Consider the following 72089-nt stretch of genomic DNA (forward strand, 5'->3'; position numbering starts at 1 on the left):
CACACCCATGCACACAAACAAACAAACACACGCACAAAGGGTCTCGGTGGAATGCGCTGATAAGTGCAGCTTTGGCTCCGGATCTTCAAAAATGACTTTGAGACAGGAAGAGATGTATTAAACAAGGCAAACACATGCAGTGCGTGTATGTGCACGCACGCACACAAGCATGCACACAGCGCAAATCAAAACAGTGGCTCAAAATCAGGACCACAGGAAAAAAAAAGGCAGGAAAGTAACTCAAACCGAGACAGTTCCACTGAAATTCTGCCGCAGTCTGAGTGTGAAGGTTTAATATAAAACACGTGTGACTCTCGTTGAGCCACAGAGAGGAAGACACGTTAACATTTGTCCATGTACTGCTTATTTTCTGCCAGAGGTGTGGACTGGAGTCACTTGACTCGAGGCACAAATTTCATGACTTTAGACTCGATTTGACAGAATCAAAAAAGACTTGCAACTCTTTGACTTTAACACCAGTGACTCGTGACTTTACTCAACAACTCCTCATACGACAGTTTGTATGAAATCCCAACACATTCTCACTCCGACCTCGTCACATATCCATGTTTGGTCATAGACTTGGGTGTGTTGGTTGTTGACGTTCTGGGACACCGTGTCAAGTTCTGCCTGTTACATGCATTGTTTTCTTTCAAGATACACTTCTGTTTTCACAGGAAATAAATGAACCACGTCGGTACAACACCGCAAATTGGCGTTTTCTTCCTTCAACAACAAAAGCACATGGTTAGGTTTAGGAAAAAAGAACAGGGTTTGGCTTTAGAATCTTAAGTGACGCAGACACTGCTCTCTCGGATGAAAGATGCTGTTTGTTGGACCCATCCACTACCCCTCCTGCCTCGCCTTGTCGTACTTTCGGCGCCTTAACTTTTGTCCTTGTCCCGCCGCGTGTCCCCCTGACGCTGCCGGTAACTGTTAAACAATAATGGTACTGGCTGCATATCATGCCAACGCTAAAGGACACTTTTTTTCGTTGGTTTCTGACGCCGCAAGTCACTTCCCAAGCGCCGGATTTCGACGACTTCGAAGTGAGACTGGGCTCGATATCCCAGTGGTTCCCAACTGGTGGTCCAAACTTGTTTTCACAAATAAAGACAAATTGTACAAAACAAACATTATTTTTGTTAAGTCAATATATTATTTCCAGTCTGTTCTCATGCTGAAGTCGGCAAATACCCCAGCTTTGCCAGTGATTTTGGCGTTGACGCCAAAGGCCACTTTCCTCGGTGATATGATAGCTGCTGGTCAGCCAGACGGCACCTGTCGCAGCAGTGTGATACGCAGATGGGTGGCGACAGTTAGTAACATGGTCAGACAGCACCTGTCACGGTGGTATGATACACCACTGGATGGCGTCAGGTTGAAAACTGCCATTAATGATGTGATAAAAGGAGCTGGAAAGTCCCTATAGGGCAGGCAGGACCGGTGGTGGATGGGTCCAACAAACCCAGAACTTTCACCCAGGAGCCCTCAGGTGGTAAAATGGCGTTATGTTTAGCAATGAGTGCGTTATGACTTGTTTAGGACTTGAAACTCAAAGTTTAGTATTTAGGACATGATCTGTGACTTGAGTGCAAAGGCTTGAGACTTACTTGTGACTTGCAGAATGGCGACTTGGTCCCACCTCTGTTTTCTGCACGTCCAGGGGTGAAGAGTAGGGCACAACAAACAGATGTTTGCAGATATACACCACGGAGGAATTCTTTCTTCTCTTGACCCTCTTCATCATCAGGGGAGGTCAGAGGTCAGAGGTCAGGTCAGCGCTGGAGCCGGTAGATATCCATTGCTGAAGGGCACCTGAACAGGCAGATACTTGCTGAGATAATGCGACTTGGGACTTGTATTTAGGCGAGCCTCCCAATTACACCGTCACCCTGCTGCGTCCAGTCGTTAAATAATGAATCAGCTTTTATAGGGAAACTGGGTCTTTAGTGGTCATTACAGTTTACACACTGAGTTAATTGCTGACTTTAGGGGACATGAGGACATCAGTGAAGGTCAGCAGGGTGGAGAACTGAGCAGCAGTGTACGACAGGTTGGAAATGTACCTCCACTTCTGTCATATTATTTAAAACACTGTTCTGAGAGCCTGTAGTTTGGTGCAGAGGTGCTTGAGTTAAATGCAGAGGTCAGCATACTGGCATCCTCGCAATGAGACTGCTGACATGCTGATGTTTAGGAGCAGAGGTGACGGGTCATTTGAGGCAAGTTGGGCTTTGCAACAGAAAACAAATGATTTAAGTGGTATTGAGTAACATCTGGATTAATGCACAGTATAAAAAATCCCCTGTTGCCGCCTCGGTTATTAGCAGTTATGTTCCAAACACAAAATAAAAACTGTAATGGTGTTTTTCTGTTCTGTAATGCACTCATAAAGCATTGGCAGTTTTGTTGGCATTTTAATGAGGATACTTTATAATGTGTTATTTTTCCTGTCCATTCTAATAGGCAGATAATATAAACTCAGAAACCACCTAATTGTAAAAAATGAAAATAAACGTGCTTAACAGACCTTTTTACTTAAAAAAACAACAGAAATTTATTTATTTTTAACAAATGATCATATAATATCAATTCATAAAATGATGCTTTAAAACCGGGGTGTCAAACATACGGCCTGGGGACCTAATAGTGATGCACTTGTGAAGGCTAAGAGGTTTCAGGAGCAAGTTAAACAGTGAGGAGCTCTTTTAAGACCCATTTCCACCAAACACTTTCGGTACAGTACCTTGGAACCAAAAGTAACCCTTCAGACATGGTACCTAGACCCTAGCGTTTCCACTGTAAACAGTACTCTTAAATGTGGGCGGAGTTGTTGTGAGTCTGCATGCCGACATTATAAGAACAAGATATAACAGGCTGCAGTGAGAGTCTCTCTCCATGGGATATTTAAAAATAGCAGGTTTGTGCATTTAGTCCTTCTCAGGCAAGCTCAGGGGTTTAGTGTTGCTGTAGCCCACAGGAACTGTGCTCCGTGCTGGGTTTTTTTTCCATGAGGGATGATTAAAATATATGCAGTTCACATAACCCTGCCGAAATTAATAAACGTTTGAAGATCCACTCATTATTAAAAGTGTCATATAAATGGATGGATTCACATCTTCACTTTATGTATTGAGTAACATTACAAGTTAACGTTCCATCTAAAATGTTGCCGGCAGTCGGCCCATTGAATTAAGTTAGTAAAACATCCTCTCAATTCATAGTTACAGTTTACTAATAAAACTCAGTATGGACAGTGGTTACATGAGCCTCAAAACCAGCCACAACTCAGCCCTGAGCAGAGTGACAGTCCTCTATTGACCAATCAACAGACTGCAGTGTTCACAGCTCCACTCTTCTGAAGAATGTCATCAGCTTTTTTAAACAGATGAGCATTGTTAAAATGTTCTTCATTAAACCTTAAAAAAAGGGGGGAAATTCTGCAGGTGATTGTTATTTATAGTATATTATGCAGTGGTTTTACTGGTCCGGCCGGTCCACCTGCGATCAAAGTGAACTGTATGTGGCCCATGAACTGAAATGAGTTTGACACCCCTGCTTTAAAACAAAGTGCACATATATGTTGTATTGTATTTGTCACCACAATCCTCTATTTTTGAAGTATCCTGAGAAAATATTGTGTACAAAACCTACTGAGATAATATTCATTGTACATAATCAATAAGATGCATTACAAGCTGATTGTATCGTTAGAAAATCCAGTCAAAACATCCATCCATTTTTGTAACAGCTTATCCTCTTGAGGGTCAGGGAGGCACTGGATCCTATCTCAGCTGACATTGGGCGAGCGGCAGGGTACACCCTGGACAGGTCACCAGACTATCACAGGGCTGACACATAGAGAAAGACAACCATTCACACTCACATTCACACCTACCGACAGTTTAGAGTCACCAATTAACCTGCATGTCTTTGGACTGCGGGAGGAAGCTGGAGTACCTGGAGAAAACCCACGCTGACACAGGGAGAACATGAAAACTCCACACAGAAGGGATCCCTCCTGGGATCAAACCAGGAACCCTATTGCTGTGAGGTGACAGTGCTAACCACCACACCACCATGCCGTCCCAATCAGAACAGTATTTCCCAAATTCATTTTGTGGTGACACTCAGATCCACTGTCCATTGTTTTGAGAAAAAAACAAAAAAAACAAAGGGTAAATCTATAGGTAATATAATATCTCTTGTTTACTTTAAACACAGTTTAAACACAAAATATGTCCTCAAATAATACGATTATTAGATTGAATCATACCTTACGCTTCCTCTTTGTCTCATGGTGGCCATGCTTGTTAAAAAGGAGGGCGTGGCTCGACTGCAGTCGACTTTAGATGATGTGGAACACTGTGATTGGCTGACAGAAATCCCATCAAATAAGTCTGTGCACTTGGATGAAGTCAGATGACAGCGATTATAGATCTAGACATCCTAGAAAAGTTTTGTCCATTGAAATGGATGAGGGATCTGGACCGGAATAATTCCAAAAAGCTGTAAGGGTGTTTTCACATATAGTCCTTTTTAAACAAACTGAACTCAGTCCTCTTAAAGTGCACCAAGAAGTGGACCAACAGAGAAGGGACTTTTATTTTTTGTTCTTTTTGTGTTCATATTGTCAGTTCATTTGAAAGAGGACTCAGTTCTCTTTCTGGTCAACTTCAGCTCTGATGGAGCCTCAGTCCTCTCTCTGTTCACACTATAGTTCCTCTGGAGCTCAGACCTTTGCTGCTTTGTATTACACAGTACATAGTCAGTAGTTTAATTACATTGAGAGGGAAAGAGGTGTGTGGTAACACTTGACAGGCACCTTGACAGTGTTATTATAGTAATGAAGGGCCAGGCTTTAACATGAACTGAGAACTGGAGGAAATATTAGTGTTTCTGTGCGATGTAGACAGCTGCTGTTTGACGTGTTCTTCATTCCAAATCTGGAAAAGTGCAGTAGTTTCCTCCCCAGACCAAACTGCATCTTGTCCTCCTCCTTGCCTGCCTGACCTGTCCATTGGTTTTTTCGAGCATCTAAAATCCAATGGCAAAGAGAACCTGGTGTTCACAATGCACAGGTTAAGTGACGCTGCAACATGGACTTGAACTGAACCATACTCAGACCACCCCCAGAGGACATCTGAGTACGGTTTGTTAGAGGGGTCAGACTTCTTTTGGAGTGTCCACATATGCGCAAAAAGAAATGCTGAGTCATGACTGCGTTTGTTTGAAGGGCTGAAAAGAAACAAGTGTGAAAACACACTAAGGGCACATCTACACCAGGATACTCCAGGGGACTCGGTTCAATTGGGTGGGGAATGCTGAAAAATTTCACACCTTCATTTGGTTCGGTTCACTTTCACACTGCAGTTTTAAAACGGACCAAACCGCCTGGACAACATCACGCAGCTACAACAGCTGCTCGTTTGGGGGCAGTATTGCCCGAAATGACCACTGACCAGGAAGAAAAAAAGCACGAGGAAGAAGAAAAACGGCTCATCAATTGGCCAGAAACGAAAATGGAAATCCATCCCCTTCAGCTGGCTTGGTCACCACAAAAACACCAAGCACCAAAATGCACTGCGCTCCACGTCACTTCCTCTCTTTGGTTCACGTCCTCCTTTTGGTTCACTGGAGAGTCCGTTTGCATTTCCCACTGTAGGGAAACCGCACCAGGGTTCACTTGCAAGTGAACCGAGACCCCCAGTTTTCAAGCGGACCAGGGTTCGCTTGTTTGGTCCGCACCAGATATCGAATGATCATTCACACCACTCCAAACGAACCGAACTATCAGTGGAAGCAGACCAAATAGCACCATTGTGAATGTGTCCTAAGGGTGTTTTCACATATAGTCCTTTTTAAACGAACCAAACTCAGGGTGTCTTCACACTTGTTACCTTTCAGTCCTCAAAGTGGACTCAGAGTGATGAGTCAGCATTTTTTGTGCATATATGAACGCTCCAAAAGAACTCACACCCCTCTGAAACAAACCATACTCAGACCTCCTTAGGTAGCGGTCCGAGTCTGGTTTGCTTCAAGTCCACATTACGGTTCGCTTAACCTGTGGATTGTAACTACAAAGCACTTTGGGTCGGCTTTGCTCTTTGCCATTTTATTTTAGCTTTCTAGATCACATGCTATGGTACTGGGATGCCTAAAAAAAACAGATGGAACCATGTCTGCTGGTAAGGCTAACAAGGAGGAGGACAAAGAGCAGCTTGATCTGTGAAAGATACAGCACATCCGCGGTGTGGAATGAAGAACACATCAAAAGGTAAATCCAGTGTCAGAGAGGAGGATGCTGTGTAAGATACGTGTCATCATGGATAATCTCTCCCACCCACTTCATGATGTGCTGGTCAAACAGGAGCACATTCAGTATGACACTCATTCCCCCAGGATACACCACAGAGCGTCACAGGAAGTCACTCCTGCCTGTGGCCATTAAAAACTGTACAACTCCTCCCTCAGAGTGTTGGACAGTCTTGGTGCTTCTCAAAGTCAAAGGATCCTTCCTTGGTAGGATGGGTCCATCCAAGGAACGATCCCTCAGAGGCTGGGTAAGAGTCCTTCCTAGCATTTAGTGAACACATATCAGAACAGGCTGTGTCCCCAAGTGTGTGTCATTAACCCTCTGGTGACTGAGGGGGTTTCAGGGTACTGTGATAATTTTGGCACTCTCTAATGTTGTGACTGTAAGCAGTATTTTCAGAGTCCAATCACTTTCAGGAGGAATGCATTTCTGGGTTTTATCTAAACCATGTGTTAATTTAAAAAACAAAAAAAAAAAAAAAGGACACATTGGAAATTATGAGGTTTCTGTCAATACTTTTCAATGCTTGTATGAAAAAAACTCTTGAAGACATTAATCCAAATACATAACAGTTATCTAAATCCTACCGAGCTCCGCTGGCGCAGCTTTCATCAAGGAGGCCCCGCCTTAAATTTCAGCAAATCATGTGTGGATAGCTCATACCCGCTTAGGATACAAACATGCATCCTTGAAGATTCTCTTAAGGAAGGACTCTGTCCTCGGTAGAATTTGGATGATACTTGACATTTGAGCAGTCCTTTGGCAGGACTTGATGATGTAGCCTCCTTGAACTTCAGCTATAAACTAACCACTTGAGGCAGAACTTGCTCAGCGCAGTTTCATTTTATGCACCTGATGTGGGAGTTTTCTACCCGGAAGTTATTGTGCTTCGGTCTATAGCGGCTTTGGAAGCCACAGATTTGTGTGTGTGGACAAAAGTGAACCAAGACACTGTGGTGTAGCAACCTTTATTGAAGGAGCTCTTACAAAACTACTGAGGTTTTGCACCCTCAGGTAAAAATATCTTCTTTAACAACATGGGTAGAGACTGATACACTGAGACTAATAGCACCACAGATAATATCAATAGCACAGTGATTCTGGGTCACTGATGACAGCGAAACTGAAGGTGTGGAAATTACAGCTGAGCTAAAAGGTACAAACTGTCTTCTGTGTGTGGATGTGGGTGTGATGGGCATGAGTCCCATTAGGTTTCTTTTCCAGCTTTCAACCCTGACAGATGTTTTCCTACCTCACTGATGAAGCACGAAGGTAGGTGTGTGTGTGTGTGTGTGTGTGTGTTTGACAGAGGCCAAAGAGGAACAGGTTTCTGTCATATGAGCCAGTGACCCGAGCACAACTGTTTAGAGAACAGCCCAAGGCTACACATAAAGAATCACCTCCTCACACATACACATGTAATTGATGTGCTGACACACACAAACAGACACACACACACACCCGGGCAGAATCACACATGTTGAGTCCAGCTGTCGTGTCCTCATTAGTACCAGGTGAAGTGCTGATGGTTTTGTTTAGGAGTCTGCCTGATGTCATATCCTGTTTCTAACAGAGCTTTCAAGTGATGTCGGGTGTGAGTTTTCAACACGTTGGAAAAGTTTCCAGCTGACCATTTTAATATGATTTATAGTGGCTACACCTAAAATAAAGCCGACTGGCCAATCATGAGCCAGCCGTCCAAATTAAAGGGAGAATATGCCACCTTTTATGTGGACGTGTAATTAGTGTTGGTGATAAGTGGAGTCAACTGAGGGAATAAATTCCTCACTGCTTGCTGTGTTGAATGAGAGGGCTGAGTTTGCAGCTATAAATCTGTTGTTCTTTGTGCTTCCAGCGCCGCCATTTGACGTGACAGTGACTACCTTTACATGCACACTAATATTCCACTTTTTTTTTTTACGAATAAGACAATATTTCGAATTTGATACGGGTCATGTAAACAGCATATTCCATTTGGATTTTCAAAACAAGGCCTTTTTCTGAGTGTCACATTTTCTGTGTAAGACAGGTGGGATGTGCCGATATTACTCAGGTTTAGGAGCATTTGGACTGAATACAGCACATTCGAAATATGCGTCTCGCCTGGTTATGGTCGGCTCTGTACATCGTGCACAAACCAACTCACCAACGGTTTTTGAGATGCAAAAGAAAAGCCCACATTTCTGGTTGGAAGAAGAAACACACGGAATTTTAAACATAATGAAAGGTTTGTACATTAACAGGTGTTTCGATGCGCACAAATATTGCAATGGCATATATCCTGGTGCATGTAAGCATGGCTCCAAATGCAGAAAAACAACAGCTTGTCTATCAATAAAGCGCACACTGACAGAGTTATTGCTTCAGTAGACGACATTATCAACACTGATTGGACATCTGCATTAAAGGTAGCAGTTTTTGTACGTTCTTTGGTTTGCTTACGTTGTAACACCACAAATTCGACACCACTTGAAAGAGTGGTAAGAGCTACAAAATGAGTCCACATTAAACCTTAAACACAAACTCTTCAAATGGCAGGAGCTTCGGTCCTGGAGAGCTACCAATGAGCTGTTTTCAACCCACACATGTTAGCTGAAGTTAGTCGAGGGTCCAGACTAGCTGAAAGTGATGCAGAATACCTGAGTACAAATCAGCCCAATGCATTTAAAAGCTAGAAGTTTATTGAAGTTGTGGTGACTACTAGTGGCTCTCCAGGACCGAGGCAACCCATTTGAAATGGGACTTTTGTACCCTGCGCTTTGCTTGCCAGGCAGCAGTTCCTGCTAGTTGTGTACTGTCACAACGAGCTCTACATCTCTGACATGGTTCAGGTTAGCACCATCACTTTGGTTATAGTTTAATGGTCCCAGAATAGGAGGTGGAAATCGAACACAGCCTGAGATAGTCTGCCTTGAATGCTGAGCTCAGGGTAAAAAAGTCCCTGGGGAACTGAAGACATTTCCATTTGTCTGCCACACAATCATTTGTCGTTTTGTGACATTTTTTTTTTTTTTTTAAGAACTCGAACACAGTGTTTGGTAAATGAGTGAGACTGATTATTCATATTGGGACTAAAAATCTAAAGCGTGTTGGTCCTGTTGTTCGCTCTCCCCGCGCTCAGGGCATGGCCACCCTGCGGGAGACGGTTTGGTGGAAGACCCCGCGGAGCAGAGAGGCGTAGTCTGGGACACGGAACAGATGGCGCTGTGCGTAGGAGATGTCGTCCAGCCGCCCCCTGCTCACCAGCGTGCGGAGGTTGGCCTCGTTGACTTGGCTGCCAACAGCGATGACAAAGAGCTCCAAGCCGGCATCCGCCACATCAGTAACGCGCTTTTGCAGCTGGGCCGGGGTGATGGCCTGAGACCTGCCGTCAGAGAACACCACCAGCTTCCTCTTGTCTCCCGATGCGTCCCCACGGTCACGACCACGGCGGCCACGTAAATTCTTAATGGCAAAGTCCATGGCCTCCAGCACGTTGGTGCCGTCATTTTGGAAGGCCACATCTTTTGTCTTATTGATCAGCAGGGTCAGGTCGGTAGTCATCTCCTGCTCCCATGCGGCGTTTCGGCTGTACTGGGCCAGACCTACTCTGACAGTGGCACCACCCGCCTTCTTGGCAGACAGGAAACGCTCGGCCAAGCGTTCGACAAAGTCCTTGCTTGTTTCAAAGTTCTTCTGGCCCACACTGGCGGAGCTGTCCATCATCATCAAAATATCAGCACTTTCAGTGAAAGTGACTGTAACACACACAATATATCAGATCAGTACCTGTTTACAATGGTTCTGTTAATGACAGACTACAGAGATAACAATGTGCAAGACAGACACATAGCATTTATACAATTTTAAATTCACTTGTACATTTTATTGGTTTAATTTGTTGGTGGTTTTATGTTTTATGTCTCATACATCTTATGTATTTGTTGTATCTGATTATTAATACAGATAGAATGTGAGAAAATGTTACTAAAGATATAAATGGCAAAGCAGGTCAACAGCCGTAAGAAAGGTAAACATAAAAAACAGTGAACCAAGTGTAAAACTATTATTATTGAAAAAGAAAAACAGACTTACTGGGACATTTGTAGTCTGGGCATTTCTTTTCTGAATGAGAGAACAACAGGGGTTAATTAGTCAGTTTATTCGGGAGTTGGTACCAGTGTAAATTACAGCAGATTCTTAGATTTCGTCCTAAGACTCAAATGCTTATTGGTTTTAGTCAATGACAACTCAATGACAACTCTGTTTAAACTAATCCAATTAGGTTAGACTATATAAATGATGGACATAGTGTAGAGATGTCACCCATTGGTTTGTGGACTCCCATTTTGAAGCCGGCATTTTGGCATTTCGGCTGTCGCCATCTTTGTTTTTTGGATCCAAAAGTGACTATATCTAACAGGCGGGTGGAGCTGTTGAAAAGCCAGGAGTGGATCTGACTCATAGACTGTGGTGATGCCTTGCAGACTGCCTGTCACTCAAGCAGCCCTGCCTTTAACTATGCATAACTTTAAACCTTGATAAAACGCGAACTGGTGAGTTACATAAAAACTCACCCCGTGCAGTTGTCATGAACAAGGAAATAAACTCTAAAGACCAAAACCATTTTGTATCAGGTTGTAAACATGTTTATTTCTGCTGTAAAGTTGGACATTTTAACATGAGGGTCCATGAGGATTGTCTCGCTTCTGGAGCCAGCCTCAAGTGGCCAATAGAAGAACTGCAGTTTTTGGGACTTCGTGTTGGCTTGCAGCTTGGCTAATACAGGTATTAGAAATTTGAAACCAAGACGGGAAATTGGTGATGCAGATGGTGAGTTGGAATCCTGATTATAGAAATTGTGACATAGTTTTTGGCGCACACCACTTTTGGCTTTTGTCCATACGTACATTTTTTAGTATGGATCCTACATATTGTTTTATAAATGAGACCCCTGGTGATTAAAACTGGTAAAAACACTGAATGACGCAGTTTCACTTTTAAAAATCTGTTTTATCTGATCCTGCTTGTCACAGAGGGGCTTCTAACTCAAACCTCCTACCTGGCAAGTCCGGCAGCTGCTGGCTCTGCTGTGGTTTGGTGGCTAACAAGTGGAGCTAGCTGCTAACAGCCACCGTAGCAACTAACAAACTTCACAAATCCATTCAACAGCTCTACCGTCCACAGTCAGACACTCACAGCTGATTATTTACTGCTGAATTACCGCTCACAGCTCAAGTTAATGGCTGATGCTACTCCAGTGTTTGTGTTTTGCAGGCTAGCGAAACATCCTGGAGCTGACTGTTTTCTGGTGTTTACCAACATGTTACTACCTTATATGGTCAGATGGGCCACCTCTAACATTTTAGTGCCATCTCATCAACGAAAACAAAACATACATTTTGTTTGAGTTTTTAAATATCAAAGATCCTTTTTGTCGCTCATTAATGTCTCATCTTCGTCATGGAAAAAAGGTTGCTGATGAATGTTTTCGTCATTTTTTTTTATTACCAAAATTACCACTACACTGGTTGGTACAAATGTATTGACTTGATGGAAGTTATCAATAATGTGTGTGTGTATGTTTACCTTGACAGATGTTGGATGTGAGGTTCTGCAGGAAAGAGTCCTCCAGCAGCTGGGCATAGTTGTCCAGCACAATTGGAAAGCCTGGTTTGGGGTCACTCTTACAAACCAACTCTCCGAGCTGCTCTTGGTTGGGTTCACGGCCTGAGTAGTCCTTTACTCCTATACCGCCCACCTGGAAAGGAGGACAGAGGTTTTCAGTTTAACAGGTACTTCATGATTGTTGCATGAACGTTCACTGTTTCTATATCTGTGCTCTGTACTCACCCGGAGGTCTTTACCACAGAGTACATTGAGGGGAACCTTGTCCCTGTTAATATCAGAACGTCCGTCTGTGAGAACAATCACAACTTTGTTGTCATGCGTCATCAGTTTGATTGTGTTGTCCAGGGAATATTCGAGGGCCTCGCCTGTGTAGGTAGCCTCAGCCAGCCAGCGCAACTCTCTCACTTTCCTATACAGACACACAAAATCAAATCAGTGTCTTTTTAAGAAAATGAGTGACAGAAAAAAAATGGAATTACTGCCTTGCGGTTGTATGTCTCTACGAACCAGTCAATCTTTAATGTGGCAGCACAGAAGATCTATACAATCAGCATAGTTTCAAGATGGACACCCAAGATTAGTGTCACCAATTCAGTATCTGACCAAATGTCTCCCCTTATGTTCCTGAGATATGATGCTGAATAAAAGTGTTTTATGCAGAACATTATGATGTCACAGTGAAGTTGACCTCTGACATTTTGGATATAAAATGTCATCACTTCATCATTTAATCCTATTGGACCTTTGTGTGAAATTTTGTCATAATTAGCGCATGAATTCCTGAGTTATGGCCAAAAACATGTTTTTTTTTTGAGGTCACAATGACTTTGACCTTTGACCACCAAATTCTAATCAGTTCATTGTTGGGTCTGAGTGGATGTTTGTGCCAAATTTGAAGAATTTCCCTCAAGGCCTTCTTGAGACATCACATTCACGAAAATAAGACAGACTCAAGGTCACAGTGACCTTGAACTTTGACAACCAAAATCTCATCAGTTTATTGTTGAGTCCAGGTGGACGTTTGTGCCAAATTTGAAGAAATTCCCTCGAGATGTACTTGAGATATCACATTTACGAGAATGAGACAGAGGCAAGGTCCACCATTAATCCATAATCAGTCTATATCTTGAGTGGACATTTGTGCCAAATCTGAAAAAATTCACTTGAGGTGTTCTTGAGACGTTCAGGAGAATGGGACGGATGGACTGACAACCTGAAAACATAATGCCTATGGCCGCGGCTATCGCCGGCACAAAGACATAAAAACCTATGCAAACATTGCTGCTTTGCTACAAACTCAAGGTGTGGTATATATTTAATCTTTCACTAGAGTCACGTAAGTCTGGATTGTATTTTAGCCTAGCTTAGCACAAAGACTGGGATCAGGATAAATGGTTGGCCTCGAGTTAGCCATCAAGAGTGTCATCAAGACATGGCTGTATTTTAAAAAAAAATTAAAACCGAGTGTGAAGCAGTTGACGGTCAAGAAACAGTATCATTGTGTAAAGTCCACTTCAGACCTGAATTAGTTCTGACTCAATGCTGCAGTATGTTGTTAAGGAGAGGGCCAGAGGAAAAGAAAGGCAGCAGGGCTGTGGATTCACAAACTCACTGTTTGAATTCGTTGAGGGTGGCAGCTTCGACGCCCAGTCGGATTTTTTCCTGTGCTTTGGATCCACTGTACTGCACCACACTCAGCCCGGACTCATTACCTGAAAACTGGAAAGAAAAGCATTGCATGGTGACCGTGTGTTTTGGGCTGCGTGTGTTTTGTCTACGAGCATGTGTTTTCCTCTGTCAACATTTCTGTGTCCCACCCATCCTGAGTAATTATATCCACACTGGGAGAGGAGAGTCACTGGAGAGACATAAAAGCAAGTTCCAAAACCCGAGACAATATTTTTCATTCACACTTTCTATTTTGAGGTTTGTTCTGAGCGCAGCTTTTCCTAACATCATTTCCTAACAGTTTTTTGCAACGGTTTTGGTGTCATTTTGAAGAAACAACACAATCCACAAAGGTCAGATGGCGGTTATCCCAAGGAGGCTGTGCCAACATGGATAAATATGAAATACAGCGGAGTCAAATGTCAAAACCCAAGACGGATTCAGAGAAGGAAGTTACCTTGAGCTGCTGGTCTTTGGTCAGTCTGTCTATGACTGCGATGATGAAGTCTTTGGAGAGAGCAAAGTTTGTATCACCGATACTCTCTGAGCTGTCCACAATGAACGACAGGTCCATGGGCGCACACTTGCACTCTGGAGACACACACAAACACAATCACATATGATCACAGCCGTCGAGCATGAGCAACCATTATAATGACGATGACTGTGTTTTAGATTGAGCTCAAACTTACCACAACAAGCTGTGACGATATTTGGAGAAGATGAAGAAAAAAAAGAAAAGAAAATTAATCAAAGAGATACTTTGATACAGGTTTTTAACCACCTTTGTATCATACTGTAACAGCCTGGGTAGTATGGGTAAATGAACTATGTAAAAATTTGTATCATCAGGTAGATTTTCACTGTCTCTAGGGCTGTTGCTCGAACTACTTCCTCATTGTCATACACCTGCTACCACCTCTGATACAAATAGTTCAGAGGCAGGGCACACGAACCAGATTTAGCACAAAAGGCAGTTTTAAATGAAGTAGTTAAAATTCCTGTTTGTAAATATGAATACGTAGAGATCAGTGTTTTCTTTTGGTCATTTTGTCTCTTTGTAGTCATTTTGTGTGTTTTTGTTGATCCTTTTTATGTCTTTGTTGTCATTTTGTGTCTCTTTAAAGGTCAATTTCTGCCTCTGTGTGGTATATTTGTGTCTTTTTGATCGTTATGTCTCTTTGAAGTCGTTTTGTGTCTCTGAGGTATATTCATATCTCTTTGAAGTTCCCCTTCATGTCTTCTTTGTCATTTTTTGTCTTTTTCAAGGTCATTTTGTGACTCTTCAGATAGATAGATAGCACTTTATTGATCCCAAACTTGTGTCTTTTTTGGTCATTTTGTATCGTTTTGTGTCTCTTCGCAGTCATTTTGTATCTCTTTAACGGTCTAGTTGTGTCTCTTTGTTGTTCTTTTATGTCTCTTTAAAAGTCAGTTTGTGTCTCTGTGTAGTTGCTTTGTGTCCCTTTGTGGTTCCTATATGTTGACATTTTGTTTCTCTGTCAAGGTTATTTTTGGTCATTTTGTATCTCCTTGTAGTTGTTTTGTGTCCCTTTGTTGTTCCTGTACATGACTTGTTGTCATTTTGTTTCTCTTTCAAGGTCATTTTGTGACTCAGGTATAATTGTGTCTTTTTCTGTAACTGAGTTTCTCCTTGTAGTCGTTTTGTGTCTCTGCAGTCCTTTTGTGTCTTTTTAGGGTATATTTGTGTCTCTTTTAGTCCCTCTCTGTGTCTTCGTTGTCACTTTGTCTCTCTTTCAAGGTAATTTTGTGACTCTGTAAGTTATATTTGTGTCTTTTTGGTCATTTTGTATCTCTTTGTAGTCATTTTGTGTCCCTTTGAGGTCATTTTGTGTCGATATGTGTTAATTTGAGTGACATTTTGCAGGTGAAGCTCAGGGGGCCCCTGGCACTTTGGGCCCTGGGCCTGATAGGCCTGGTCCAGTGGGCATTCTGGTAGTTGTAGGTTGTCTACCTCTTGAGCTAAAGCAAATGCTACAACCCTTTTCCTCTGTTTTCTCTGGTTATGTGGTACCAGTTTCAGAAGTATTTGCGTCTCTCTGTTACATAGACAGCCAAGTTTTATGAAGACCATCTTTCCAGCAGAGAGCCTAACAAAACATAACCTGCCTAACCCTCAAATTCTTCACGTTTCGATTGCTTATCAGGGTCTCAGCGTTTAACGTAGTGTACATGTGGCTTCAATGTGCAAAAATGCTGAGCGTTGAACTCACAGCAGAGCTTCATGATGATATCCAGAATTTCACATTCCTGAAGAGAGCGGAGGAGTACATGTTACAGTACAGCAATGCACCGTTAAATCACATTACATAACTTTATGTAAACTAGACTGTTTCATGCTGCTCCAGAATGAAAAATAAAACATGACAATGGTGATATTTTACTCGGAGGACTGGTCGGTAGGAGGCTGTGAGTTTTTTTGTGTTCAGGAAATTGAATGTGTGGCTTTGGACTGAACATACAGTATCAGTTTCAGAGTCAAAACCAGTGCAGCCTCGAGGAGAATTAAGTCTGTCATGCTTAGCCGACCTGTCCCGTGGTGAAAATGAGGGCGAAGGGTCAGATGAAATAGACTGATTGGATTTTTCTTTATACTCACATCAGTTCCTGGTGGTCCAGGAGGCCCAGGAAGTCCCTGAAGAAGACGAGAGAACGAGTGAGAAAAGAAGATAGTGGGACTGAGTGATTCATCTCCCTGATAGATGTGTTTATCTGTTCAAGAAAAAAGCTGGCCAGACAAAAGTTTTTCTGGTCTGATTTCAAGATGACAGAGCAAGAACTGGAAGACTCTTTTTTTTTTTTTAAGTGGAATTAAGAAAAAAGAAAAAAAAAGATTCTTTGGAAAAACCATCACGGCAAACCAGAACCCTCAGTCACTGAAAAACCACATCCACACCCACACATTTGTGTGCGCTGCTATCTTTCTGCAACAACATGTGAATCTTCCAAAAGTTCATTGCCACAGCATTTTGTTTTTTCGCTGGGCTGCAGGAAAACCATCTGTTTTGTTTTACCAGACATTAAACTCAGTTTAACGGCATTCTTCTCTGTGACAAAGACGCCAACATAGCTTGCATGTGTGCACACAGACAAACACACACACACACACACACACACACACACACACACGGGAGAGAGACGGCCGTTAATTTTAGATGTGAGAAACTGTCCCAAGAACACATGATGCAAACTGTTTGTAGAGAAATATGCAGCAGTGACACAAGCCAGAGGTGAGGAAAGGAGAGAGGAGGAGGAAAAGGAGGAGGAGACAGAAAGCAGGGAGAGTGTGAAAGGTTAGAGTTTGAGGACTCTGCCTTGAGAACATGTCCTCATGCACAGTGTTAAATTTAGATCCGATCTTTGTTCATCTTTTCACATGGTCCAATACCACAAGAGTTCACTTGCCAGTTGGTGAAAGGGAATTACACCATCTTTCCAACATACTGTGAGGGAAACTAAGGGACGCCATCTTTTATGCCTTTGCATGTGGTTTCATGTTGAGTAGGGGGATTAGCTAGCTGTGGCTCAGTTACTGGAGGTCTATGGGATCAGTAGAAACCTCGGCCCACAGGCGGGGAAACACACAGTGCTGGGTTTAGCTTTGCTCTTGTTGGCCCATCTCACTAAAGGTCTGGTTATATTCTGTATTTAGATAATTAGTGTCATCCCATTAAAAGACTAGCTGTAACAACTAATTGATTACATTAATTCAATTGATTATAAAAATACAACAACAACAAATTTCATCATTGCTATGTAATGATGCAGGGTACATGCTTTGGCAGTGTCTCCTAAGGTGGAAGCAGTAAGCCAACCAACAGAGTGCTGCAGGGATGACGTTTTTCTGTATCCCGACACAGAAGTTAACGTCGCCCTGGTTCCCTCGCCAAAAAGCCTGTGGGATTTTTCCATTGGATTTTGGATTATTGCAGAAAGTAAGCTCTGAGGCAAACTAACATCTATGATAACTTTTTGTTCTGCGAGATTATCATCACAAATGAACCCCACTTTGATGATTTTCGAAGCCTAAATGTAATCGCCAGAGGTAAAAACCTTACGTGAGGCTATAAACAAACTACACTACGGTTGCATGACTTTACGAGCATTTAGCCACTTGTTAGCAACTGCCTTTTTTAAGGCACATTAAAGCTTCAAAATTCACAAGTGACGTATTAACCATAGGCGTTTCTAGACCATTTTTGGGGGTGCTGAAGCACCCCTAAATTGAATCCCAGCACCCCTAAAATTTGAGAGATTTTTTTTTTTTTTTTTTGCTGTATGTCCTTTTTTAACAAGCTAGAAAAGTGTCAAAACCATACAGTACTTGGTTGCAACGTAATATTTTAACAACAAAAATACAGCAGCACGCCCCTTGCCTCAAAAATGGTTTGATCCACCCCATCCCTCCCACCTTTCCCCAACTCGGGCTCTGAGCGCCCTATCTGCACAGAGCAATGCGCTGCCTTCCATGTGCAGTAGTGGTGTAAGTACCTGGCTGAAACCAGGATATGTGGCACATTTCTTCACCTCCACCACTCAGTACCAACACATTATTATCATTACCAGTCCTCATTTTTTCTGCATTTAATCGTAGGTCACTGTTTATGCTGTTAGGTAGGAGTTAGCTGACGTTTTTTCTAGCTAGGAAACGTTACAGGTGGTCAGTACCACTGTCCTCTGTTTGAATTGGAATGAGAGAAGCTAGCTGTTGTGTCATGTGCATGTGTTAATATTAAAGCCAAGGTGCTACTGACTAGCTAACTGACTGGATGCCCATTAACATTATAACTCCTATTGTGTGTATTTATTATTATTATTTTGTAGATTTCAAGCACTTTTCTTTTTTGAAGTGTATTTTTATTTATGTATTTGTATTATATAATACAGACAAGAAGGAAAAAGGCAGAGACAAACATTGAAAAAGTCAATTACTGTTAATGTGTTAATGTTACATGTTGTGCATTGCATTTCAAATAAAAGTCCAAAAAATAAGTCCAAGGTCCATTTTTGGTATTTTTGGTACTCACTATAGGGGGCTGGTTTACTCCAGAAACATACATACTGTTTATGTGTATGTTGAGGAGCTTCCCCCAGAAATTAGGGTTACGATATGTTTCTTTTATGATTCCAATCCATTCCTCTTTTGCTGTGGCTCAGCATTTAAATAACCTTTATCAGATTTGATGGTTTAGTCACAGACTTTCCCAAAAGTGTTAAAATGTACAAAACAGTGAAATTTATCTTGCCTGGCCGTGTAGCTCTCTGGGTGCTCAGCACCCCTAAACCTCTGGTCCTAGAATTGCCCCTGGTATTTACTGACGTATTTTATTTCATAGAACAAAACATTTAAGTCTCTTTAGCTTGTGTTAACCACAGACCTTATTTCAGACATCTAACCATAAACCCACTGACTTTGAGATAAGAGAACCATGAGCGCTAAAATGCTAATCCATTTCCCGGTTTTAGGACCCATTCCGGGGGTGCTCTATTGTGATGACATTGTGGATTTTTAAATCACTTTACTTGGGTCAAGGAAAGTTTTACAAATATAAAACCTCCATGGATCAAACATTCATAATAAAAGAATTGTCTCTTTTATTATGATGGTCTGTGGAGAGAATGCTTTTCGAGCCACAGGGGATTTTTTTTTCTACAATACTGCGAGTGGACACTGGAAAAATTGTTTGAGTGGCCTTTGTATAAAACTACAGTGCCCAGCTGCTGGATAAGATTTAGCCCCTTTTCCATAGATGAAAATATATTTTTCATGAACTCTTTCCTAATGTCTTGAATGAATGGGCTTCATGCTGAGTGACAGTCTCACACACTAACACATTGCTGCCTTCGCTTTATAAATAAGTAAATTAAAATGTAACTTTCAGTTTAGCCAAACCAGGTTAAACTCAGGTTCAGCTGAATGTTCCGCTGTAGGTAATAAACGACCCCAAAATTATGTTTGAATGTCAGAGTAGGTTAATGTCTTGAAGGGAGGGGTCTACTTCACATGTGTGAATGGCAGTCCCTCAAACTTGCATACACATGCAGACGATCCTACAACACACACACACACACAGCTCATGCTGCGGCTCTGTGGTATTCTTACCGGCTTGCCCTCAGGTCCTCTGTGACCTTTGGGCCCTTTAGGTCCTTCAGGTCCTGGCTGGCTGTTCTGTGAAAAGAGAAGATTAAAGGAGATTGAGAGAGTGGCCCATACCTGTATTTAGTTTCTTTTTTTAAAAAATATATGTAACTTTTGGAAGGATGAAACACTTGTAGATGAATACAGGGAGGCACTGGAAGGAAACAAGCAACTTCTACGAGCAACCATGGGCGCATTTGGCTAAAGCCACATTTCCACCAAACACTTTCGGTGTAGTACCTTTGGAACCAGAGGTAACCCTTCAGACATGGTACCTAGACCCTATGTCCGTTAAGTGTTTCCACCATAAACAGTACTCTTAAATGTGGGCAGGTACCCTGTATTTCCTCATCACTGGTGACACAGATGGAAGTCTGCACCTGGTATATCGTCCATAGAGGCTGCATGCCAACATTTTCAGAACAACAACGCTTCTTTTTCTGTGGGTGAGGATTAGAATATATGCAGTTCACACTGACTGGTCGAAATGAATACATATAAATGCTTGAAGATCCACTCAAACTAACAGCGCATGTCATATAAAAACTAAAGTGATGGTCAAAGTTGTCACAGTGAAATTTAAGGTGCATTAATGGATTCATGTCATCAAGTAGTGTTGACGACGGCAGTGTTCACAGCTCCACCTTTTAGTACCAGATCTGTGTGCTAGGTACCCCAACAGAGGGGGGATTTAGTACCAGATCTGTGTGCTAGGTACCCCAACAGAGGGGGGACCAAAAATGGGGACGGTACAGTTCTATTGGTACCATCCACAACTTTTCACAGTGGAAACAGGGAAAAAAAGCAAACCGAACTGAACCGTACCGTACTGCTCGATGCAAACGGGTCTTAAAAGTCACCAGTTAACGCGGTCACTGTCACTGTCAGCAGCACACCGCAGTAATGGCAGCGCCAAACACACAAAGTGGTCGCCGGATTCCTCTATAGTCAAGCCAAGGGATGTCAACGGCTACCAGCCAAGAAATTTTTTGCCTGGTTACGCATGTCGGTCTGTGGGTTAATTGAGCTCCTCTTCAGTTTACTGCACTGTGCACAGAGATGATAAAAAGCTTGAATGTTGTCCATGTTGTCTGTGTTCACATGGAAGACGTTCTCAAACAGCTAAATGATGAGCCTATCTGACATTTCTAAAAGGCTACAGTATATCACACAGGACATGGAGTCAACAAATCAAAACACTTTCAAAGGTTAAGTCAGGCTAAAAAAAATCCTGTGAATCCATTTTAATTGAGGCCAGGTCTGGTCCTGTCCGTCTCTCTATCTATCTGCCACACCAGTGCAGCTGCAGGGAGACAGAGCAGTCAAAGCCCTTGCAGCTGCTGCACTCTGACCCTCCGCTGATCGCTGTGAGATTGTGACCCAGACTCTAAAAGTGTGGAGAATAAAGAGCTTAAACACTGCAAATCAATTTGGGGAAAATTACCCTGTCTTTAAGCTCCATGTTTCCACAGATACTGTTACACACTTTAAAGAAATGCGGGTGTCTTGCTGTAACTGCGGACAGCTGCAGAGAATTTCAAACTGATGCAAAATTGCAAATTAAGAGCGGATGCCATGCATTATGGCGTTACGTAACGGGTTTCAAACACGTGCTGATTCAAAGGCAGCAGGTGTTTTAAACAAAGTATTAACTCATGGACAATACTGAAAACTTCAACAAGCTTATTTTTGGAAAGAGCAGCATTTATTGTTTTCTTTAAAAAAACTGATACTGAAAAGGTTTTATCACATCAGCCCGCTCTCATTCAAATGACGTCAGATACTGTCGCTTTGTCACACCCCTCTGTGTGTGATACTGACACCAAAGGCAGCTCTAAGCGTTTTTGTAAGATGCACTGGGCTTTCAAGTAAAACCATCTGCGACAATACTTGACACTGCAAGCAGTACTCTAGTATAAAGAGTGAGAAAGTCGACAGAGGGCCCAGACTTTCACCCAGGAGACCGCAGTTTGTGTCCCGTATGAAACCAACATTCAGTTTTGTTTTAACGTAACGTTACACAATTTAAATTCAGTCATCATGCACTGTCATGGCAGATTTATGTGACGTTATGTAACAAACATTCTTATTTTGACCCAAAACATGATCTCAGTTTTGTTGCCGAACAGCCAAGGCACATGGGAGACAGACGCGGCACAACATGTCTGCCGCAGCATGCCTCACAGCAGAGTGCATCTGTTGTAATTAATTGAAGCTGCTGCGCTGACCATGGAGGTCGCACTTGCACATGCGGGCAACTACGAGGCTTAATGCTTTCATTTCGTGGCTGGTTTATTTTTTGTCTGTGTGCAGCTCAGCAGCCCGACAACAGGTAAAAACTACAAAGAAATGTCTAAAAAGTTATTACAATTTGTTTAAAAATGTAAAAAAAAAATTAAAACCTGATTGTGCCAGAGGCAATGCAACACTGCAGAACAACCTTATGGGTCAATCAAATCAATAGATCCTGTAGATAAATTGATCCAGTTAATTAATTCAGTACCTGTTAATGTAGCCTACACTTCCTAAACCTGCACAACCAGCTGCATTGTTACCTGGCTAAACTCAATACACATACAGGGAAGCTGGCAACAACCACACGCTACAGAGACTGGGTCTTTGTAGCATGCAACAAACCACGCTCCACCCCACCTACGTGATGCTTAGCGTCCATGCAACATGTATTTCGTGCATTAGGCCCAGTGTCCACCAAGGCATTCTTTCCCAGCTGAAAATGTGAGGCGCTCCTCAGGAAATGTCCAGCTGGGAGCACTGTGGAGGCACAGCTGAGACTTTGGTTGCGTTTCCTTGCTATAGTACTGAATATTTGCAAAAGTCACACAGTCGGCACAATTTTTTAATTTCGTCAAACACATGTTGAATGATCACAATAAAGGTTTGTCTATTCTTTTCTTTCTAGAGCACTTGCTCTGGATGAAGGGAAGGCTGAAGCATGTAGGAAGAGAGGACAGACCGTCCGTTTGGTGTGCGTACATGAGAGGAAACGTATAGAGTAAAAAAAAAAAAAAATACTACACAGTATATCAACATATTTCTCCTCCACTGTCATTGTGACAGTTGGTCTTTGTGGTATTTGTCCCTCCTTAACTGTGACTAGACAGCTGGGTAAAAAGTGAAAGTAATGAGCGCAGTGTTTCATCCAAAATTGAACATATTTAAAATCTTGAAATTCAGAATAGATGCTCAGACCCTAGTCACAAAAAAATTGATACATCATAGTATCGCCATATTTTGTGTGGCAATATTGATATCCTCACACAGTGCCAAGTATTTTTTTATTACTATTTTTTAGTCTACTACGACATTATGCTGATGAACAGCCTGAAAACTTATCTAAACACATGTTGACAAAGTTTTGCTTTGAGGACATATTTTACAGTTGAAAAAAGGTAATAAATCACAATATATCACAACATAAATAAATCACAACAATACTGTATTGTGATAAAATCGTATCGTGGATCCTCTGGTGATTCCCACCTCTACACTGGACTAAAAATGCTTTGGTGGACATGTCTCCTAAACCCAACCCCAATCGTTTCATAGTTTCCATGTGTTACATTGTGAAGAGATGCTAAAGGTGCCTTGTGTGACGCTCCGACTGGTGTGACAATATGTCAGGGGAATCAGAACGGGCTGCCAACACACAGTTTATCTCCTCTCTGCTCCAAATACATTTTGATTGGTAGTCACATAAAAACGTCTTTATAGCTCAACATGTCAGACAGAAATGAGGCGCAGTGAGGACAAGAGGGTCACAAATCATCACAGTGAATAATTTCTGCTCTTTGATCTGAGTTGGACGCCGAATTTAACCATCAGATCTGCACAACCAGCTACCTACAGCGAATGGACGGATTTAACAGAGAAAGAGAGGGAGAGAGAGAAGTAATGTGTACCACCTGGCTTTTAACACTCACACACACACACACATAGTTGCTGTCAGCCTTGAATAAAAACACACACACGTACACATATACACACACACACACACACACACACACACACACACACACACACACACACGGTTCAGATTACTGCACATTCTTCACTTCAAACAGTCTGATGTAAAGGACATGGGCCATATCATCCACAGTCACACACACACACACACACACACGTCCTGACCTTGAGTCAGATTTGACGACACACAGCCAGATATGATGTTTGTCATACCTTGCTGAATACGTGTATATTATCATTCCACAGCGTGTTAGGTAAAAGTTAAAAAGGTGAAGAAGTCAGAAGGTCCGTCTCCACCTTCATCTTATCTGACACTCTCCTGTCTGTCTGTCTGTCTGTCTGTCTGTCTGTCTGTCTGTACCCTCATGAGCCCTCTGGCCAGAGAAAGTCCAGGCAACAGACAACATGCCTGCGCAGTGTGAAAGTATTCAAACAATTTAAATTAGACGACCTGTCGCTCAAAAAATCACAATGGGGCCAGTGGTTTTTTGACTCCCTGAAAATAGCTTCGGCCAGTTTGATGTCTCGTGATTTCATTTTAAACTGGTGACTGTTTCTTCCACTGTGCCGTCCAAAACAGTGAGCAGTGAGTGTAAAACGGGTGGAAACAAACAAGTGATTGTTCAAAGAAACAGATATAATGGACCGTTAAAAAGAGAGAAAAAGAGTTGGATGAATGCCTCTCGGGATAAGTGGAATGTCATGGATTTGTGTTTTTTTTCCATTGAGACAAAATATGTTTTGTTTTATTACGTATTTTAGGACGTGGTCATGGACGGACCAGTGAAGCAGCAGCAGAGGGAAGATTAGTGATATTTTGTTTCAGGCGATAGTTTGACATTTTGGGATATATTCTGATTGGTTCTCATGCTGAGAGTTAGATGAGAAGACTGATACCACAGGGCTGGTTAGCTTATAGCACAAAGACTGGAGACAGTGGGAAACAACTGGCCTGGCTCTGTCTGGCGGTTACGAAATCTGCCTACCAGCACATTTAAAGGTCCAGTGTGCAGGATTCAGGGGGATAAATTAGCAGTATAATCATAATCAATTAGTGTATAATCACCTGAAAATAAGAATCGTTGTGTTTTCCTTACCCTAGAATGAGACGTTCATATCTACATAGGGAGCAGGTCCTTTCACCGCCATGTTTCTACAGTAGCCCAGAATGGACAAACCAAATGCTGGCTCCAGCTTGGGACATTTGTATGTTCACGTTTTCACATCTGCTACTGTAGTTAGCAGCCCCTCTGCTAGGAGAGCGTCAGAAAACACTATTTTTTTTAAACATGTAACTGCTTCATTCCGTGTTTTACTTGTCCGTTTGTTTTCTGGAGGAAGAGACCTCTGTGGATAATTCAGCTCCTGCGAAAAACCTCCCGAATGTCTGAATTTCGAATTAGGAGAGAAAATAGGTGAGCACACATAGCAAGTGCTAGGTTAGCAGCTGTCTCTAACATGCCAAACAGCATTGAAGAAACACTGATTTATAAAGTGGAACTGCTTTATTCAGTGTTTTTGCTGGTTTTAATGACCTGGTCTGTTTGTTTTGGAGAAGAAGAGACCTCTGTGGATAATTCGGCTCATTGTAAAAACCTCCTGAACAATGAACACTGAAGGAATGTTAAGTTTCAGCTGGTTGCAATCTGCAGTCCTCGCTGCTGGATGCTCTCAATCCCCTTAAATCTTACACAGTAGACCTTTAAAGCTCACTAAGTAGCACGTTATATCTCCTCTGTTTAATCTGATTTTACAAGGGGTTAACAAATGCGAGAAGTTTGCCAGGGTTTTTCATTTTAACCCAAACCGTGATCTTTTTCCAAAACCTCACCAAGAAAGGGAAACGTCTCCCAACAGCCAGGGGTTATGTGGGCTGGACTTTAAGAAGTTCTGCCTCAGGCCAAAAAAAGGTCAGGCAGATAACCTGCTGTAAAACCACAACTCTTCATTTGAATACTTTGTGTGTGAACTAAACAAGACGTAATGTCTAAATTAGTGAGTGTCAGCAGGCAGGCAGATTTCAGACAGAGCTAGGCTGGCTGGTTCCCCCTGTTTCCAGTCTTTATGCTAAGCTAACCAGCTGCCGGCTGTGGCTGTGTATCTAAGGCTACGTTCACATGGGAAGCCGTTTTTGTTTAGCTGTTCACTTGATTTTTAAATGAAGCTAATATCAGGCTGCAATGGGAACTGGTCACAGTCCTGAATTGACCTGCATGCGCAAAAGAACAATAAAAATAAAAAGTCACGCGCAGCATGCTGTTGTAAGGAAGTAAACATGGAGGTCACTCAACCCAGTTGCCAGAATAAATGTTGGCATTGTACATTTCTGCAAACAGATATGTTAGATTTGTAGATTATTATGTAGCAGATATGTTGAAGCTTGACATTTATACGACACTGTGGTTAACGTATGGTTATGTGTGGGCTCAAAAACAAGGTGCAAGGCAACTTTGCACGCCATCCACCATCCCCTCCACCTCCCAGTGACAAAGTCAGCTCATATTCAACTTTAGAAATGTTGATATGACACGTATGAAACTTACTAACTTACTTACTAAATATACTCGTGAATGCAGAAACATACAATACCAACATTTTCTTCTGGCAACAGGGCTGGGCCACAGAGGTCAGTGTTTACGGTTTCATTTATAAGTTGATGCACGTTGGAAGACAGCAAATTTGTTAGCAGATGATAATATGGATGAGGAGAAAGAGAGCCAAATTTTAATTGTTGGTTTTGGGGAGTAATGGCTGCTACTTCAATCTTGTACCTCTGTACGGAAGTGTGTGTGGATGTGGAATTAGAGCCAGGAGTAGTGGGAACATGATGTGATGCTTCACTGAAACACATGTTATTCAATTTTTTTTTAACTTTTTTAACTACATTTGTCAGGGCCTCTTTTCAAAACTCTCGTGGGAAGATGCTCCAGTTCAGGTACATGATGTAAACCTCGCATGAATTCTGACATAACTGTTCAGACTGAAGTCGCGTTGCAAAAAAATAGACCTGTATCTGATTTAGGAGCACGTGTGAAAGTGGCGCCAATCATCAGAACTGAAAAGATCAAATTCAAGGTGACTTGTACTGTTCATCCTGTCATGAAAAAAACAAACAAAACAGATTTGGGTGACTTTTGCCTGCAGCCTGAACGTAGCCTAAGATATGAGAGTGGTGTCGATCTTCTCAGCTAACTCTCGGCAAGAAAGTGAATAATCATATTTCCAAAAACCTTTAATATGTTCTTTAAAAAAGGTGCTGCAAACAAGGTTACATATATTTAACCAAAAGTACAAGAAGATATAAAAGTGGAGCTCCTTAGAGGACCATATGAGTGATTGTGAATTTTTAGCCCATTTACTTTACATTCCTGACGAACATTTTCCAAAGTGCACCACAAGTTTATAGACAGATCGAGGCGTGGTGTTGATCGTTGGTATTTCCTTAAGAGAAGGAGCAAAAAAAACCAAAACCTTCAAGCAGCACAAATCAAGAAGTTTGACTCGATTACATTTTGGTTGGTGATATGGCTCTTAATAATCAAACTAAAGCTCCTGCTGTAGAATCAGTTACAGATGTTATGAGATGTTTCCTGTCTGCTGCTGTCACCACGCAATGACAAGCAGAACATGGAAAAGGTAAACACTGACGCGACTGGGTGAGTTATACCTGAATGGAGTGCATGTGTCTAATCCTGCTGCGAGCTACAGCACCGCAAGTTCTTGATGAGTGGTAAACTGATCCGACACTGTAAATCCAGAGTTTACAACGTGTGACTGCTCTTGAAGGAACAAGGTCAGGGTGCACCGATGCACGGATGATAGAAAGTACAAACACATGCAGAAATGTTTATGCCGTGAAACATGAACCTTGGAAATGCAATAATTTTATTGTAAACATGACCAACTTTAACCAGCAGGGGTTAATGTGTTAAAACGGGCACGCTATATGGTCACGGGTAATCACACACGTGTACAGTTGCTACGCATACACACTCAAACACACACACACACACCAAAAGAGTGATGCAGTCCCTTCATCGTTTCTGCTCATTTCCTGGTATCCTTGACTACGACATATACACAGCTGCATCAGCTCAAAGCCCTCTTCCCCAAAGACACACACACACACACACACACACACACTAACAGACCTACTACAGAAAGCATTTCCAGCTGCAGAACAGAAGGAGAGTCTGAGAGCCAGATAGATTTAGAAAAATAAGAGTAAAGAATGTGGGGGGCTAACACAGACAAACCAAAATGAAAGACAGAAATTAAAAGGCGAGACTCATTATTACATATTACTGTAAGTGTTTAAAAGAGACCAGTAAAAAAGAAATATGTAAATGAGGCCATAAAGCGCGACATGTGACTCACATCCTGTCAGCGCTCTCTGCCAAGAACGGATTGGAGAAAAAATAAAATGAGATCAAGAGCAAGGAACAACTGCAAAAAGGAGACAAGTCAGAGGCACACTCACATCTTCGCCTGGATCTCCGGGATCTCCGTCGTCTCCTTTGGGTCCAGGAGTTCCTTTACCACCCTGAAGGTCACATAACAAATGTCAGAGAGGTCAAGAGGGAACATGAGCATGACAACTGATTTCACAGTGTTGGCAGGCAAAAATGATTCTCATGTTGAGTGTTGGTGTGTAAATGTAAAACACAAAGTACAAGACAGGCCAATCTAATTCAGCTTAGTCTAAAGGAATACTTCACCTGCAATATGAACATCTGTGTATTAATTATTCACTGCATGTTACCTTGAATTTGTGAAGTAAATTTTGTTTTTCTCACATGCTTCTAAGGTGAACGAAGAATCCAAAAAAGGCAAACATTTTCATGAACTGAAGTAAAAGGGGTCCAAACTGTATCAAAACATCTACAAACTCTCACAAACAAACTCGGACAGTATAATCCAAGTCTCATTTATCCAGCTCAGTACTTCACATACAGTTAAATTTATGCTAGATTGTTCTGATTTAAAACACGTCAGTCCAAACAGTCTCATGCACGGCCAAGTAGTGCGTGTGTTTGCTCTGCTCCAGCAGTTAAAAGTGAAAGTGCATATGTTTGTGAAGTACTGAGCATACGACTGGATAATTGAGACTTGGATTATACTGCAGAAGTTGTGTGAGAGTTTTGCTGATGTTAAACGTGGACTACATTTACTACAATTTATGAAGAAAGTTCACGTTTTTTGGATTCTTCGTTCACTGTGGAGGCATGCAAGAAAAACACATTTTGTCTTCAGAAATTCAAGGTAACACGCGGTGAGTAATTAGTATACAAATGTCCATTTTGCAGGTAAAGTGTCCTTTTAAAGCCTGCTGTACACAACCAAAGATCCATTCTACATTAAAGCAACTACAAGTACTTTTTATTTAACATTGATTTTGGCGCCCCCTGTGGACAAAAGTGGTAGTGTTTCCTGGGGTAAAGACTGTGTTTCCCATAAGCACCATCACCTCATGTCGTAAAGATCTTTTTGGAGGCGAGTAAAAGAAACACTCAACTAATTTTTAATGCTGATTTATAGGGGTGTAAAGATCCATTGATCTGGACTGATATATTGATTCAATGATTGACGTTCCAATATCATAGATGCCAAGGAAAAACATTGATCCATATCATGATCTTTAAGTTACACTTTATTTTGAAATTCTGTGTCACCATCTAACAGCAGCAGGCAGATCCCTCGGGAATAAATCAGTAGTGTGGTCACTACTTTCTAAGTCAAAAAGTTTTTCAGAAGTGAAGTTGATTAATTGACCGTGTAACATCAAAAGTTCTAAGGTTTTTTTTTCAGGAAAAGCTCTGAAGTGCAGTGGACTTTTTTCTGCAGAGGTGTGGATAAAAGTAAGGATAATAAAACTGAGGATAAGTAATGTGACTGACGCCAGCGTCACACCGAGGTCTGTATATGAGGGACATACATCTGTAATTTAAGCCTGGTATTTTATAGTATACTATAATACTATAATAAATTTTGACTTGACTTGACTTGACTTGATATATATATATATATCTACATATATAGTTCAGTTCAAGTAGACATTTTTTGCCTGCCAATATGTTTGTCTGAGAGTTTTTCAGATCACTGAGAAAACGCTGATTTGACATAAAGTCAAAAAATAAAAGTCGTTTTGCAAGTGCGCTACTTTTGCCATTTTCCCGTAGCTTAGCTTGCTACATTTCTCTGGGGATAGCGTCAATGTGGGGAAACTTAATTTTGATGTAGTAACTTGCAGCTTAGCTCACTGCATTTTACAATTAGCTTGCCCAACACTGGTGTGGGGGGCTGACGCTAGCGATGTAATTGTATTTACTGTAAAAGTCCAATTAAAAGCCGAGTCTCAATTAAAGGCCCAGCCCCTTTTACTAGCTGAATGTGGCTACACATTTTGACAAATAAAGGCCTGTCTCAATTAGAGGCCTGGTCTGGTTGCCAAGCAGTTCATTTTTATGGAAGTTCTTTGGATGTATAAAACAGGTTGTTGGCTACCCATCTGAGCTAACACTAGTTAGCTGCTTAGATCATGCATTCAGATAGAAATGTCTGACCATTTGTTAACATGGAGATGCTACACATCGTTAACTTGGCTAGATTCTCGATAATTCAATCATTCAGTTCATTTTACTGAAACCACTAGCACCAGAAAATAACGTATTCAGATTTATCGGCATGGTTAACAAGAGAGATGAAAAATAATAAAAATTTAAGTCAGAGAGTTAAATAATGTGTCCATTCCTCGATTACCCTGTAAGTTATTAATATTCCTTTAGTCCGTAAGGGTCCTCAGATCAAAAGAATCAAAAGGGTTTTTGTATTTTGGTATTGTTTTAACGGGATAAAAACTCTTATGCGCTGTCGGTTGAAGCTAGATCAAATGAATGATTTATAATTGATATATTATTCAAAGCAAAGTAATATTCATACTGGTTTACATAAACAATTTGATTGTATTGCCCATCTTTGCTGATCAACAGTGTTGTGTGAAAGGAATTAAAGGCCAGTGCCAAATATAGGCCTGTTGATTTCAGTGATTTAAGCAAATAATAGCCTGGGCTATTAAATTAAGTTTTACAGTATAATGTTTTAATTGGGGTGGGTGGGGCCGAGGTTGGTGATTTAGGAGTATTTATGTATGCATGTATGTGAAATATACATGTCTATATTATTTTCTTAACATGGATCCCAGGAAGAGTAGCTGTTGCCTTGGTAACAACTAACCAACCCAATAAACAATAAAAAGGTGAGCTTACAAATTTGATTGCTCAGTAATACTATGAGATATGTGTCTAGGAGTAAGAGGGCCAATTCAGGATCATGTTTAAATCCTTTCAAATCCTGCAATTCTCTCCATCTGTTGAACGACCGACCAAAGTTGAGCCCGTGCTTTATCACCGGCCCTTTTAGTTTTTTTTTTTTGTTCTGTGGTCAAGTCATGTCTTTTCCTCTTTGCTGATCCCAGTATCAGCCATAACCACACACACAAAAATCAGTTCTCTGAAGAGAAATCTGCTCCTGCTTCCTTTCAACTGGCTAACATACGACTATCAGCCAAACTTTGCCCGGGAAAATGTAAACATAGGCCTTTCCGGTCTGCGTGCTGAAGTCGATTTGTCCGATTCAGTGGGGAATCGAACCTGCGGACATGTTTTAAGAATAACTAGAAAGGAATTGCCAATCTTCTTGCAGATCATCAGTATTAAACTGAGACTGTGTCATAACCAGTGAAAAACTCCTTGTAGTTGCTTTAAATATACTGTGTAATAAACCCCATTACATCAGTTTAAACACAAACTGGCCCAGAGTCTGAGCTCCGAGTTAAAACAGAGATTTGACAGATAACTTACCGGCTCACCAGGGTCTCCGCGGGGCCCAGGATAACCCTAAAACAGACATAAACGTTCAGAATATACACATTTACTCTGAGCAAAGTGTGTCAAACATGACATGCATTAACACTCACCTGGAAACCAGGACAGCCTGCGGTACCATTTCCTGGCGCACCATCTACTCCCTGAAATTAACAGAGCGATACACACTTACAGATCCGTCTGCATACACAAGCCTCATGGCAGGGAAAATGATGGATGGCACACATCTGTCCCCCCCCCCCGCTCTCTGTCTCCCACGCTCACCCTCTCCCCCATCTGGCCTCTGTCTCCCGGAGCTCCTTTGATTCCTCTCGGTCCTTTGGGTCCCTGAGAGATGAAACAGATGATGAGATTAGAAACATATGAAATGGGACATGTGTTTGTTGAAAACTTTTGGATGTTGTGAGGACATTGTTGTGTGTGTGTGTGTGTGTGTGTGTGTGTGTGTGTGAACAAAAAAACCCTGAAATTCAGCGGTTTATGTAACAATAATTTATTACAATCTGTTACAGGTTAATGTTGGCTGATTTCCTGGATCGTGTGATAATGTGTGTAATATTTACGATAATGATAATAGCAGATTTTTGATTGGAGTTCAGTGAACAGGACATTTTTCTGGGTTTTGGAGTTAAATCTGTGGTGTCACAGTTGGAGCTGTAAAGTTAGTGCTGGGGGCTTAAATCATAAAGGAATACTATGCTTGATGTTTTGTTAATGTAAAGCACATTGAGTTTCTTTGTAACAAAATGTGCTCTATAAATAAAGCTGCCTTGCCTTATTTCACCCCCAAATGATCCTTTGTGTATCAGTCACTCCACCAGTGTTGCGTTGAATTTGTGTGGAGAACTTTGTTTTGTTCTCACAGGCCTCTATGGGGAACGAGGAATCCAAAAACTGAGAACATTCTTAAAGAACTGAAGTAAAAGGGGACTGCGTTTAACATCAGCAAAACTATATCAAAACATCTGTTAACACATCTTGGGCAGGACAACCATAGTGCACTAGGGCTCAAGATACATCAGAGCAAGTCCAAGTGTGGATGAGGAGAGATACATGCACACCCCACAGATTCAGGAGATTGCTAGACGGGAAGCCCACCACAGTTCTAGTGATCTCTCAGGGTGCTTTCAGGCCTAGAGTTGTCTTACTTTGGTCCGAATCAGGGACTAATTTTGTTACAGATTTGCATAATTGCCAAGAGTTGATTCGTGTTCTCACGGCAGCATTTATAGCCAGACCAGATCAAATGCCTCGGGCAAGAAAGCTGCTCTTGATAGGTCAGAATTTACATGCTGGAAAAATCCAGGAAGAAACAAACAGAACAAAACGTTGAAGAAGAGTACACTTGCAAGATAAATGTGACACTTTCTAATGTCACAATGGAGGGACAACTATGCAGGCTGATTTTAGCGCTGCTCATCGTGGACTATATTGCTGTCATTGTTCATTTTAGGCAAACCATACAGTTTGAAAACGAGGCGTGACCACCTCTTAGAGAAGGTCTCGGTCTGGTTGTTTTGGTGCGTACCCAGGAGTGATTGCTGTGTTCACACCTGCCCAAATGAACTGCACCTAGGGGGCAAATGCACTTGGGTTTGATTGAACCACACCAAACAGGGCCGGTGTGAAAGCACCCGTAGTGCCTGCAGCTACCCAAGGACACATCCAAGACACCTCCAGTGCCACTCCAGTAAGCCCACCCCAACCAATTAAGGTAAAAGTCAAGTGGCCCAAGATGGGTGACACCAAGGGTGTTTTTTGACGTAGTGTGGAATCTGATGACTAAAATCGAAATAAGAGTGCAAAAGAGGAAAAGTGCAGTTCGAATGTTGGGAGAGGCAGCAGAAAGAGTCTCTTGTTGGCTCTGGCATAAGAGGGAGGACATTTGCTGGAAGCCTGGGGGAGAGGGGTGGTGACCTGGCCACCACTGCAGGCCCACTAACTGAAGAGTGTTGTGGTTAGGGAGTTGGGTACCACCTGGTGACCTCTCCTCTTGACCAAGGCTACATCTACTGGATATAGACGTGCCAGAGCTGTACATCTGTCCCATGGACAACAGGCCTACACACAAACAGCGCCTGGAAGATCAGCTCTGCACTCAGGATTTTAGGTCTGTAGGCTTTGATACCGTGCTTCTTAAGGTTGCTTAGCAACCTCAGACGCAACCAGCCACAGTGCTCTGTGCTAGCGATGCTAAGAGTAGCATCAAGCACCTGACCTCACGTTTTCCAAGCAGTTAAAGACGTGGCATGTGTACGGCCCCTAAATAAAGTTTTGTTGTTGTTAAATGTGGACCCCATTGACTTCAATCCATCACAAATTTTCTCAGTTTTCGGATTCTTCATTCATTGTGGATGCATGCAAGAAAAACAAAGTTTTCTTCATAAATCTGATGTAACACAGGGTGAGTAACTGACATACAAATTGTCATTTGGGAGGGGAAGTGTTCCTTTAAAGCTCCTGAAAACGCAGCTTCAAATCTTTAGTAACTGCTATAACATTAAAAAGCATAAATCAGTGGTTCCCAACTGGTTCAGCCACAGGGTCCAGATTTTGCCTTGGTCATTAGTTCAAGGTCCACACAGTTTAATCATTCAGGGTTAGGGTTACTTGCATTTGGCCATGTCGTCGAGCTAGTTTGTTGTCTTTGTGAAGCAGCTGTCTGTTAGTCACTCAGTCTACAGCAGGAGACAGCACCAACAACAGCTGTGCCGAAAATTTGCCGTACTTCAAATTAAAGTGTGTTTTTTAAAAACTTGACATGTTTGCGAGGACCCGTGACCCACTTTTGAACCATGACCCACCAGTTGGGAACCCCTGGCGTAAATCATAGTTTAAAAACAACTTTTGGTATAATTTCTCATAAGTTTAACTTAAACATTGTCATTACTAAATAAGACACTAATAAATTAAAAGGTATTTTTATCAACTGTTAAGAGCTCTTTTGTACTTTACTTAATTAAGTATTTGAATGTAGGATATTTACTTGTAACAGAGTATCTTCACACTGTTGTACTGCTAAAACATTTGAGTACTTCTTCCACCACTGGATTTAATTAACAGTGACCAAACGACCCACATTTCTAAATCCTGATTGGTGCATGTGACATCACCTTTTCCCAATTTTGCCCCGCCCACTTGAAACACTAATAGTAAGAGTCTGATTGAGTAAATATGGTTTAAGTTTAAATGTATGCATATAAATAGTCCATGTGTGTGTGTGGCCTGTTGGACTCACTTCTGGTCCAGGTGGTCCTTCATCTCCTCTGTAGCCAGGAGACCCGGCTCTGCCAGGCTCGCCCTGGAAAACAACAACAGCGTTAATGACACCGTTAAAACACTTTGCAGACAAAAACAACCACATAAAGCAAACAGAAAAAAACTGGCCTCAGACTGTGACACCATTATGAACCAACACGACCTACAACACAGAGGCAAAGTTTTTTTAAGACTATTTTTTTCATACTTCTATACTAATAAACTGCTGTGCTTGGTGATAACTTTAAAATAAAGATACCCAGCGAGCACCAACTGGGATATGAACGTTGATTTCCGGTTGAAAACAGACTGATATTCAGTCTGAGCGTCTCAGATCTTGTTTCACCCTCTTTTCGAACAGCTACAATGCAGTTACAGCATCAATGTGTCACAAAAACAAATTAAATTATGATGACAATTTGTTAAGCTGTATGTTAAAAGAGAGATAATACTGCAGGTATTTCTCCAAATTCATACTGCACTGGTCAAAACTGAACGTTTTTTCACAGACTATTTGAAGACAATGATTAAACAGTTACATTTAAACCCTATTTCATCAGGATTTGCAATATTGAGTGTCAACTTAAAAATCTGGATGTGATTTCTTAGTCAGGCTATTAATCTGCACACTGTACAGGATGAAAAATCTCATTACTTCAAATCACAGTGAAATATTGTCTAAATGTGAACGTTTAATCAACTTAATTAAATAGTTTGTGAAAAAACTTTTACTTTTGAGCTGGAGCTGGCTAATAGGAAGATACTATATTGTTATCGAGATATGAGACTATATATCGTCTTAGATTTTGGAGATAGTTGTATCGTGATGTGGCATAAATGGTGTTTTTTCCCTTGTTTTAATGGCTGTGTTACAGTTACTGTAAGTGATGCAAATGTATCAACTCACCAGACATTTCTATCAGTTTAATGCTTGCCTTAACCCACTTATCCATATTATTGATGATTACTGATCAAAAATGTCATTGTGTTCAAATTTCTGGAAAAAAAATAAGCAGTCATCCCTACAACTTTGTCGCATCAGAGACGGTATTTGGTTTGGTTTTGTCTCCTAGTACGAGCATTGATGAAGTGCTTCTGAAGAGATTTAAAAACTATCGAGATATATATCTTGTCTTGAGATATAGCCTAAAAATATTGTGATAGAATTTTCAGCCCTATTTTGAACCAAAAAAAGTCTTTTCACTGGTGACCATGTCGTTTTTTTTTGCAATGGAAAAATTTCCGCTGGATATGACAATGGTTATTGTCAGCATTCAACAGCTTCAGCTCCCGTTGAGTCTTTGGCATCAGCAGAATGTTAAAATTTGATGGCTGGTGAAACAGAGGCCTGAAATTGTCTCAACCTAAAGAGATATTTAATACGAGGCTGAAAATAAGTTTATTACTGCCCCCTGATTTACTGTTTCAAGGACTGTTGGACCACCCACAGTAACCACACCCAACAGTGATGTCACTGTGTCCTGGAGTACACCTGCACATAACTCAGGTATGTGATTTTCCCAGATTAACCCAGATTTCCTCATAAATTTGACCCATGTGAATCATGTAGAAATCCGCCCCAAAAAACCCGAAAACAGAACTCTTTCCAAACCTCCCAAGCGGTCTAATTTACACACTGTATCTTGTGCATTTTACACAGAATTTATAGAAATGGAAAACAAGGCGCTGTTGTAGTTAACAGAAGTGTTAGATTTTGGTTTGGCCCTATTTTCTGGCAAACAACAGCTGGACCCAGCTGCTACGTGCAGCACCTCAGTCCTGTCCTTACAGTGAAGTCACACTGTGGAAATGGAACAAATCATCTTAACCAGGGTTCCTGCAGCTTGAGGTGAGTTAGATTTCAGACATTTTAAGAGTTTTTAGTGCCACTGGGATTGAAAATAAAGACCAAATTTATAACTAGAACAAAAGGAAGAAAAACATGAACATTTCAAAACTTTTAATGACTTTTCAAGGACCTATAATATATTTTTTTTAAATTTTGGAAAAGCATGTACTTCACTGTGTCTGCTGCACTTGACGGCCTGGTTACGGTGCTTTTCTACACACACACATACAGAAGAGTCTCGCTTCTTGTAACAAACACCGCCACGCTACATCAAATATATACATAACATCTAAAAGCAGAAGGCTTGGCCGGTATAAGTCATGGAAAATGAGAACCGTGTAAGTTTTCCATTTGTTGTTGATTAGCCTCACTTGACTTTACACATCCTTCGATGCTACTATTGCGCATCCCAGTATCGATGTTGCAACGATATATTGTGACTTACTTAAAGTTACTTAAAAAAATGTTACATGACATTAAAGGTTTTCCCCAGATTACTGTACCAATTAATTTCAACAAAAGTCCACAAGTTTTCCAAAACCTTCAATGACTTTTACAAATTCCATGACTTCTCCAGGTTTTCCATGACTGCGACAACCCTTGTATAAGGTTAGGAAACTTTGGCCAAAATGTTTATTCTAACATAAAACATTTTTTTTACATGTCAGAGATGAGGGGAGACCAAAACTAGGAAATACCTGCCGTTTGATGGCATGTATTCTTGGCTATTTTGTGTTTCTCAGCCTGTGTGTGGGATTCCACTGCCTTGATTCCCATCATGCAGGGTTTCAATTTTTTGTTGTTGTTGCATAAAAATACACTAGCCCTGTATGCATTGCCTTGTACTGGTGTCAGCCATGCTGCAAAATCTTGGTTAAATAGCCCATTTTGGTTGATTTGCAACTCCCGGTGTCATCCAGGGTTCAGTGACAGCTTGTGAGCAGTGTGGATCCTCTGCTCTAAATATCACAGCCAGAAAAAAAATATGAGTGTTGTTGTTTTCTACGGCGGAGTATTGGGGCCATATTGAAGAATTTTTTTTTTTGGAGATTACGAGAATAAAGTCATAATATTACGAGAATAAAGTTGTCCCGAGAAAAAGTCATAATATTACGAGAATGAAGTCGTAATATTACGAGAATAAAGTCGTAACTGAGAAAAAGTCACAATATTACGAGAATAAAGTCGTAATATTACAAGAAAAAACTCGTAATATTAATGTGTGTGTCGAGGCAACACACCTGAGACAAAGAGCAGCTGCCACAAGCAGGTTCATCCTCTGACCCATTCTGTTTGTTGTTGGTTATTTCCTTAAATACTACGACTTTATTCTTGTAATATTAGGAATTTTTTTCCCTCATTAAATTACAGCTTTATTCTCGTAATATTACAAGTTTTTTCTTGTAATATTATGACTTTATTCTCAAATCTCCCAAAAAATTTTTCTTCAATGTGGCCCTAATACTCCGTCGTAGTTTCCGCTATCCTGATCTGTGAGATGTTAATGCAAGAGGCATTCAGTTAATTATTTAAGAAAAATAGATGTCACCAATTATTTTGAGATTTTACAATGCAATGATTGACCAAAAAAGGATAAATAAAATAAATAAAATTAAATAATAAATAAATATATAAAATAAAATAAAATAAATAAATTAACATAAAATTAATTTATTTAAAAAAATAATAAAATCTACTACTACTAATCTACCTACTTTGAAAGTCTTAGCATTTTAGTTTTTGAGAAATTAACATATTTTAATACCAGTAAAGACCTTATTTTTAGATGAATAAATTCAATGCCTTTTAAGGACTTTTTAAGGATCTGCAGGAACCCTGTTAATGTATTGATGAGGATGTAAATGGGAAACTTTTAGAGTTCAGGAGGCTATTTTTTTAAACATTTGTTTAAGGCTAACTGCCCATGTTTTCAGTGTCTGATAATCAGAATTAAATCAAAACAGGATCCATCTATGTGGATGTGCATTGTTGAATGAATATTTTTGCATAAATCTAAGAGTGGTCTTTAATTTTATGTTAACGTTAAACAAAAACACTGTAACCATTAAGTGCTCTGTACATGTAATACAGTCTGTGGTTTGTTTAATGTGTGCAGATGATGTGCGGCACATTACCGCATGTACAGTTTTTCCCTGAGTGTATGAGGTCGGCCCTACATGTCAGTTATTCCATGTTTTCTGTACTGTTCACTTCTTTACGGTTGGTTCAGCTCTGGTGAGGAGAGGAGGCGCAGCAGAAAAGCACAAAAGAGCCATTGAAAGTTCTGACATCACGGAGGTTACCACAACTAATGCTTGTAACGTATTATTATTATTACACTGCCTGGTGCCTTATTAAGAAAACCATACTGAGGCTTTGGCTCAGGCCGACGGAGAGAAGAACTGAGTCAGAGGGGAAAGAGTGAGTGTCAATGTTCCCGGGAGGAGAGAAAAAATGAGAATGAGAGAGGGGAGACGGGGGAGTGGGCAGCACTCTGGGGCGGCAGCCAGGTTCGCCTCTGTTTAAGCTCCTGCCCAACACACTCCCCCGCAACATGAAATATCGATGCACAAGTGCAGCACGCATGCGCACACTCCTCCTCTCCGACTGGAAAGAAAAGGATGCTGCCAGGGAGGAAAGTGGGTGGTTCGCACTTGGGGCTGAAACTCTACACAACAGGCTAACGAACAGTGGTACTGTAGCTCCTGTGTGAGTGTGTGTGATTATATTTGAGTGTGTCTTACAGGTTCTCCGTTGGGGCCAGTTGAGCCCTCCCTCCCCTGCTCTCCACGGGGTCCTGGATCTCCCTGGCAAGGAAAAGAACAAACGTATGAAGCTAAAGACGTTCAAGACAGTAACAATAGACAAGAGAAGCAGACAGAGCCAAGTTTTAAACAAAGTTAGATCAGCAGCAGTTCACGGGGAATGACTTTATGAAAACAGTATTCCATTAAGGCCGCTGTGGTTGCGGCTGATTCAACTGTCAAACAGAATTTCCCATGAAGGAGGAGGTGCTGAAATCAGACAGACCCCGAGAGACTTCTCATCATCCTTATCATCACTTACCGGCTCTCCTCTTGGACCTCTGTTTCCGCGGGAACCTTGCTCACCCTTCTCTCCAAGTTGTCCCTACAAGGGATTTTAAAGATGTCAACACATATTTTGGCAGCTGTCACACATTAACACTCATTTAAAGTCAATATTAATCGTACTTACTCCCTCGCCGCGATCTCCATCCAGTCCTGGTGTGCCCTAAAACACACACACACACACACACACACACACACACACACAACAGGATATTAGATGAGACAATAAAGATTGCAAACTTTCTGGCGTTGTCAGGACTTTCATCGCTTACATCATCACCGCGTTCTCCTTTGTCCCCGTTGTTTCCGCGAGGACCCCGCTCACCCTGTCAAACACAAACAAAACATGTCATATTTCTTGCTTCGTGTGATCCACTTTGTGCTTTGTCATCGCGCTCTTTGCGCTGATTTACCTGAGGTCCCAGTGGGCCGTAGTTTCCAGGCCTTCCTGGATCACCGTCATTTCCGGGATCTCCCTGAAACAAGCACACAATGTGTTATTACAGAACACAGAGAGGTGATTCGAAATCTTCAAGAGCACAAGTGTTTTTGTCTTAACTTGGAGCTATGGCGCTTCGCTAGTAGCAACCAGCAACAGAGGTTTGTTGTTTATGTACTGTCAGTGTTGGAGATGCTTCCATCAGGACGGAGGAACAGCAAACGAGACAACAACGTAGGAGGTTGTAATATAGTACCATTAAGCTGAGGTAGCGTTGTAGATGGTGGTGGTCTGTGAGGCCATAAAATACATCCCGACATGTGGATGGAGAACTATTGTTCCGCCATTATTTAAATTTCTTTGTGCTCTCCTATGGTCATATTTTGCTTGAACTACACCACACTGCCTCCACGATCTCTGGTGGTACTGCTCCGTTTCATCTGTATCCGTAAGCTTTCAGGAAACGTGCACAAATATGGGCAGAATGAATGCAGAATACAGACAGAGGGCTCCATCCATCTCTGTCTCCCTATCTAACATTAACCATACATTAACCACGTTTATACTTTCTGTATGTATGCGAATAGATGTGTCCATTTCAAATATTGTTACCCTCACTGTCCTCCTGTGACCCACAGGATGGGACAAAACGTTTTTGGGAGCAGGCAGCAGGGGAATCATAATAACAATATTGAGCTTACAATGTGAAGTCAGCAGCTACTAGTTTGCTTTCACAGTGCATAGAAAAAAATATATGCTTGTATGTGTGAACACACATGTTGTTTTATGTTAGGCATGTGAAGTAAAGTGGATCGTTTGTTAAGATAATAATATCATGATCGTGATGCTACGTCCCATTATCCCTTTATGTGTTAGCATCGAGCTAACAGACTAATCACTAGTTATTTGACACATGGTTGTAGCAGTCAGAATTAGAATAATTTTTTTTTACAAAGTTGGTTTTCACTTGTAGGGAATTTGCCTTGGTGTTTGGTGCACACAGTCAACATATTACTGCAACAGGCAAAAACATTACAATAAAAAAAATAAAATACTAAAATACATGTACAATATAGCTGTTATGATAGGAGTTATCTTAGCATTATGCTATACTAATAAAATGTGCTTTGTTTTTATACAGAAATATTCGGTACTAACACTATTTTCTTTATAATTTTAAAACACAACACGGGACTAGGATGGGACAGGAATGAAAATCCACTCCACTCACCCTCTACAGTGTAGGAGATATGGATCTTGTGTTGTGTTGTGATGTATTTGTTTTGGACTACTGCCTGTGCAGCAAATAGACCCTGTTCTTTGAATCTTACTTTTTCTCCTTTCTGTCCGTAAGGACCAGGGTCTCCCTTTGGTCCAGAGTCTCCCTGCATGCCCTGGAAGCAGAAAACACAGAGACAGTCTCAGTACATGATCACAAGCAGCTGAAGCCACAACACTCAATCTCTGAGGCCGCTGTGTATGTGCGCACATGTATGCGTGTGTTTGTTTACAGTGTGACTTTATGGCTTCATTTAAACAATCTGACAGCAGAGAATGTAAACGCAGCAGTGATTAAGAACCAAGGGCCTCGGTCTGCTGCAGGCGGATCCAGACGCATGGCGCGATGTTGGTCAGGGCCCCACTGAGGGTGGTATTCCTAAATATGCAACTGTGGCTAATGGCTAATGTGTAAACAATGTAGCTGAGCCTCAGGCTGATACGGAAATGGCCTGTCGGAGCGTGTGTATCTGATAAACGGGGTTTAAAGGGATAGTTGGGATTTTTTTGGAGTGGGGTCGTATGGGATACTCATATATACTGATATTATCTATAGAAGATGTCAGTCAGCACATCCCCAGTTTGGAGAAGCAGGCAGGAGTACTGACACAGAAGCTAAGCAATGTACTGCTGTGGATGGGGGTAGCAGCAAAACATATGTTAGCTATCTTAAAGAAAGGCCTACCTAATAAAAATCAATATCAGTCTAAGTGGATGCTACATTGAGAATATTTCCACCGCTCCATCTTGCTGTCAGAAAGCCCTTCCCTTTCCTGTTCAGTCTCCCTCTGCACAACTTCTTCTGTATACTCTGGTTCAAAAAGGCCCAGACACACTAAACCAACATCAAAGAACTAAGCGGCAAAGGCTGACTGTTGCGTTGCCTGTATCTAGGCCAAAAAGTTGCACTTGACCACAGTGCAAAGCCAACGGCCAACTTGTGCATACGTTCTGTGCCTGTGTTAGAGGAAATAACGCTCCATACCCGCAGGCGGTGGTCTGTATTTGTCATCAAAAAAGGGAAATCGGAACACTGACAAAATGGATTCAAGATGCTAGTTAGCCTGTTAGCACATTATTAACACAACCCAATGTTAAAAGAACAAATTATATTTATTGTGCGCAGGCTAACAATACCACAAACCATTACGCACCATTTCTGCTAAAGAGGTGAATGGCTAAAAAAAATAATCCTGCACACTTATTCCACGCCACATAAGTTTAATAAAGCCAACGTTTCGATCCTAATTGGATCTTCACCACGTCAAATGAATTGACCTGATCATTTTGACCTGACAAAGGTTACTTACTTTTTTCCTCATGTACACTGTTTTTTGCTCACCTTGCACCTATGTTATGTGCGTAGAATTATTCTCTCTCATCTAAAACAAGTTCGTTGTGATCTCACTCCCCCATTACTTTAGCCCTTTGTTTACTTTCCTCACTTCCGTTTCTCTTCTCGTGCGCTGTGCTGAACTGCAATTTAGAGTGATTTCATTCACTGATGGGCTAAGCCAGCTCCGACGCTAATCTATCATGCTGGACTGGCTGACAAAAAGTCAACAAGGGCTGACAAATGCCAACGGTGTGGGACACACCGCAAAAACTAGGGCGACAGACGCTCACTGACGACCTGATTGTTGGCTTGGTGAGTCAGGGCCCTGACAGATATCCTCCTGTTGCCACAGAGAATAGCATTTTGCCATCACTGTCATTATCACTGTTTTTTTAATTTGTTGTCTCTTCAAAAAACCACCGAACATCTGATCCAAACACGATATAATACAGTGCACAGCACATTTGTGCTTATGGGCAGCTCCTCCTGGGGGGATCCTAAGGCGTTCAATGACCAGATGAGATATGTAATCCCTCCAGCATGTTCTGGGTCTGCCCCGGGGCCTCCTACCAGTGGGACGTGCCTGGAACACCTCTAATGGGAGGCGCCCAGGAGGCATCCTGATCAGATGCTCGAACCACCTCAACTGATCCCTTTTGACACGAAGGAGCAGCAGCTCTACTCCAAGCTCCCTCTGAATGTCCGAGCTGTCAGACATCATACAACCCCAGTTGTAAAAATCCAAACTATCCCTTTAAGTCACCAAAATAGCAAGAAAGTGTGTGTGTCCTAACATCTGCTGCAGTTCTCAAACCTGATGTCATCGTCAGCGTGTGTTAGCCTCTAATGACCGGTTCCCATCTGGTTGTGATTCAATCTGTCTGTAACATGTGACTTTAATGTCAAGGCTGGAATGCAAGACCCCCCTCAACAGTGGGATTATTCTGAGATTGAGATATAGGACTCACGTCTGATCCGGGAGATCCTTTACAGCCGGGAAGACCGGGGAAACCATCTTCACCCTGAAGAGGAAAACCAGAGGAACAGTATCTTCAAGCAACTTTATCAACACAACAAGAGACAGACAGCCAGAGAGCCAGGGATGTGTTGTTTGGATGTTCGGGTCTGTCACTCACCTTGCGTCCATCGATTCCATCATTTCCTCTTTGACCTTTGTCTCCCTGTGAATCAGCGAAAGATAAAGAACGAAAGAATAATGTAGATTTCAGAACAATCACAGAAACAAGAGCATCCAGCTGAAGATCAGACAGCTGTTAGATGAGCTCACCTTGTAGCCTTTGTGTCCTCTGTCACCCTGCAGGAAACACACACACACAGCGTTAGCCCATAATGTCCGTAACTTACACAGCAAAGCAATGCTTAAACTTTGACTGAATCTTGTTTATGTGTTTGTGCGCTTTGACAGTACCTTCTCTCCTCTGCCTCCACGGTCTCCCTGCAAACAGAAACACATCAGAGTTATCATCATGACAAGCAGCGAAGGGATCAGTGAGGAGGGTGAGAGTCTGACCTGGAGTCAGTGATCAACAGCAGCTAAACAACATGGAAAATTACAAATACCTTCAGGGTTAGGAATGTTTCCTTGAACAAACTTCCTGTTGTCAGTCGGGTTGCAGCGATAAACCCGTTCAAAGGTATACCGTGATATGAAAAATGACCGTAATCACACCATGTGCATTTGCTTATCCACAATATTAGGGAGGAAAAAAAATGGACGAAGAATCTCACCTTTATTTTAGTTATTTTCAAAGGGGAGACTTTTTACATAAACCTCCATTAACAAAATGGTTTCAAGTTTCAATTATAGTAATAATACGTTTGTTCAATCACAACTAACCTTTACGTTTTCGTTCTTTAAAGGGTCGTTCTGACTGATAATAATTATAATTCTGTAATACCGTGAAACCATGATATTTTCTGAGACGTTATCGTAGCGTGAAAACCTCAGAATGTTGCAACCCTACCTGTCAGTTTGTTTCTTGTTCATGAACATTAATGTGAAGCTAAGAAGGAGGATAAGGGCCATCACTAGGAAACGGCTGCAGTGGTGATGCATGGATCCGATTTCTCTGAGTTAGAGACCCGTACCTGCATGGACGTTTCACTTCCCCTCTACTGGTCTCTGTAGGATATAGTGCTCTTATATTATACACTGTAGTGATGTATGAGAGTTTTCTTTGACTTCGATGATTACGGAGGCTTCTTTCAGAACGTTTCCCTGCATGCAGAAACATCACTGCAGCAAATATCATGGAGCATTTCAGCAAGGAAACTAAAAACTGTAGTTAGAAACTTGACAGAAGAAAAGAACTAAAGTTTTAGCTTCAGAAATAATCAGTGAAGTTACGCTGCTTTTCTTGTGCATAAATGCATACAGCGTCTCTCTTAATGGGGACGAATTCATAGTTTCTGCTGAGTGATCACTGCATGAACTTATTATCATGAATAAGTGATGATGTGGTAAAATATTACACTGAATAACACTGAAGCAGGCTGGTTTGAAATAGATTAACTTATATTCTTCTTTCGTTCTTTATTAGTAAAATGAAAATGGCAACAGGTATTTATTATTTAACCACCTGCAATTTTTCTTTTTAATTTAGTTTAGTTTCCAGAGCTGGTTTGCTCATTTCAGTTCAGATTTTATTGTTTAAAAATGTTAAGTTATAATTAAGTGTTTATTAGTTTCAGTATGACTTTTAGTTGTTTTTTTTTAAATTATAATATGAGAGGTATGTTTCAGTGGCAAGACTGAAGAAATTGAGAACAGTTATAACATTTCAAACAGGCACTTTATGAAGGCAGCTGACTCACAGCCATGCAGACGTCTCTCTATAAACATTTGCACTAATGCCTCCTCACACTGGCTGTGTTTACAGATTTAACTAAATCTAAAACTAAAATTAAAGAGATCTCCTGGTTATATTTTTGTAGTTTAATTTAGTTTTGCAAGCACATAATATTGTTTCAAATTTTGATTCTTATTTTAGTTTTTAACACCTAGTTTTAGTTTTAAATTTAGTTTTAGTGAACTGTAGTAACTTTGCCTGCAACCCATCCGCTATCACTCAGAATGTTAATTTTTATCAGGGCCAGCCCTCGACTTTTGAGTTTTTTGGTTTGCCCCCCCCTGTTGTAAAAAATAAGCAAGTAAAGACTAAAGTGGAACCCATCAGTAGCAACACTATCTTTAAATTATTTGTGTATGACCCTAAACTCTATGAACGATGATTTTAAACCGACCTGTTATTTATTTCAACATTCTCACTCCGACCTCGTCACATATGGGCGTTTGGTCATGGACTTTCCACCGTGAGATATGATGTTCAAGGTACCCTTGGTGCGTTGGTTGTCGATGTACCAGGACGCCGTATCAAGTTCTGCCTGTTACCGTACATGCATTGTCTGTTTTCAAAATACACTTCTGTTTTGACAGGATATGTACAGTTTGCATACAGTCTCTTTCAAAATAAAAGCACTGCGCCGGTACATTGCCAATTGAAGTTTTTTTTTCATTCAACAACAAACGCACATGGTTACATTTCGCTAACACTTGCACATGGTTAGGTCTGGGAAAAAATAACAGGGTTTGGCTTTACAGTCTTATGGGCAGCGAACATCACCGGGATGAAAGTCAATGATTGTTGACGCTTGAGGCCACTGACCAAGCAGCGGTTTTCGACGATTTCGGAGTGAGACCGGGTTGTTTATCTAACATAAGTCATGGGCTGCAGGGCTGGTAACCTGCTGAAGACTAGCCTGGAGATACTTCACCCAGTTTTGTTCTTGGCTCATTCATTAACCCTTAAAAAAATGATGTTCCACGGACAGCTGTTTGCATGATCCTGTATACACGTATATCGATCTAAAATAGAAGCATAATAGCTACAAGCTTCAATCCTTTCGCAGCAGTAAGCTAAGGATTCTGTCTTCCCCATCATCACGTCATTTACCTTATGTTACCTTATCTTAAATGCAGTGCAAACGGAACATTTCGCCGCAATTACGCAGGTATTTATCCAGAAATTTCCCCGTAATGGCTGCATAATCCTGTAGGCTTATATGCTGAGCTAAAATAAAAACCACAATAACTACAACATTTGTTCTTTTTGCAACGTTAAGCTAAGGCTTTCAATACTTTTCAAATGATCATGGTTTATTGACTTTAAGACTTTGGGTATATAAAGCTTTTAAAGATACTCGAAGAAATGACATCAAAATAAATAAAAATACCAATGTAAGCATTGGAGGATCATTTCTATTGCCAGGTTAATTTTGGTTAACTTATCATACCTAAAACAACCGCAAAATCTGTTTTTTTATAACCACAGAATCCTTGGATTGCTCATTTTGTAGAAGACAGTAGATTTCTTACTTATTGTCTACCTAAAGTGTCCATTGCGCCCGTCTCTAACCTTTTTGTTTTCTCACTGTTTATTGGCAAAAATCTGTAAGTGTTGTCAGTTTTTGTTTAGGAAGTTAATTGGTGAGGCCGGCTCTGATTTTTATGACCTGATCCTCGACGCATTCAGATATAGCTGTGATCCATGCATCACCAGGCTGCATACAAACCCTCCAACAAAGCAGGACTGCACTGTAACTGTCACTGAAGTAAAGCACATGAAGAAACTGACCTTCAAAATAAACAACATGTAAAAGACTGGACAAAATGGCTACACATGTTTCTGTAAGATGTAACCTATTCCATATGTCACTGACAGACATTGTTCCTCTTCTGTATCGCTCACGTGAACTGATTCATTAAGTGCACTCTACCTTCATTCCACTGTAACCAACGGGACCAGGATCTCCGATACTGCCCTGTAACACAGAGACAGAAGTATTACATCTGAGTGACACTTCATCAAACCAAAACATGTGATGATGTCCTTTTGGGTGCATGTTTGTATGTTGGTGTTGGCGTGGGTGGAGGAGGACGATGGTGGCGGTCACCTACCATGTCGCCAACATCTCCTTTCTCTCCTGGCATCCCTGGTCTTCCTGTTTCTCCCTGTACGAGGGCAAAAAAATAAAGATGAGATCATGTAGAGTTTGTGCATTTTGCCCGACAATCATCTCTAGCGCAACTGAATACAAGGGTTGTTTTCATATCATATCATCACACCTTAGCGCCTTTGTCTCCGTCTGGTCCTTTAGGCCCTCCTGGAGCCTGCAGACAAAACACAAAAAGTGAGACAATTGCTCTACAAACAAAGCTGAAGAAGAATTTATGATGGGAATAAGATAATAAACGGCGTACTTACATGGCAGTCGAAAGAGCAACACTGCAGAAAAGAAAAAAGAAAGATGATGAGCACCTTGAGGAAGGAAAAATGTCTCTGCATATGTAGACGATTATTGGCTATTCTTGACCAATAGAGTGATAGTTAATTTGTCGTCAAGGAGGAAATTCATAGCACAAACAAGTAAGACAAACAGAATGCACATCACAGACACATAGGACATAAAGAGTTAATACACAAGAGACAAAAACATGGTGTTTGTTGCATTTTAAATGTATTCTGATTGGCTGCTACCTCGGCCAGGTCTCTCTTGTGAAAGAGATTTTCAATCTCAATGGGACTTACTAGTTAAATAAAGGTTAAATAAAATAAAATAAAACACCACAGACTGAATTTCAGATCAGGGGAAGGTTACTTGGAGCTTAAAGCTCCTGATGAAACTGGCCCTTCTCCACATGGGTAGTCTGAACCTGCATCCAGAGGGAAGGGGGATAAAGATTGGTGGAGCGGATGATTTGAGTTGTGAATGATTGTGAGTGGTTTGCTGATCAGGGATGAGGTGACACAATCAGATAGTTTGGGGGGACATATGAGTCTAAATATCTAAATCTAAGGAGACATGGCCCATGTTTCCAGGTCGGATCACAAGCAACACTTTAGCTATCGGATGACAGTTGCTGATCAAAATATTAGTGATTACAAAGGGGTTACATTCATTCTTTTCAGTAAAAAGTTTCTATGTAGAATAAAACATTCATTCTGTTGCTTTGCATCTTATTGCAGAGCAGGAAAGTCTTCTTTTGGCATATTTACAGATGACACGAGTCAGCAGAGTGGTGGGGGCAAATCTGAGTGCAACACCATTAATGGTAGGATGGTTTACAAGGAGCAGCTGTCTCTACGTCTAAACAGGCTGCATTCATTTGGCAGTATGTGCTCAAATTTTGAATGCTGATTTTTGTCCGTTTATCCATCTTGTTTGAATGGAGTGGCGCAGGAATGAGTCCTAAAACCTGGAGATGAGTTAGCATTTTAGCTCTCACGATTCCTTTGTCTGGAAGTCATGTGGGTTTTTTTGGTTAGAGGACTCATATAACACAAGCTTAGAGATTTAAATGTCAGTAAATGCACACTTGTGAATTTTGCTGTATGTGTGGCTAAATGAGACTACAGAACGTCATCACGTTGAGCATGGCTCAGTGTGGTGGTGACGTTAAAATCATGCGACTGTGATGTAGTTTGTTTGTTGCCTAACATTAGCTTTTTGCTTTGTTGATTGCACTGATGCTTCAGAAATCAGAAGTGTTCATTTGTAAAAATTATCTTGCTGAACAAAGCATGTTAGTACCATAAACTTTTGTTTGCCACAAAGCTTATTTTGTGCAATAACTAATGATCTGTAACCTATTACATTCCAACAGCAACCTCCCAACACTCACAACATGTCCAATATTTAGGATATAACTGCAGTGATTTTGTTGGAGATATAAAAGTGAGCTGATCTTGAAAATCACTGCGATCTCAGTTTGCTCATTTCAGCTTCTTGTCGCTGTCGTGCCTGACCCCCCTTGTTTCCTGAGTATGGGAGAGTTCAGCAGAATTTACACGGCAAAGGAGAGCAGCTGTAACAAGACTTAATACTGAGACATCCTCACTACATTCAGCTAAGATTGATTGCACTAAATACACAGCTCTAGTGGCCACAAAGAAGAAAAGTCTGTTTGGTCGAGAAATCCGGTTTGTAAACATTTTAAAGCCACGACACTTAGCCAGTATAATCTGTCTTGATTCAAGTTGCATCAGCAAAAACTGAACATAAACAGTTTTGCTGTTGGAATGTTTCAGTTAATACAAACACATCTGTTCACACATGTTGTCCCACGGCTCGAAATGAGAGCAGATCCAGTCTTTTGGATCTGCAGTACACTTTCTGCAGGTTCATACAGTTACTGTGTACCTTAGTGCACCTTGTATTCAGGATTACATAATCAGATTACACAAAATTAGCAACTGTAATCAGCCCAAATTACACACAAAAATCTGTGTAATTAGACTGTAGTTACATTGTTAGGGATAACTTGATTAGATTTTTGATTATGTTTTTAAATATGGAAAAAAAGACGCTTTCCACTCCTGGTAATATCGCCATTTTGCTGATTATGCAAAGTGCATTTTATTTGCAATTAAAGTGTTTTTCCCTTCATCCAAACCAAATTTCTCCCAAGGGAGACCAATAAAGTAAACTTAACCTTAACCTTAAAGTGTTCTGAGATATCTATTTATTTATTTACTTATTAATTTAACTAAATTTTACCAGAAATATTCCCACTGGGATTCAAATCTCTTTCGCCAGGGAGTCCAGACAGCAGCAGAAAAAGTTTCACATAAAAGACCAAACAGACTAAAAACACAGCAGCAGCAAAATAAATTAATTAATTAAAAAAATATTTAAAAAACAAAACAAAACAAAAAACAAAAAAAACAACAGACTTAAAACCAACAGCCAATTTACAGCAGACAACTGCATTAATAGCATTCAATAGCTGGACATGTACATTCAGTGGTTAAATTCAGTTTTTCAGTACTGTTTTAAATGCTAAAATGCAAAAACTCAATGTTAACTTATTGTCTATCTACCAGTGTATTTGAGTTTTATGAGTGGGAAAATGATGGTAATAAACTAAAACTAAAATAGTCCTTAATCCTGTTTTCATAATCTCCCATGTTAATAATTTAATGTAGTTTAAGATGACTCTGTAGCTGACACCAAGATAAAGGAGCAAAAACGTTACTTTCACCAAAGACAGTGCAGGTTTGAGGAATGTCGCACATTCATTGCACCAAATATATATAAAAAAAGAAAATTTGTGGATAAAAAATAAACAATATTTGTGGAACTCAAATGTTTGTACCTGTGTCCATTTTTTTAGTATAAGGTGCAATATTTTCGATGTTTGATGCTGAAGAAATCCGAAAGGCTGTATGACGTAGTTATCCGTGGTCAGTGTATGACATATATTAGATGGTGGTCAGCACGCCACCAGTTTAGAGAAGCAGGCTGGAATCCGACACAGAAGCTAGGCAAATTGTGCCTGAAATTTGGAGTATTTTCACCCCTTTGTCTTACTGTCAGACAGCCTGTTTCACGAATTCAGGTCCCCATCTTTGCTCTCGTCAAAGCCACCAGACTCCATTAAGAAAAACAGTAATTTTAGCTCAGGAGCTGCTGGTCTACCACTGCTTTGATGAGCTAGTTTGTGTGTGTTACTGTGTGACTGTGGTGAATCCAAACTAACCCTCTAAAATGTTAAAGTCACACAATAACACAAACTAACTCACTGATCAAGGCAGCGGTAGACCAGCAGCTCCTGTGTTCAGCAATGTTAAATCACTGTTTTTCTCAATGGAGTCTGGCTTTGAAGAGAACGATATAACGGCTTCATTTTCCTGTTAGAAATCATTGTCTGCTATTCAGGTAAAGCAGTGAAAATATTCTAAATAATGTACACCTAAACTGATACTGACTATTTTTGGTAAGACTTTTTTTAGGTGGCTAAAATTCATTAAGTTTCCAGCTCCCTTCACAGCAGTATATCGCTTAGCTTCGGTGTCGTACTCCAGCAGGTCCTCTTCTATAGAGTCTGCATGTTGTTTTTACAGTAGCCCAGAACAGACAAGCCAAAGTCTACTCTAAATAGGGGCTTTTTTGTTTTTATGTAGACTACTGTAGTTCTCCTACATGCAATCTGCAACCTCACTGGTAAGGGCTATTTAAACCCGACATACAGGACCTTTAAATGTAAATGCAGTTAGCACATGCACAGACACATGCAAAAAAAAAAAAATCCTTTCAGAAATATCTTACCGCATCCTTCGTCGCGTTTGTCTGGAAAAAAGAAGGGAAGAAAACAGACAGTTAGCTAATAAATCAACAATGTTAAATTGTGTTTACACAGAGGAGAGGAGAGGAGAGGAGAGGAGAGGAGAGGAGAGGAGACATACGATCATGTCAATGATGGTGCGAATGGTTTCCGTCTTGGTGGATCGGGCGTCGTCTGCAGCAGTGAAGTTCTGTCTGTAGGTCTGGTCTGTGGCAATGAGTGAAAGTCTGGTGTCCTGGTGACAGACAGAATGCATCATCATCATCATCAAAGCATCATCATCATCACATGGCAGCAGCCATACAAAAATTCATTTGATTTTACTGAGCAGTATTTGAGAAATTTTAAAGGGAACATCAGCTCAAATGACAGTTTAACATTCACAGTTTCCTCATATTTATTTAGAATAATCCCCCTCTGATCTCACTGGGTGGGAGACAATAATTGTGCGATGCGGCTTATTGTAAAATTTCATGTTACATTCTGTTTAAATATGGGTTGTTTATAATTAATTAATTAATAATTCAACAAGTTACGCTCTAAGTTATGTTGGTGTATGGTGTTTGGTCTTCGAGCACCTGCCCCTCTGAGGGTCTCTGCACAGCTCTGATAAATACAACTGCCTGTGTGTGTTTTGTACCGCCTGGTCAGGTGAGATGGCGACTGCGAACACTTTGACTCCATGTTGCCTGGCTTCATTCGCAGCTTCCTGCACACCTCCACATGGCTCTTTGTAACCAGTGATAGGATGACCATCAGTCACCACCACAATGTACTTGTTCTCATGGTAGTGGGAGCCCCTGCATGCAGACAGACACACAAACACACATGATGTCGCTCTCCTTATGACTTAATCTGCTGAAAAGTTTGTGTGTGTGTGTGTGTGTGTGTGTTATTATTACGCAATGAGCAGCTCAGCGAGGCCCCTCTTGATGGCGCAGTCGGTATATGTGCCCTTGCCAATGTAGTCGATTTTCTTGACGGCGGCCTTCATGTCATTGCGTTTAGTCCTCATGTCGCTCAGCTCGAACACAAGTTTGATATCGTCACTGTAGTGCAGAGCTCCTGAGTTCCACGTCAGGGTGCGGTCACATCGGTGGCGCCTGAATGAATACAGGTGTTAGGTAGAGTAATCAAAACACACAACATTAATATAATATAATATATATAATATTCCATAAACACGGAATCATCTCAAGATATGTGTACGTAAACATGAAGCCACTGAAAACGCTGTAGTACATATGCAAGGCCTGTGAGTGGTGCTGCAACAGACTCAATCTTTAACTCACAAAGATGACACTGTTTGGATCTGTGGGAGGCGAGATCTAAAAACACACTTGTAATTACCGCTTATCGCCACAGGTGCCGCCAAAGACAACAAAACAGAGATCTTCGAGATTGTAACTTTTAAGGTATGCTATGCAGGATTTCCCCTAAAAAGAAGACTCATCTCAATCATCACTTACAACCGACTGTCAGTGTGTGGGGATGTAATTTTCTGCAGAGACTCTGTGACTAGTTACTGGTTGCAGTTGCTAGTCAGTGTGCTGTGCAGTGTACTTCTGAGGATGTTTTGGTCCTCCTTAGCATTGTTAGCTTGTTTACTACATTACATGAATGCCGCTGTCACACATCCCGCTGAGCCCTGTTCAAACTTTAAAGCTTTATATGGAAAAAACGAATTGTCAAAATTCATATTAAATGGCCGAATCTGATTTGACTGACATAATCGGGTACAACCGACAGTAACCAACAATCCTGCATAGTGTACCTTTAAGTACGGCTTTGAAGTCGTTGTCATACTTCGACTCCGCTGCACTCCAGAGGCAAATACTGTAAATATTTAAATCTTTATAAATATTTATAAATTCTAAAAAGGCAGCTTGAGTTAGTTTCTTTGCAGATTCCAATTTTACACACAAAATCTGTGATGACTGAGTAAAAATTGATTTATAAGTGTAGATTAGAGTAACTATCAGTACATAAACAGAATAAAACAATATAATAATAGTGTCATAACATCAGGACATTGACGAGCAGTTCTGCAGCGTCATGGAAAGTAACTTAACACCAGGCTGAAAAACAGTTTCACTGCTGTCTGTGGTCAAAAGTTTCAATCAGTGATGGGCGTGGTTGAGCGTAGTGATGTCACGGTGTCCCAGAATACACCCGTACATCAGTGTAGCAAGGTGAGAAGTTACTCTTTAAGATTTTAAATGCATTGCTTGTAACAGAGCATTTTTCCACCGTGCTATTGCTTCTTTTATAACTAAAAGATCTGAATGCTTCTTCCATAATTGCAGGTGTGTGTGTGTGTGTGTCTTACATGTCCTTGAGTTCATCTATGAAGTCATTGGTGAATGTTTTGATCTGGTCGATATAAAAGCTGGGAGGTTTCTGTCTGAGGGCGACACTCTCAGATGTATCCAGCACAAAGAAAAGGTCAACAGGACAGTCTGCTCACAAAACAAACAAACAAACAAACAAACAAACAAACAAGGCTGTCAGTACATATCATCCACTCAACAACCATAAAGCTAACAAAGAGTTTATGAACCAATAAATCTAAAATGCATTTGCAGCACAGGCATCACTGCTGCAGCGCTGGAGGCCTGCATGATGCTACCTGGAGCACGCTGCGTCACACTGAGGCTGATCTACCTGATCTGTCCAGGTAGACAGGCCTGTACTCACAACATTGTGCTCTGCATATACACCTGTACTATTTCACTTCAGCATGGAGGCAGGCCTGATGTTCCATTACCTGCTTTGGTTCTTGTCTGCATTTATAACTTTGGCACCCACAGCACTGATAGATCTCAGTCTGCAGTACACCCAACGCTCACTATTCAGCCCAATAAGACAACCATAGGACCAAACTAAGGCCTGCTCATGTTGGGCTAGGCTACTGTCATATTCTGATCTTACTCTCAGTAGTTATTGCATCTGTGCTGCTCATTAGTAAGGCTCATACTTCGAGAACTATGCAACCCTGAGACACTGAACAGCTGGACCAGCTCTTGCAGCAAACATCCCTTCAGCATAAGACATGTCACATTCAAACCCAGCATCATAACGCCATAAAGAAGACAATAGAGCAGTTTCTTGGAAAGCACATGAATATATTTTCTGCAAACTTACCCGCAAACTTGCCTCCCAGCTGGTTCAGGTTTTGCGCTCCAGCCAGGAGAACGCACAACAGCGCGAGGAGACCTCTGAGAGTCTCCATGGCTAAACTTCAAAAAAACTAATAATTAAAAACACACACAACACCCCCAGAAACAAACACCGAACCTCTCCGGCCCCGAGCCCGACACCTCTAAACCGATTCGCCAAACTTTTCGTGATCCAGCGCTCCGTCGCAGTCTGTCCGAGGCGAAGACACAGAGCGCGCAGAGGAGGACCAGAGCGCACGGCACGGAGAGGGAGGAGGAGAATGGAGGAGGACGAGCTCAGGCGCGCGCTTTTTGAGGACGATGAGTAGACTAGAGCGCGCACCGGCCCAAAGTTTATACAAAATCCCAGATATGCCTGCTTCCTTAAAAGGTCCACAGGGACGTGGATACATGGGAATAAACAAAAAAGCTGCTGACTCTGAAGGAGGTTCCAACATGCACTGATTTGTTTGTCTCTGCAGGAAAGAGCGTCCCTGCAGAAACTGATCTTGGTTATGTGTTAATAAAATGAGAAAAAGCTTTGCAGCTTCTTTTCACTCATGCAGTTTGATTAGATCTGGAATTTGTGCAAAATCTACAAATGCAGCCGTGAATAGATGCACACTGGACTCATTTCATCAAACTTAATGAAAAGCAGCTGACACATCTTGGAAGCATTTTTATATTCTTTCTGTAGAAGTCTCTCATTTCCGTGGAATACGGGGGTGGGTGGGGTATGAATACATCTGGTTCATTTGACCTGACCTGAACATAAAAGCAGGAGGATGGGGAGGTGGTGGTGGGGGGGTGCTTTACTCATTTTTCCTGGGTAGCAGGAAGAGACACAGTGCCATCTAGTGCTCCTCCTGGGCAGATCTTGGAGAGGACTTTGGAAAGAGTTTTCGGGGTGCAGTGAGGCACTTCCATGGAAGGAGGCAGAGAAGTGTAGGCGGGAAGTGTACATTTGGCAAGGTGTTGATGGGGGTGGATGCACAGTTGCTGTGGACATACATGAGTGTGTGTGTGTGTGTGTGTGTGTGTGCTCAAAGTGTGGGAGTGAAGTGAAAGTCTGGCCTGGACTCAGAGTTTCCACTGAGATCACTGTTTCAGGGAGAAAAAGTTGTGTGGAGCAGGGAGGGAGGGAAGGAAAGGAAAGAAGGGAGGGAAGGAGGGATGCAGAGAAAGAAGGGGGGGTACATCTGGTAATGATCTGTGTTTATTAGCAAGCTCTCATAGTAAATCTGTTGGATTTTTGGCAGCTGTGTTTAAATTGTGATGCATGCATTTTGATGTCTCAATGCCTTCATCAGGGATCATTACTCTGTGAAATTCTCGAGAAAATCATTAGCGAAGCAGGAGGAGTGTTTTCGGTTTTCACAGTTACACTGGGAGACTTGGTTCGAAGGAAAGCACCTCTCATCTCGTTTGGGCCTTTTTACAAGAGGTGGGTCCAGGTCATTGTTTTACAAGTCACAAGTCTGGAGTCTTTGCGCTCCAGTCCCAGTTTAAGACAGGCAAGTCCAGAGATGAAACAGTATGAAAATTTCATGTCACGATTAATGTGACCAAAATTATTAGTTATCAGTAGGTTTGCAGTGATATATGAAAATTGACAGTTATCATACAGGGTGCACTGGCTTATCTACAATATTGACAAAAAAATGAAACTGGACAGAGAATCCATCCATCCATTTTCATCTGCTTATCTGGGGCCGGGTCGTGGGGCCAGCAGGCCAAGCAAAGTCTTGACTTTCTGTTTTTTGTGCAACTACAAAGTTGGAGGTCCATTTTGCAGACTGTTTTGTTTTTTTGTTGACCACAGCGTAGATTTTGTTCACAAACAAAATTATTTTTGGTATCAATTTTTTTCAACTGGTACTCAGTAACATAACGTTAGTTCTCCATGGTTCTATCCTGCAATGTAATTGGACAGGCTGTTCTTGTTCACTGTTCCTATGTGTACCTACGAAAAGTTATGCACCACAAATTTTATGTAACCCATTTAATCACGAGCGGGAAGGCTGCCATCACATGACCAATGCGCTGATGGGAGTAAAGAATAAAGTAGCACGAAGATGAAAAGTCCATGCGAGGGGGTAAGCAAACACAGGAACTTCCCCCAGGAGACCAGAGTTTGGGACTGAATGAAACCAAATTAACTTTGAGTTGTTTTTGGGGTACGTCGTTTCCATTTGTCTACTCCTAAACCTAATCTATGTAACTGTACATTAAGAACTAATGTCATCGTGGAGTGGTAATTTGTTAGATGTCATACAAACCATTGTATGAGGATACGTTGCATTGGACGGTGTCTGATTGGTTCAAACAAAGTTGAGAATTGTGAAAAAAGTGTTGACTGTTTGGGATTGAACAGCGCTAACGTTAGTTGATTCAGAAAATGAAGGCACACGAAAGAATTTGTGGCACACTTTTTAAATAAGATACATATAATTTTTTGGGCTGGGGGAAGATATCCAGTATTTTCAAGTCAAAAGACTCAAGTCCAAATTATGTCACAAGTCATCACTTGTTATTTTCAACCCGGTCTCACTCTGAAGTCATCGAAATCTGGCACTTGGGCGTTAGACATGGACGATAACAGCCTCCAACACTGGCATGATACACGATCGGTTGCCTTTAAAGTTTAATGGCACCAGCAGCGTCAGAGGGAAACACGGTGGGTGGATGGGTCCAAAAAACACAACTTTCACCCAGGAGAGGGATGTTTGTGTCCCATAGAATTTTAAAGACAAACCCTGTTCTTTTTTCCTAAACCTAACCACGTGCTTTTGTTGAAGGAATTAAAATGTCAATTTGCACTGTTGTACTGATGCAGTGCGTTTATTTCGGAAGACACTGTGTGTGAACGTTACATTTTACAAGTGTATCTTGAAAGAAGACAATGCATGCAACAGGCGGAACTTGATATGGTGTCCCAGAAAGTCAACAACCAACGCACCCAGGGTACCTTTCATGTCCAATCTGAACATGGAAAGTCCATGACCAAACGTCAAGATGTGGCGAGGTCGGAGTGAGAATGTGTTGGTATTTTTTAACCTGGACCCTATTTTCCCATGTTTTCGTGTCTAAGTGACGAATGGAGACAATTTTTAAAATTGGTCCAGTATTGAGAGAGAGATGCAGCCACAATAGCGAAACAGGCTGCAATGTATGAGCAATTATGCTCAGATTATTGTAAGTGTCTGACAACACTGTGGAAAGGATCCCTACAATGAAATGTAACGTTTTTCTCTACCTTTTGCTGATCCGGTCTGTTTGTTATTGTGTGTAACCAGTTTTCGTTGACGGAGAAGTCTTGTTGTGAAGTGTCATGGACGTTTCCACATTGTCGTAATCAGCTGAATATTCAGCCATGACAATGAAAAATATTTTAGGTAACAGTAAAGCCCTGTCTTCACCAAGCAGTCTGGTACAGTGCAGTTCAGTTTGGTGGACATTTTTTCCATTTCCATTGTGAAAAGATATGGATGGTACCAATGGAACCAAAAAAAATAGCTTAATTTACTGAGCCAACTGCCGGCAACTTTCTCTCACTCTCACTAATGTTTCCACTGTTACAGACCAATGAAAAGTACGGAAAAAGATTCATTTTCTTTGTAGGATCCTTTCTGTAATGTTGTCAGACACTTCTAAAAACAATCTGAGCCTGTGAGCAGCAAAACCCGGCACTTTTAGTGGACGTTCACTGACAGTGCACAATTGCCCACAGGGATTACATTGCAGCCTGTTTTCACCGCTGCCCACTGCAGCACTCTCCTCCAAAACCAGTTTCAAAAACTGTTTTCCTCATTAGTCACTAAGACACAAAAACATGTGAAAATAGAGTCCAGGCTCAAAAATACCTTTGTTTCCCTTTAAGTCAAATTTATGACTTGACTCTGAATCGAGTCCAAGTCAAGTGACTGGAGTCCCCCCCTGCTATTTACAGTCCTGAGACCGGCATGTGGGATCAAGATCACTTAATTACCTCATTAGGTAGTCATTATCTTTTACCCCGAGGAAACAATCACAACAAACAAACATGTCCTCAAAAAGGTCAAGATAAACTCCAGCTACATGTAGAGAGAACACACATACTTCCTAAAGCCGAGCGGTTCTGCATAATGTCTTGGGCACAGCCTGTTGGCAGACAGGATGCAGCACGAGTTTCCACAGGATCCTGACACTCAGTGGAGAAGATTAGCAGCATTTCTGAGTCAGAGACAAAGAAGGGAGAGTGCTGAGTACAGCCAGTGTCTCCTGACTGACTTTTTTTATTTTTTCTGAAACAGTTTGTGGTTTCAACATCTTGCAACATTTAACACACCACCACATTCATCTTTGGAGTCGATCTCCCTGTGAATGGTGTAGTTTTTTTGTTTGTTTTAGAGAAAATGACTCAAAAGCACTATGCATAACTGACCACGGATGAGATGCAAGACAAGAATGGAACAAGGAAGGTTTCAGGAAAAAAAGAAGCGTCTCTCTTCCAGTGAAAACATGAAAGTCAGCGCAGCACAGATGGAAGAGATTAATCACAATGTGCCTGTTAGACACATGACGTAAGACTTCATCTGCCTGAGGTTCAAGTTAACATACAAAGTGCTGGGAGCAGTGGTGGTCCAGATCAAACCTTGCTGTTAGCTTAAGTGGCACCATGCAAACACAACAACATGTCTTTGTCATGGTTTAAACCACCTCAGACACTCGATGCTAGGCGCCACTCAAAACATCAGGAAATTACAGGCCAATCAGGACTCTGAACCACATCAAAGTTAATGACAGGAAATGGGCCAAACTTCCTCTACATTACCCTTTATCAACCCCTACTCTCCACAGACATCTTCTGAATCGTCTGCTCCAAAAAGCAGAATACGTGATTAATTGTGTTATTAGTTTCAAAAGCTACAATCACCACTGCCCGACAACACAAGAAGAGCAAGGGGGGGGGGGGGGGGGGGGGTACGTGGTTACTGGTCACCTACTGCCCTCTAGTGAAAGCTCCTTATATTTTAACAGCAAATGTACAACTCCAAGAAAGATGGGACACTGTTTAAAACATGAATAACAGAATGCAGTGATTTGAAAATCTTTTTGGACCTATATTTAGTTGAATACAGTCCAAAGACTGAAAACTTCCTTGTTTATATAAAATATACACTCATTCTGACTGATTGGGACAAGAAAAAACTGGAGAAGTTGTGGAACATTCAAAAAACACCTGGAACATTTCACAGTTAACAGGTGAACTGTTAACAGGTGAACTGTTAACAGGTGATGGTATCATGACTGGATATGAAAGGGGCATCCTCGAAAGGCTCAGTTGTTCACAAGTAAGGACAGTTACTTTGTGAAAACTCCGTGGGCAAACAGTCCAACAGTTTAAGGACAATGTTTCTCATCGCACAATTTTCAGAAACTTAGAGATTTCACCATCTATAATCCATAATATCTTCAAAAGATTCAGAGAATCAGGAGAAATTTCTGCAGGTAAGGTGCAAGGCTGAGACCCAGTACTATCAGGCACTAATGGGAAAGAATTTCATTTTCAGAACTTCAACAATTAGTCGAGATGGGTACTGAAACCTGATATTGAACAGTCACCGGGGCCAAATTGTTAGAGACCGTAGTATTGATAAGCTCAGACATTTATGGTTCTAGCTATCAGTATTGGAGACATCAGAAGATATATTTCTTGTTTATTTAGGTTACATAAACGTTATTGGAAACAGTTTTAATCTCACCAACTCAGTTTCTAATTTGCAATAAGATTAAGACTTCCATCACTTTCTACAATTTAATTCCCCATTAAAGGTTTTTTTGGGGGGAGTTTTTCCTTATTCACTGTGAGGGTCTGAGGACAGATGGACGTCGTATAAAGCCCTCTGAGGCAAACTGTGATTTGTGATAGTTTATTTATTTTATTAATCCCCCCGAGGGGAAATTCAATGTTTTCACTCTTGCTTGTCAGTTACACACAGGTCCGAAAGACACACACATGCACAAACAGGACCTATACATGCACAAAGTGGAGAGATGTCAGAGTGAGGAGGTGGTGAGGCGCCCCGAGCGGTTGGGGGGTTCGGTGCCTTGCTCAAGGGTACCTCGGCAGTGCCCAGGAGGTGAACTGGCACCTCTCCAGCCACCAGTCCACGCTCCATATTTTGGTCCGGACGGGGACTCGAACAGGTGACCCTCCGGTTCCCAACCCAAGTCCCTATGGACTGAGCTACTGCCGCTATTGGGCTTTATAAATAAAATTAAAAATTGAAATTCATTTTTAAACAATGCTGTCGCAGAATATTATTTTATATACTGTACTGACATACATTAAAAAAATGAAGCCACGTTAATTCTGTTCTTAATTTGTTTAATTTTTTTATCTTAAAAACCCCCAAAAGAATTGATGAGTACCATTAAAGTACTGGATCTATAAGCAGCATCAGTAAGAGTAGTAGTATCGTTAAAATCTTAATGATACCCATCCTTAACAATTAGTGTCCTCAGTTCCCAAACACTTTGGTGACGTAACATGACCCTGTCCCAACTTTTTAGAAATGAGTTGCAGGTGTCAAACTCAGTGAGTGTAATTTACAAAAATAATAAATTTCATCAGTTTCAGCATTAAATATCTTTTCCTTATGCTGCATTCAACTGAATATAGATGAAACTTTTTTGGAATTGTTGTAACTTCCAGCACACCTTTCCTGAGGACGCTCCCAGATGTTTCCCTTTGTTAAATAAATTACATCAACATACACAAAGTATAACCAAGGTAATTTAATTTGAAATTCACAAACGTTGCAAACCATAGCTGTGGGGATATAAAAGGCCTTCAGGAATAAAGTTATGTCATGTTGAAATAAACAGTGTCATCATTATAACTTTGCAGTCTCACAATATTTGTCTTCCAGCGTATTTACAGAGCCTTTTTTCAGTTCATTTCTATCACTATCGAGGCCTTTCCAAAAATATATTTTCACCAAAATTACAGCATCTCATTGAAACAATGTCCAGAATAACATCCAAACATATCCATGCAGAGGAAACTGATGTACGGGGGGAGGGGAAACAAAAAATAAGCTCAAGGAATAACCTGATGGGGAATGAGAACGAGCTTGTGCTGATGTTAAAGGAATGATTCGACATTTTGTAAAATACACCTATTTATTTTCCTGTTGAGTTGAGGCCTTTGCACACCAAGTCTGTATTTTTCGTCTTAAACTATTGGATGTTAAAAATACGCACGACCTGATGTGTGAAGCTTGTTTACACACTGAAACTTTTGTCCATCAATAAACTTTTTGGAACAGGTTGGATTATACGTGATTTTTCGGATCGTCAAAAAATGTTAGACAGTTGTGTGACCAAGAGACAGTGCAGAAAATGTGACGTTAACCTGTAACAAGAGAGAAGGACAGGGCGCAGAGTATCATTTCAAAATTCAGATAGCCACTTTCAACAGCTGAGATATTAATATTCAGGTGGATGAGAGTGACGAGGAGTCTGCCAGGAAAAGAAATGCAATTAAACAAATTCGGTGAAGTCGTCCACCTTGAATACGAGTCGTTTTCTCTGCCTGGTTGTCTCAAGATGAAGACCACACACAAATGCAGAGAGAGCGACAGTTTGGAGACAGAGATGGAGGACAGCTCAGCCCCTTCGTGTAGCCACCGTTCCAAATGCCAGAAAGTAGGCGGAGAGTGGCGACAGCTGGGGAGGTACCTCCAATGTAGGGAGCAAATGTGTCTTCAAATTTAGTCTCGTGTTGCAAATTTTCACAACAAATAGAACAATGAACTGAATCAGACTCAGTGTGCAAAGTATCTGTGCACATGACAAATAAAATAAATAAATACAAACGAAAAATACAGACTTGATGTTCAAAGGTCTTTAGATGAGAAGACTGATGTCACTCTCATATCTGTCCGTTCAATATGAAGCTACAGCCAACAAAGCTCACTAACTGGCATGTTATATCTTGTTATTTTAGGTTTTATATGTAACAGGACTACTTGTTTGATAGGCAGAGTTTGAATACCTTTGGATGGAGCCAGGCTATCTGTCTCCCCCTGCTTCCCGTCTTCATGCTAAAGGCCCTGACACACCAAGCCGAGAGTTGGCCATTGGTGAGCATCTGTCACATTAGTTCAGGGGTAGGCAACCTGCGGCACTTTGGACCCTCTCCACTGGCTCCCTGTGGCTCTGACATAAAATTATATGGAAATGAATAACGGTTATTTTTAACATTCAGGTTTTCACCTGTTGTAGGCCTGGGGTGATTACTGCATTCTACAACTGTAAAAATGTGCAGCCTATACATCGAATTAAAAAATGTGTCATACGCCTACAACCTGGCGCCTTTTACTCTAAATTTTGATGAACCTTAGTAGCGGTGGCTGCCTGGAGTCTCCCTAACAAGGCTAGCTATGGATTCCAAATCCAAAAAAGGAAATGTCTTGAAGGAAATTAATAGCGTGTGGACGGATTCATTTTCTTTCACCAATGCTGCAAAATTAAAGCACTAAATACTGATAAATAGCCCACTGCAGAGCAGCCACCTTCTAGTAAATCATATTAATCAATGCTCATTTAGACCTATTCGTAATGCTGATGGGCTAATTTAGACTAGGCTGTTACCTTTATACAAATATGCTCTGTGGCTCCTGACATTTTTTCTTTCTTTTTTAGCCAATAATGGCTCTCTTAATAGTAAAGGTTGCCGACCCCTGCCCTAGTTTTTGAGGTGTGTTCCGCACTGTTGGCCTTTTTTGGCCAAATTAGCACGTTGAATTGGCATCTGCAAATGAAATTACTCTGATTGGCAGCTCAGCTCAGTGCAGAGAAACTGAAGTAAGGAAAGCAAACAAATGGGCTTGAGTTCTAAAACAAACTTTTATATCAGGTACGAATATTTTTGTAGCTATTGAGCTCTTCAGCAGAAGTTAGTTCGTAATTGTTTGTGGTATTGGCCGCTAGCGCACGGTGAATATATTTTGTCCTTTGAACATAAGGTTGTGTTGTTAATGTGCTAACTGGCTAACTAGTGTCTTAAATCCGTCCTGTTAGTGTTCTGGTTTCCCTTTTTGAATGATGATTACAGACTACCGCCACCTGCTGCTGTGGAGAGTCATTTCCTCTCATGCAGGCGCAGAACGTACGTACTAGTTGGCCATCGACTGGAGTATTTGCAGTGCGTTCAAGAGCAACTTCTTTCCTGAGACACAGGTGATGTGAGACAACGACTTTCTCAACTTATTATCAGCAACAAAGCGAATAAGTGCATTCCCCAAAATGTTGGAACTATTCCTTTAAATGTTTAAATAGTCCTTGAGAACTGGCTAGTGTAACTACATTTAAAACTGTACAGCATCATTCTACAGTCCTTCATGTATTGCTTGTTTTAGTTGGTCCACTGCAGCTGTAGTGTCCTAACTGCTGAATGCAGCGTGTCAGTATGTGTGTAAAATGTTCTGCAGCAGTTTGCCTTCAGTTCATGTTAGAGTGGCTCTTCAGGTGCCTCCTCAGGTGGTTCAGACAGGTGTAGGTCTTGGGACAGAGCTGGCAGTGGTATGGTCTCACCCCTGAGTGGTTCAGCATGTGCTGCTTCAGCACACTTCCATCTGAGAAGGCTTTCCCACACTGAGAACACACGTACGGCCGCTCTCCTGTATGCACACGCATGTGAACTGTCACCTTGTGCGCCATTGTGAATCCTTTGCCACACACTGTGCACTTGAAGGGCCTTTCTCCGGTGTGGGTGAGCCTGTGGGTGCGCATTGCACCCATCTGGGAGAACGCTTTACCACAGTCTGGGCAAACATGCGGCTTCTCGCCGGTGTGGACCCTGGTGTGACTCCTCAGTCCTCCTGCTGTGGAGAAACACTGTGAACAGTGAGTGCACTGGTAAGGCCGCTCTCCGGTATGAGTGCGCATGTGCTGCTTCAGGTCGTAGCGGTTTCTGAAGCCACGGCCACAGACGAGACAGCTCTCTGGTCTGTCATCATTGTGGCGCAGCTCGTGGTTGGCCAGGCATTTTTCAGACAGGAAACACTTGCCACACTCCTGACACTGGTAGGGTTTCTCATGGTCCACTCTCTGATGATACTTCAGCTCACTGATGCCGGGGAAAGTCTCGTCACAGTATCTGCACCTGAATCGGTGGTTGGGGCTGTAGGGGAGCTGGTGCTCACTCATCTGATGGTTCCTCAGCAGGTGGGCCATCTTGAAGGTCTTTCCACAATGAGAACACTCGTATTTTGTCAGCAGCTGGACACACTGATGTCTGACCCGCTCGTGCAGAGACCTGAACTGACACCCACACTTGGTGCAAATGTGGGAGGCGTTTTTACACTTTCTCTTCCTGTGCCTGGAGAGGTGAGCTTCAGTGCGGAAGGCTTTTCCACACTGAGAGCATTTGTAAGGCTTCACCGCAGTGTGGAACCTTTGGTGCTCCAGAAATTCAAACCGATATTTAAAGCTCCTTCCACACAGTGGACAATTATGTGTGACTCGTCCTCGAGGGTAGACGGCTTTGACAGATGTTTTCCTGGATGCCGAGGAAATCCGATGAGCGGAGCCACTCTTCCTATGTTTACCTCCACTCATCAATTTGGCGGTCTCCATTTCACCGACCTCTTCATGTCGCTGTTGATGTTTGGTCAGACACTTGGAGGAGATAAAGCTCTTTCCACACTGCTTACACTGATAAGGCTTGTCATGATCTACCTGCTGATGATACTTCAAGTCACCGATTCCTGAAAAACCCACCCCACAATGACTGCACTTGAAAAGGCGGCTTTGGACATGAGTCAGCACGTGTTCCTTTAAGCTGCTTGACTTCTGAAAACTCTTCCCGCAGTGCCCACAGTCGTAGTTGCGGCCCCGTTTTGGGCAGTGGTGTCTGAATTTGTCCAGTGAGGTTGGAAAACTGTTCCCACATTTAATGCACAGATATGCAGCATTTTTGCATTTGCGCAGCCTGTGACCAGCCAGCAGAGTGGCTGTTCTGAAAGCCCTCCCACATTCGGAGCAGTTATAAGGCTGCAGCCCGCTGTGGACTCTCTGGTGCTCGATGAGGACAGAGTGATGCTTGAAGCATTTGTCACACTCAGGGCATTTATGCAGCCCTGACTGCTGTCTCCTGCGAGGAGATGACGGTATATTATCAGTCCTTTTTGGTGACTCGGGAAAATCTGCTGAAGTGGAAGGGTTTGTCGACAGTTCTTCATCGAACATGACGATCTGAGGAACATCATTATTTTCATCGTCACAAGCACTCGGGTGGGAAGCGATGGCCACTTCCAGCGATGGAGGAAGAGACAGAGAGGGAATGAGAAGATCATCTGACTGAAACGGAGCTGTGGGAAAATAAGAGAAGAAAAAATGTTAATACCACAGTCGCCCTCTTTTCCACTTAATGCCTGGTGCACACTAGAGGATTCTTTCTTTTGCTTCTGTAACATGTCTACTTTCAGACTAGTGTGAAAAAAAACAAACAAACAAAAAAAAACACCCAAAATTCACCGCTTTCTGGAGCCACTGGGTGAGAGGCAGGGTTCACCCTGGACAGGTCACCAGACTATCACAGGGCTGACACATAGAGACAGACAACTATTCATGCTCACATTTACACCTACGGACAATTTAGAGTCACCAATTAACCTGCATGTCTTTGGACTGTGGGAGGAAGCCGAAGAAAACCCACGCCGACATGGGAAGAACATGCAAACTCCGCACAGAAGGGCCTCAGCCAGCCAATGGATACGAACCTGAAACCCTCTTGCTGTGAGCAAGTAACCACTGCACCACTGTGCCACTGTGATTATCAGAGTGAGTTAGCTTAATCTACACTTTGCCATCAGGTAAGTGCAAATATAAAGTAAAAAAATTATTAGGCTCAGTGGTAGATTTAAAGAAATGTGGACATACAAACAGAGGAGCTGGACTGTTTTTGACAAATAAATAAATAAAAGATGGATGAAAAAAAAGAGATAAATGTTTGTGGCAAGTAAGACCTCGCAAATTCAAATTTAAGACTATTTATTGACTTTCAAATTCTAGCATTTATAAAATTGAATTTACAACATTTTAAGACTTTTTAAGGATTCTCAGAGCCCCTGTAATCTGTTCAGACCAGCCATGAATCTGTCACCACCCGTCATTGCTGGGAGGGGTGCATCGGACCCAAAATCTGCACAGTTATCCTCTAGTGTGTGGCTAACATAATATGCTATTTGACTAGATTTTAGCAAATGTAAATTGTGCACATACCAACACTACTTTTAGCCAGTTTCCCGTGGCACTGTTTGCTCTGGAGAAGAAATTTAAGGTCCTCTCCATTTGAGACACACTGCATGTACTCCTCCAGCACAGAGGGGGCAGCACTGATCCAGGATGCGGTCTATAAAAAGAAAAGACAGTTTGACTTTAAAGTTGAAATGTCTCCTTATTTATTAACTTTATTTTCTGATCTTTCAGAAATCCTCCTTGCACCTGTTTGAAGTCCGGTATTGGCAGCAGCTCCTCCAGTCTGCTGAAGAATTCACAAACCAAAGTCTCCAGTGCCGTGTCAAAGTCGGGGCCGTACTCCACTGGAAACACATTCTGTCACGTGGAAAAAATACAGCACATGGCAATATCGTTTATGATCAGACGGGCAATTCCTACATTTAATTGATTTATAACATTTGAGTTTATTTAGAGCACCTTATTAATCAAATGAATATTTACCTTGAGGAAGTGTTCTCTGCCATCAGTGTCTTCAATGAGGCCTTGAACCAGCTTCATAAAGTTCGCCTCTGGTGCCTCAATTACAGCATCACTGGTCTGGGTTAGAAAACAAAGCATCACAGTCAGATGATTACAGGCAAATGAAATGGGAAGAAAATATAGAACAACATATTAGGGCACAAATTATTTTCATTATTGATTAAAGTTTGTAGAATAACTGTGTGATGTTTGCTGAAACTGTCACTACTTTCAAAAAGAACTACATGTCACTCCTCCTCTTCAAACTGCCTCTTATTCCATTCACTAGAATCAGACCGCGGCACATTAGAAACAACCAATCAGAGCCAAGGAATCTCTAATGCAGCTGTCAATCATGTCAATCACTGCTTGTGAAATGCAATCAAATCAGTGTTCATTTTGTTGATGAAAACTATAACAAACTTTTTTCGTCAACAACCTTTTTTTCCATGACGAAAATGAGACGGCAGCGAGCTAAATATAGAACTTGACAATGAAAACTAAGATGAAATCTACGTTTCATTTTCGTTAAGACGTGAAAAAAAAAAAGTTTGTGGTGGACTTTCGGACATTAAAAGCAGAGAGCGATCGTGCTTACAATTACCTACAAATGCCGCATGAGCGACAAGCTGGCAAACCCCAGTAAATAGTCTGTGCCAAGATGTTTTGCTAGCCAACAAAAACACTGACAGCATAGCAGCGTCAGCCGATGTTGCGAGTTGTGAGCTGCAATTCAGCAGTAAATAATCAGCCGTGTGTGTCTGACTGTGGATGGAGGAGTTTGTTAGTTGCAGCGGTGGCTGTTAGCAGTTAGCTCCGCTTGTTGGCCACTGAACGGCAGCAGAGCAAGCACGTCTTTTGTCCGACAAACAATCAAAACCTTAATTATCTGCAATTTACTGTCTTATAAAACATAAAAGTCATTTGAGAGGTTGGAGCCAGTCAGTATATTGGCAATTTTGCATTAAAATATAGTCAAACGATTAATCAAATGTCAGCATACTTGCAGATTCATTTTCTGCTGATCAATTAATGGATTCATTGACGATTCACTTCAGTTCTACAAAAAAATAAAATAAAAATACTCACCTCCTCAATGCAAGAAGATCGGATTCTGCTGAGGTGGCTTTCAACAGCCTTGAGATCTTCCGGGTGTTCAGAACGCAGCAGCTCCAGAGTTGTCTAGAAGAAATTGAATCCCTGATTTTACTGTTGACATTAGACTGCAACTGATGATTCTCTTCATTATCGATAAATCGATGTCTATAAAATGTCACAAATAAGTGAAATGTGCCCCATGTACCTTCCCAGAGAAGTTAAGCTCTTTTCCATGATACCATTTTCTTAGGTCTGTTATTTGAATAGCTCTCATTATACACATAACGGATCTACACATTTTAAAACACGTACCCTTGCTCTCAGGCCCAGTGAGAGCAGCCTCCCTTCTCTTTTACTCATCAGTTCAGGAACTGCATCTGTTACCATGGACACAAACTCCTCCAGTTTCCCATAGTGCTTTATGTTCCGCTGGCGAACCACTTCCCACATCACTGCTGACATCAGCCGAAGTGGTGGGACCAGGAGTGCCAGTGAGGACAGAGGGACGCTGAATTCTTCAAAGAGACATTAAGAGTGGGTCAAACAAAGGGGTTGCGAGGACAAATTCAGAATATAAAATATGATTCCATTCAATTACAGTTTAAATTTGTATTATTCTGAATAGAGTTACTGTCTTGTACTGTACAGATTACTTTATTTATTTTTGTTTTATCTGGTGTAAACCTGTGTCCTAACTGCCTTGTTTCAATTTATTCCTTTTGCTTGCTTTGAAAGCTCCACAATGGACGAAAAAGCGTCTGATTTGTGAAGCTGAAATGAGTAATTATCTTTATGATATCTCCTCATTTAGCTGCAAAAACCTGTGTAAGATGGCAGCTGTCTGGAGCGAGTTCTCCAGGGAGCTGGAAGTTTCTGGTAAATGACCACGGCTCATAACAACCCACTTGCTGTTGGCTGTACTTTATGTTTAAAAAGTGCAAACATAGAAAGATAGAAACTACTCATCCATCTTTAAAGTGGTTATGTCTTTGGTCGAGCAGACAGCTGATAGGTAACCTACGTGGTCTGTCGACGTGAAGTAACAGAAGTAGATATTTATCATATTCAGTGGAAAGCAACGCTTGCTTGCTGGAAAGCAACGCTTGCTTGCTATTAGGACACAGCGTCTTTCCCATGAACAGATCTGGCAGAGGAGATGCACAGCCAGGACACTGGCATGTTTTTGGCATGAAAATTTAAGACCCAGACAAATTAGCGCAGCAAGATGATTTTGAAGTAGAGCTGTGCATACTGTTTACCATTATACCAGTATAATTTTAATATGATCTGGAAAATTCATATTGTGATACTCGCAATATTTCGACTTGTTGAAATATTGATGTCATACTGTTATGCACTGCAACAACTAACATAGCTGAAAGCGAAATTATTACTGACTCTGTGGTGGTTCCAAAAAGAGGAGCAGCTTCAGTAGTGTGGAATAAACTGTGGCGTCCTGAATGTCTTGTGAACAGCCCCAGACTTCTCAGACTTTTAGTCGGTGTCGTCAAGTGATTTTGTCATAAACCTTTAGTGATGTAATATATGTGAATGTGCATAATATCGTATCATAACAGCCTGTCACAGGTTACAGTGTGATGATTAGAGGAGAAATGGCAGAGCATAAAGGTCCTGGTGGAAAACAACTCAATCATTTAGGATTTTACTAAAAGAAGGAAATCACCTGTTGATTTATATATATATCCTCAAGTCACATATTGTGACACTATATTAGGGCCATATTGCCCACCCCTAATATGAAGTATTCTCAAAGCAATCTAGAATACATGACTTACTTTGAGTAATCTGAGTGAATACGTTACAAATTACATTTCAAGGCATGTATTCAGTAACCTGCAGTGGAATACGTTTTAAAAGTAACCCTCTCAACACTGCTTATAAGTATCTATGCACTTATTTTTAGGAGGAATTGAATAGACTCCTGTGCTAATTACAGACTGGAAATGCATTTCCTAATCAGTGCAGCATCTCACTTTACAATCAGTACAGCCATGATCTGTTCCTGTAGCATCCATTCCTGTGGTGCACCAGCTAGTGTGAAATACAACACTGCAGGGCGCATTATCTGAAGCACCAGGGATGTGTGCATACATCTACATCCAACCACTCATTGTATGTGTGCAGCTCTAAGCATTAGGACAGTCCACTTCACCCCACACTGAGCAAAATGACAAAGAGGGTAACGTTTAGTGCTGAGTAGCCAAGACATGAAGAGTTAACGTTCTTAACCAGCTAACTATTAGCAAGTACGTTACCGTTAGTCACTTTATATCAAATCAAACTATCAGTTAAAAAGAGCGAGCCGCTGGGGTTCATTTCATACATTAAAAACCTCTTTAGCCGTTTTATCATCGTTACTGTTTGTGCCAGAGCGCATTAGCTAACGCTACTAGACTAGCCACCAGGCCGCCGATGTTGCCTGGTAAAACCGGCTCATTATTGGGAAAAACAATTCTTGTTCCAGGGATTAGTCGAGGCCTGCTGAGCCCCGGCTAATCCTTAGCTTTAGCTATTCGACTAGCCGCACAAGCGATATACACACAGTTTTACCGAGCTCCACAAGCTAATACATACCCGTGTCGTTCATATTGGAATTCTTTAATAGCGATGGGAAGAAAAATCATTACAGTGGAGTATCTTTCATACTTTCGGTTAGCGTGCTAGCTAACCGCATACGGGGCTTCAGGCGCCAACTTCTTCCTGAAACACGTTGTTCATTCTGGGGAGCGTTGGCCCAGCTAGTGTCAGTGTGTAACAGCGGCGTTCGTTTTCCATCACGGGGCAGCCCGGATGAGACGGGTCCCATTCACTGTGTACTGTCAATGTGACATGCACCGCCCCTCCGGACAGTCAAATAAACCTTTACAGTAATGTTTAAACTTGATAAACAGTGTTTTCTCATATCCATCATGTTTTTAAATCATATATACTGAACAAAAACTTAAACTCAACACTTTTGTTTTTACTCACATTCTATACAGGTTTTAGTTAAGGATCTAAGACTGTTTTTATGCATTCAACAGATATTTTTATGTCATATTTTT

At 41.4% G+C, this 72089-nt stretch overlaps 2 protein-coding genes across 2 annotated transcripts; both read right to left on the bottom strand.

The window, feature by feature from the left end:
• Positions 1–7273: 7273 nt before the first annotated feature.
• Positions 7274–55488, bottom strand: col6a1 (collagen, type VI, alpha 1). The gene is made up of 35 exons (XM_050075108.1): positions 55163–55488; positions 54348–54477; positions 52921–53121; positions 52659–52818; positions 52140–52253; positions 52003–52023; positions 48159–48179; positions 48020–48064; positions 47852–47905; positions 47671–47715; positions 44303–44329; positions 44162–44188; positions 44010–44054; positions 43842–43895; positions 41591–41653; positions 40234–40296; positions 40093–40146; positions 39948–39983; positions 39798–39860; positions 39476–39538; positions 34863–34925; positions 31889–31951; positions 31717–31767; positions 31601–31636; positions 28222–28284; positions 19722–19787; positions 16218–16253; positions 15832–15868; positions 14290–14298; positions 14055–14188; positions 13542–13648; positions 12152–12338; positions 11888–12059; positions 10394–10423; positions 7274–10056 (listed from the first exon to the last, which is right to left on the bottom strand). Exons 1-35 carry the CDS (start codon positions 55248–55250, stop codon positions 9437–9439), a joined length of 3048 nt encoding a protein of 1015 aa, XP_049931065.1. The 5' UTR covers positions 55251–55488; the 3' UTR covers positions 7274–9436.
• A 6077-nt stretch (positions 55489–61565) lies between these two features.
• Positions 61566–71787, bottom strand: LOC126409138 (zinc finger protein 11-like). The gene is made up of 7 exons (XM_050075085.1): positions 71620–71787; positions 69337–69539; positions 69016–69108; positions 67909–68004; positions 67672–67782; positions 67450–67579; positions 61566–66536 (listed from the first exon to the last, which is right to left on the bottom strand). The coding sequence occupies exons 1-7, from the start codon at positions 71630–71632 to the stop codon at positions 64666–64668; spliced, it is 2517 nt and encodes an 838-aa protein (XP_049931042.1). The 5' UTR covers positions 71633–71787; the 3' UTR covers positions 61566–64665.
• Between the last annotated feature and the right edge of the window lie 302 nt (positions 71788–72089).

The sequence above is a fragment of the Epinephelus moara genome, chromosome 21 (genome assembly GCF_006386435.1).
Source record: "Epinephelus moara isolate mb chromosome 21, YSFRI_EMoa_1.0, whole genome shotgun sequence".
Lineage (NCBI taxonomy): Eukaryota > Metazoa > Chordata > Actinopteri > Perciformes > Serranidae > Epinephelus > Epinephelus moara.

Excerpts from the sequence above, each read along its gene's own strand:
- LOC126409138 (XM_050075085.1), bottom strand. Across the intron at positions 69,109-69,336 it reads CACTGGGCCTGAGAGCAAGG|ACAACTCTGGAGCTGCTGCG; the intron begins GTACGTGTTTTA and ends AATTTCTTCTAG. Across the intron at positions 66,537-67,449 it reads ACTGGCTAAAAGTAGTGTTG|CTCCGTTTCAGTCAGATGAT; the intron begins GTATGTGCACAA and ends ATTTTCCCACAG.
- col6a1 (XM_050075108.1), bottom strand. The coding sequence starts at position 55,250 with ATGGAGACTCTCAGAGGTCTCCTCGCGCTGTTGTGCGTTCTCCTGGCT. Across the intron at positions 47,716-47,851 it reads AAGGAGATGTTGGCGACATG|GGCAGTATCGGAGATCCTGG; the intron begins GTAGGTGACCGC and ends TCTGTGTTACAG. Across the intron at positions 13,649-14,054 it reads CCAAAGACCAGCAGCTCAAG|TTTTCAGGTAATGAGTCCGG; the intron begins GTAACTTCCTTC and ends TTTTCTTTCCAG.